General features: G+C 33.7%; 5 protein-coding genes across 5 annotated transcripts; 2 read left to right on the top strand and 3 right to left on the bottom strand.

Moving 5' to 3' along the window:
* Positions 1–11,258: 11,258 nt before the first annotated feature.
* On the bottom strand, positions 11,259–12,272 carry LOC110715789 (auxin-binding protein ABP19a-like). Its single transcript, XM_021894402.1, has one exon. The coding sequence runs from the start codon at positions 12,161–12,163 to the stop codon at positions 11,528–11,530; it is 636 nt and encodes a 211-aa protein (XP_021750094.1). The 5' UTR covers positions 12,164–12,272; the 3' UTR covers positions 11,259–11,527.
* A 10,385-nt stretch (positions 12,273–22,657) lies between these two features.
* On the bottom strand, positions 22,658–23,736 carry LOC110715825 (auxin-binding protein ABP19a-like). Its single transcript, XM_021894439.1, has one exon. The coding sequence runs from the start codon at positions 23,492–23,494 to the stop codon at positions 22,859–22,861; it is 636 nt and encodes a 211-aa protein (XP_021750131.1). The 5' UTR covers positions 23,495–23,736; the 3' UTR covers positions 22,658–22,858.
* A 6,721-nt stretch (positions 23,737–30,457) lies between these two features.
* On the bottom strand, positions 30,458–31,361 carry LOC110715814 (auxin-binding protein ABP19a-like). The gene has a single exon (XM_021894428.1). It carries the CDS (start codon positions 31,312–31,314, stop codon positions 30,691–30,693), a length of 624 nt encoding a protein of 207 aa, XP_021750120.1. The 5' UTR covers positions 31,315–31,361; the 3' UTR covers positions 30,458–30,690.
* An 8,010-nt stretch (positions 31,362–39,371) lies between these two features.
* On the top strand, positions 39,372–43,797 carry LOC110715984 (metacaspase-5-like). Its single transcript, XM_021894606.1, has 2 exons — positions 39,372–40,047; positions 42,571–43,797. The coding sequence occupies exons 1-2, from the start codon at positions 39,702–39,704 to the stop codon at positions 43,476–43,478; spliced, it is 1,254 nt and encodes a 417-aa protein (XP_021750298.1). The 5' UTR covers positions 39,372–39,701; the 3' UTR covers positions 43,479–43,797.
* A 10,165-nt stretch (positions 43,798–53,962) lies between these two features.
* LOC110715778 (galactan beta-1,4-galactosyltransferase GALS1-like) lies at positions 53,963–58,656 on the top strand. The gene is made up of 2 exons (XM_021894390.1): positions 53,963–55,446; positions 57,693–58,656. Exons 1-2 carry the CDS (start codon positions 54,263–54,265, stop codon positions 58,042–58,044), a joined length of 1,536 nt encoding a protein of 511 aa, XP_021750082.1. The 5' UTR covers positions 53,963–54,262; the 3' UTR covers positions 58,045–58,656.
* Positions 58,657–62,277: the final 3,621 nt, after the last annotated feature.

The raw sequence follows: 62,277 nt of genomic DNA, 5'->3' as shown, positions 1-62,277 counted from the left end.
AAATATTTTCATAAAATTAAAAAGTGGATGAAGATAACAAAATTACTTAATTTGTCCTCTTTTTTTTTTTTTTTTATGGTTCACTTCAACCGTTGCAATAGCTGGTGATGGACATGGTCTTCAAAGTTATCAAAAGTAATATAAAAGGTTGTTGATAAAATTGCTAATTTTATACGAGTTTACCTATTCCTAGTGTATACTCTCTAGTGAATGATTTGAATGGTTAAATGAAAGTGATATTTGTTCTTTTCATAAAAAAAGGTGATATTTATTCTACATAATCTAAGCTTTTTCAACTGGATTAGGTGTAGAACCACAAGAATTTACTGTGTTCAAACTTTGAATTTTCATACGGCTTAGCTTTGCTATTCAAACGTCTCAAATTTCAAATATATTAATATTTAACATTATGTTGAGTACGGAGTATAATTGAATTGTCACACCAACGAATAATATCTAATTTGTAGAATATCATTATAATTATTATTATATACTTCGTATTTCATTTTCAGAAGAATAGTATTATAAATATTGTTATATACTTCGTATATGCTTTTAAAAATATTATGAAAAATTACTTTTAAAAAATGGCTAATAACTAGAATGTTAATTTACTGATCTGATGACTATGATCTATGAAGATATTACTCTTGACATACAATACTACTTACATATTTCAATTAGACTCGTGTCCGTTTTATCAAACAAAATCTCTGAAATCCCAACTATTGATGAACCTAAAACAATCTTAACTATTGGGTAGTCTTTTAAAAACTAAAAATTCTACAATGTCATTCTTTAAAAATGACATCACAATTTGCCGATGTGACGAAATCTGATTGGCCTGTATTTAGTATATTATTATCATTTTGAATTATTTTTAATGTCTATAATGTATTAAAATTTTATTTTTGTATATATTCTTTTTAATACATGTATTTTTTTAAAAAATACATAATTATAAATTATGAAAGTCGATTTTTATAATATTAATTAATTTTCGAATTTATAATTATAATAAAAAATAAAAAAATTTAAAATTGTTCATCATTGTTCATATTGTTCATCAATCAGCTGGTCATAGATTAGCTCCCCATTCCCAAAATCAATGTTAGCTGTAGATAAATTTGTAAATCTGAACTAAAATCGAGATAAAAATTCGAAAACAAAATGTATATTTGCCTTTTGCTTTTTGCAAAGTTTTATTTTAGGTTTTTATTCATAGAAAAATCTCAGCAACAACCTCATTTATAAGAATTGAAAAAGACGAATTCCGCTTTGAATGGTTTGAAAATATGGTTTATGTGAACTCAAATTGTGCATTTTTGTCAAAGAACAAGGAGTATCAAGTGTCTAGAAAATGAAGTGGTCACATTTTTTTTTTGTTCGCAACCTCTATTTGATCTGATAAATATAATTAAGTTTTCACGAACTTGTTTGTGGGTTAGGGACGTAATGACCTAAATAAATACAGGTAAATCACCTAATAGTACATGTAATTACCTAACCACAAACAAATTAAAAAAAAACGCAAATCTCGATTCTGGATCAAACAAATTTGTGAAAACATATTTTTTACTCTAAATTGCAGAGTACACCCTTGTTATCCATTGATAAGATCTTCATAAAAATTGAAATCTCCGTGCTTTAAATCATCATAATTCACGCTCCTAATGCTATTTTCATCCTCAAACTTTCAAACAACTTGATTTTTACATAAATCAAAATTATCAATCGAACCCTAAAACGAAATTTGTATATGTTTCATGGAAGCAGATTCGAAACCCAATATATTCTATGTTTGGACGGAATTTTTTTGTCTAAGTTGCGAATAGATTATACAAGATTTTGGGGTGGTTAATTTAGATCATGAATGAAGAACAATCATGAAAAATGATGCTTTTTTATTTTCTAAGTTCTAATTATAATTTAATTATCGAAAATGATTTTAGAAAGTTAAAAATAGATTTTGAAAAAATTTAATTACGTATTCTTTTAAAAAATACATATATTTACAATTATACATACATGTATAGTACATTTAGGCTTCTAAAAATAAATCAAAAATTGACCCATCATAATAAGATACATCATCATATTATGGTGTCATTTTTTGTCATTTTTTGAAAAATGACAAGTAGAAACATCGTTTTCAAACAGGGAACCTTACTAAGTATTTCCTCCGTTTTTTTTAAATGCATCACATAATTTGATTTCTGCACTATTCACATATCATGGTTGACTTAATTTTTTTACCTCTATAAAATAAATAAATGTTATTATATACTCCGTAATGTATCATTAGGCTCGTCATAATGTCTAGTTTCAAAATATAATTTTGTTAACTTTTACTAAATAAAATTAATAATATTAATAGTCAAAGTTGCATCTCGACAAATGTGTTGATCCACTGATGCAAATAAAAAAATAGAGTAATTTATAAATCTTAGAGCATGTAATTTTCTTATTAACTTTCAGCTCTGAATAATCAATGGGCCAATCTTGTTATTTAAATGTACTTGTAATTGTCAAAAACAAATTGATATATATATATATATATATATATATATACACTTGTACATTGAACTTTGTGTCAAGAGATGTAGAGTTTAAGGAGCATATATTTCCTTTTAAGCAAAGTTCAGAAGAGTTTAACAAGCTTCCTCACTGTATACAAATGTTGCCACAACTGCACTGTGAAGAAGATGTAGATCACAATGCAGGGACTCCGATTCCAACTATTCTTGAAGAAGCATTTGGATGAGGCATTCACAATCAAGGATCTGGGAAAGATGGGAGATTTTCTTGGTATGGAATTTGCAAGAGGAAACAAAGGGAGTGAAACTTTCAACTGATCAAGGTGAAGTTTTGGTACCAGTAGTCCCATTCCTTGAGAGCAGGTAACTTGAGATTTTAGGCCACAAAGTGGTGGCCTAGCTTCTTCCCCTGCTTTGTAGCTTTCCATTAGCTACCCCTATGCTTTATTGTGAACTAGCTTTCTAGCTTAGAAAAGAGGATATACTGCTTTGGACCCTCATATGGCCAGTCACCCACGAGGGTGGTTTCTCGTTCGAAATTGACTAGTTCAAATGGTTCATCCAGGTAAACTCGTCAATTGGTCTTTGACCTCTCCCATGTTGTTGATTGGTATACCCTTCGTTTAGGAAATAACGTATATAAGTCAAGCACTATCTTCATTCTATCTTTTAGTCTAGTTGGTAGCAATCTAAGGATTCGAAGCTCTCCAAAGGTAATCAGTATATCCTGATTCCCGCTACGCACCTTGCTTTCGATTAGGGGTCCCTGCCCTCCATTCTCTCAAGTACTTCCCCGCTTCCTCTGCTTGCTTTCATGTAGTTTATTGTGGCTAGACTGGATTTCTTCTTGTCTTTACTTTTTTTTTCTATTCGTTGAGGTACTTTTCACTCTTTTGAGGATGTAACAAGTCCTTCTTTCCACTCCGCTAGCAGTCCATGTCTAACAGTCTTCGAAGCCGTATCAGGGCCAATTCCCTTTCTTTGAGATTAAGACTCGGGTGAGAGGGAAGGAATTAGGTTGCAGGGGAGCCCCATTCGCGATCGTCTTTGTAGGAGAAGCCCTTGATCAATTCTCCGATTACCTTACCTGCTGCCCTGGGACACATTCCTTCGACCGTGGTAGAAAGGTAAAGAGATATGAGAGTGAGGCTAGATTTTGGCATCCCCTAAGCCCTAAGAGAATGGATGTGCTTAGACGACTCTTGGAACTCGTCTTTACGCCCTTCGTTCAAAATTCCGATTAAAAAAAAGACTTAAGAGCAAAGTTCGAAAGAAAGAAGGAGAGAGAATCTTACCCTCCCACAGACTAGCTCCATGCTCAGCTAAGCTCGCAACAAATGAAATAAAAAGAGTGAAATCATATATTATATGATTGCCGGCGGTCCATCGTGCTTGCGGGTTCGGTTGTGCTTCTAGAAAGTTAATCACTTCGTTGACACACGTAAAGCTTTGCAGCCCTCCCTGCGGTTTCCAGTTTAGTTTGTCTACTTCCCTTCCAAACGACGATGAGGCTAAGCGAACAAAGTCTAACCTTAAGAGGGGGATATATATATATATATATATATATATATATATATATATATATATATATATATATATATATATATATATATGTATGTATGTATATATATATGTATGTATATATATATATACATACACATATATATATATATACATATACATACATATATATATACATATATACTTGTACATTGAACTATTGCAAGTTTGTGACTAGATTCTTCGGATTCTATCTTTTTTTTTTTGTTAGAAAACCGAACTAAATTAGATAAGAATCATAAAAGTTAATGGCCACCGCCAACTTACAAAAGCAACCCCCATAGCTAGGGCGGTTGATACAGAAGTGGGAGCATCTCCCCTACAGTTAGTTGTCCCGAGTTTAACAAGTTTGGACCAAAATGAAACTTAGAACAGTTACAAGTGTGCAAGCTAGCCTGTACAGGCTCCTGAATAATTACAAAATGTTCTAAGATAGAATCCTGATTACATAAATTAGTAGAAGTGCACTGTAGATCCAACATGGCTTGTCTGGCCCCCGCATCTGCTTCCCCTACTGCTTCCTTGGAAGTCTTGAACAACTTTGCCCCTCCTGCTGTTTCCATCAGGCCCCTGCACAAAGAATAATAATTCCTCATTTCATCAGACCCCAACCTTGAGTTGTTGATGCCCTGAACAGCTCTCAGACAGTCAGAGTATAGGTAAACCCTATCCCATCCTTCCCTTATGGCCCAAGCAGCAGCAGCTATGATAGCCATAGTTTCAGCCATCACAGCAGAAATTGCATTACAGTGAGCTGCAATACCCTTGATCCATAATCCCTGTCTATCTTTACATACACAAGCAATACCAGCTCCAAGAGAGTTAGTCTGAAAGGAAGCATCCACATAGATATTGAAATCCTGCAAAGGATTCTGACTCACTTGGGAGCCCCCAGTTGAGGTGGTAAGGCCAGGCCCACCCAGACATGAAAAATCTGTTACCGGGTTTTGAACAGAGGTAACCCACCTGGCCGGGTTTGTGGATTTTTTATTAAAAAGCCAGTCATTTCTTCTTAACCACATTCTCCAAGTGATAAAGGCAAAGCAAACATTCCAAGGAAGATTGAACATAGGATGGATTATGGTTGACTTTAAATTTTCACTCCACCAATTTGTAGAGGTGAGGTTATGAAAGAAAGTGGGAGGTATGACAATGTTCCAAATCTCAGAGGCTCTACTACAATCCCTAAGGACATGAAAAGTAGTTTCCCTAATGGAAGGGCAAAAACAGCAGGAGCCTAAGGGTATTATGTGTCTATAGTTGAGATGATCAGCAGTAGGAAGTAGGGGTGAGCAAAAAATCAGGGTACCCTGAATCGGAACCGGAACCTGTTATGAACCGCAGGTTCCGGAACCAGAACCTGTACAAGAGATTCTGGTTCCGGGCAGCGAACTGGAGAACCTGTTGTAATAGGTTCCGGTTCAGGTTCTCAATTTTTTGGAACCGGAACCTTTAGGGTACCCTGTACCTAATAAAAGTATCACTTAATTTCAAATTATACACTAATTCTTACTCAATTTTTAAATAATAAATATCAAAATTACAATTATAAAAATATATATATTGAATTTGTTAGACAACTACTATTAGTTTGTCTTATTTGCAAGTTGCAAACATTATAAATTAGTGATCAACCAGTTTTTTATTTAAAATTCCGCGAAAAAGTTAGTGAGTATATTATAATACGGAACCTATAGGTTCCGGTTCCGATTCCCAATTTCCAGGAACCTGTTCAACAGGTTCCGGTTTCGGTTCTCATTTTGAGGAACCTGTTGCAACAGGTTCCGGTTCCGGTTCCTGAAATTTTTACAGGGTACCCTGTTATGCTCACCCCTAGTAGGAAGCCTATCCCAAAGACATAACCACAGGAAGAATTTGGCAGGGGGAGGATGTTAAGATCCCAGATACTGGTGTCGAAGGGCACAGACCTATAGTCAGTGTGAGACAAATCCCAGATATAAGAGTAAGCAGACTGGCTATCAAAATGGCCTCCTTGGCCAAGAGAGGAAAAGAGGAAGTCCTCTCCATGACAGGGGAGAGAGATGGAGGATAAATAGGTGGAGATATGAGTAGGAAGATTGAAGAGATCGCCTAGAATATTCCTGTCAATCCTACCATTTGACACTAAAGAATGAACATTCCTATTTTCCTCCTGTCTAGGGAGTGGGCCCTGGACCATAGATCTAATAGCTCCCATTCCAGACCAATTTTCAAGCCAAAAGTTGCATTGATCTCCCTTCCGAAGGCCCCATTGGGAAAAGTGGGTGAGGATATCCCAACCTTTACCAGCATCTTGCCAAATATGGGAACCCCTAGCAAAAGGGGTTACAACAGGTTTGTGACAATACTTTTCCTTAACTAGATTAGCAGACAAAGTGTCTGAAGTGTGGATTTTCCAGCATAACTTGGCCATGGAAACTCTATTTTGCAACTGTGCTAGTCTGAAATTGAGGCCTCCCCTATCTCTAGGGGAACAGATTTTGTCCCAAGCAATCAGGGGAACTTTCTTAGCCTCAGGAGTAGTTCCCCAGAAAAAATGGGGGCACAGCTGGTCAATCTGGCTGGTCAGGGATTTAGGAAGGCAAATGGTTTGCATAGAATAAGCAGGTATAGCAAAAAGGGTTGCCTTAATGAGAACAACTCTACTAGCTTTAGAAAAATGCTTAGCTTTCCAACTACTCAACTTGTTCCTGATCTTAAGGATAATGTGATTGAGTTGAGTTTTTGTAGGCCTTTTATCAGTAAGGGGGAAGCCAAGGTAAATGCCTAGATCAGAGCTGACAGGAACTCCTAGACTAGCACTAAACAGATCCACAGAGAAAGGGGAAGCATTCTTGGAGAAATAAAGTTTGCTCTTGGTAGGGTTCATGCACTGACCATACATGGCCCAGAAGATATCTAGGGTGTCTTGAAGGACATTCAGAGTGCCAGGGGATGCTTCTCCAAACAGGAGCAAATCATCAGCAAAAAGAAGATGGGAGATTGGAGTGGTATTATTCCGAAATCTAAAAGGAATCCAAAGGCCTTGGGAACAGGAAGACTCAATTAGATAAGAGAGATAATTCATGCAGATAATGAAGATATAGGGGGATAGGGGGTCACCCTGCCTGATCCCCCTAGAAGCAGAGAAAGGAGCAGAGGGGGAGCCATTGACTAACACTTGGAAGGAGGGATTAGAGATGCAATTCATGATAAGAGTGATAGAGTTCTAATCAAACCCAGTCCTGAGGAGACAAAACTCAATAAAAGTCCATTCCAATCCATCATAGGCTTTCTCTAGGTCAATTTTGAGGCAGAACCAAGTTTTCCTCCCAGATTTCTTCCTCATAGAGTGAAGAATCTCAGTGGCAGCAATATAATTATTATCACATCCTCTACCAGGGAGGAAACTACTTTGGTTAGGGGATATGATGTCATTTAGGAGAGGTCTGATCCTCTGAACAATGATCTTAGAGACAACCTTATAGGAAGTATTGCAGAGACTTATAGGTCTGAATTGTTTGATGGACTGAGGGTCTTTAACCTTAGGAATGATAGAGATAATAGTCTTGTTTGCCTCAGTAGGGATGGTTTTAGAAGAAAAACACTCTTGACAGAATCTGAGTAAATCAGGCCAGACAGTAGCCCAGTGGTTTTGAAAAAAGAAGGGATGAAAACCATCAGGACCAGGGGCTTTGAATTTCCCCATGGAGAAGATTGCAGAGTGCACTTCATGAAGAGCAAGGGGCTGGGAAATAAAAATGGAAGCAGGGGGAAAGGTCTCCTCAGGAATAAAAGTGCCTTGGGAAGTGAACAGGGAGGAGAAGTAACTAGAGATATGAGATTTGAGGAGATGGTCAGGGATCTCCTCACCCACAGGAGATTTGAGGTTCTGAATTCTATTCCTCCTTCTCCTAATGAGCACAGATTTATGGAAAAAAGCAGTATTCCTATCTCCCTCAGTAAGCCAAGTGATTCTAGATCTAATAGCCCAGAAAGATTCCTTTTGCTTGTAGAAAGAGAAAAGACTAGCACACAGGTCTTGCTCTAGATTGTGGAGAAAGAGGTTATTTGGTTCAGATTCTAAGGCCTTTTGGTACCTTCTAATCTCTTAAGGAATCTATTGATAGTCCTTCTAGGGTTTGGAACATTGTCTTTAACCCAAGCTAGGATGAGGGGAGTGAGGTCATTTAGCTTGGTGGACAGGTTGGCATCAATGGAATTCCAGGTAAGGTCAACAAAGGGGGCAAAACCTGGTTGGTTATACCAATAAGGTTCCATTTTGAAGGCTTTAGAGGTCAAAGGAATAGAGGTGGAGGGTCGGTATTTAAAAAGATGGGACTATGGTCAGACCTTTCTCTAGGGAGGTGGAGGAGAGCGGTGTTGGGGAAGGATTGGATCCAGGGAGTGTTAATCCAAGCCCTATCAAGTCTTTGGAGAATGAGTCTTCTTTTTCTTTTATTAGTCCAAGTAAATTTGTTACCAGAGTACCCAACATCAATTAATCCACAGTAATTCATGCAATCAAGAAATTTGTTAACTCTATTCACTTTAATGGGATTACCACCTAACTTTTCAGCCTGACTAGTAACCTCATTAAAATCACCAATGACAACCCAAGGTAGGGACATATTATCACTCAAACGAATTAAATCAGACCATGTATCACATCTAGATTTAAATCTAGTACTAGCATATATAGCAGAAATAAAAAAAAGAAAGATCTTGTACCTTCACAACTCCATGCACCCCATGACTATCCCTACTCACTGGTTGGAAATCCATGTGAGCAGAGTTCCACAACAGAAGAATGCCACCTGCCACGCCTTCCGGTTCAGCCAAGAAGTAGCTATCAAAAGGTAAATCCTTAATAATGTGTTGGGTATGGGCACGGCTGCATTTGGTTTCAGAAATGAACATTAGATCAAGCTTGTGCTCTTGGATTAGGTGATTAGCATGGGGGATGAAAGTTCCCCTCGCTATGCCTCTCGCATTCCAAGCGACTATAATCATGGGTTCAGGGATGAGGTCGTCCTGAAGGAACTCCTTCCTGATCCTGTGGCTTGTTTCCGGGCCCAGATGAAGAACTCTGCCGTGATTGCGGCTGTACAGATGGGTGTTGCTGGGTTTGAAGTGAGCCACCATCAACAGATCTTTGCATGGTGTCCACGTCCTTGGTACAGTGAGCTCTTATATGGAGTTGACGGAATTCCATCTGCGTCTGGAGGATGAGCACAGCGTTGGTTGCACTTCCAAGAGTGACTTTGCTCCACTTTGAGGTCAATGTGAAGGTTTTCCGAGATTGAGGGAGGATTGGCGTAGGATCGGCTAAGAAGGCCAGCTGAGGGTGTAATACCCAAGGGAGGTTCTGGATCTGAGCGAGTTTGATCCACCAGCGCATAAAGGCCTCCAAAACGGGACATATTTGTCTCAAGACTTCGAGATCTGGTAGGTGAGCTGGATACATAGTACCTTCTGGCCTCCTGGCCATCATGAGCTCCTGATATGGAGCGTCCACGAACTGGGGTTCGAGAATGTACTGTCTGATTGCTTTGCGGAGAACCTCCATCCACTTGGATGGTGTTTTGAGAAAGAAATTCATCTGGTTGACTTCCCTTTCTGGATAATGGGGAATTGGGGGGTCGATGTTGATGTAGTCGTCCGGTGCTTGGATTGGTGGTTCCATCAGTACCGGCAAAGGGAGATCCAGTGGAAGTGGCTGAAAAGGTAAAATGTATCGAGGGTTTAGTTGAGTTGAGCGCCTTAGCTGACGATTGAATTGGAGTCGAAGAGCGTATGGCATTGAGCCCACCTCCTCCTCCGATGACTCGCTCCCGAACTGGAAGGGGCAGTAGTCGTCGCTGAACTGGTCGGATCCGTTCGACGACACCATTTTTGATAGTAGGAAGGTTTTTTGATGGAAGAGAGGAGTTTTGGAAATTCGGGGGGACCAAAGAAGAAGATGGGGGGACCAATTGTTTAGAAGGTGAATCTATGTTAGATTCTAGAGAAGGAATATCAACGGTTTGGATTTTGGAAGCTACATCGGACGGTTGAGATGTCTTCGGATTCTATCTAATTTCCTATTAATATACATATTTTTCGAATGAGACTTCAAACTAGTTAGCTTCTTAACGACTTTCATGATTAAACGAATCTCATACTCGGATGTACAGTTGTCCATGTTGTCTTCTTATGTAATAGCTTATGTTATTTTTTGTAATTTTACATTATTATAAACAGTTCGTATTTCTTTGAGTGCAAGTTATTTATAATTCATCGGTCTTACTACAATTTGGAGATATTTTATTTTTTAAACTGTGTGTCCATTTGTCATTGACTTTTAAAAAGTTGTCTAAAATATAAATAAAATTATTTTCATTTGACCAATATCCTGTAGTTTGAGTTCAAAGTTTTAAAGCCAATTACACTAACATTTGGTTACAAATCTACAATCATGAACGTCATAATAATTGTATCTATGTTATGCAATACGAGTATATTGATAGTGCAAAAGTAACATCTAGTGAAAAAAAAGTAGTGCAATCTTTTTACAATAAAATGACGCAACAAATGGAGTGATTATTGTTGAATTTAATAAAGACAATAATATCAAGGCAAATGTTAACAAACACCCCCATGACGTTGGATAAGCTAGCTAAAAATAGAAAGATTAAAGTGATGTATATTTTAAATGTTAATTTTTTGGGTAAGTAAAAAAGCCTCTAGCATAAAATAATAATGTTACCCTTTCATGAGAGTTGATCGTCACTTTTGAAGGTATCACGACTTTGTGTGTTTAAGTAGTAATTTAGTACTCATATTATTTCACAGCCACAAATATATCTTAAGAGTAAACGAGTAGTTTTATGCTTATATCATTTTATGATAAAATAAAAGTGATGAATATAATTCACATAATTACATTCACAATTATTCAATAATATAATGGTATTGGACTTTTATAGCTTAGTCTACATGGTGTGGACTTCAACTTGTAGAATATGTCACGTAAAGGAAACAAATTATATGAAGTATATGATTATGTTCTCTATAGTGAAAATGTACATCATATTCAGTAGAAGCATTGGATTTTGTAACATTAATTCTCTTCAAAGAATTAGGGTTTTATACCTATATAACTAATTAACGACAAAACCTGAATTGACAGAATGAGAAAGAACTACGCATTCTAGCATTCTTAACTTGTAGGACATCCAAGTATCAATTTATATTCATAATAATACAACATCAAACGATACATGCATAATGTATTAAATTGATAGTGTTGAAAAGAACTAGTACAAGTAATATGACACTCCATATTATTGTACATGTTATTCTATTTTACAATACATATTTTATAAATTACACGTGAAAATGTTAACAATCAAGATCATGTGGCATATTAATGTATATACGTATGTTACGTATTATTTTATTTACTTATTTTAATTTGTTCCACCAAATATTCTCTTCAGTTTTTGTACTTGTGCAGCATCAAGCAAAGTGATCTTCCGAATTATTTCAGTTGGTAAGTCATTTGCTGCCAAAGAAGCAGTAGTAAACTGGAAACCAGGATTTGCGCTGTTCAAGCTAACGAATGCAAGAGCAGGAACATCACCCACGTTAACTTGGAAGTGAAGTAATGTATGTGGGAAGATCATAATATCCCCCTTGTTCAATGTTTTAAAGTACGCCGTGTTATCTGAGCCTATAAAGCCAGCAATTATTGTTCCTTCGATAACTAAGATAACTTCAGATACTCTATGTGAGTGAATCGGAACAACTCCACCCACTCCTATGTCTAACCTCGCCATGGATAATCCTAGACCATTCAAAGCCGGGAAAGTGTTGTCAAATGCTTCTGTAAGGCCAACATTGAAAATGTTTGTTGTGTTGCCTGCAACACCTAAACCAGAGAAAGCAAAATCATCTACGGTTAGGTTAGCAGGATTCCTACAAGGATATCCTGCTGGTGTAACAGGGAAGTTAAAGTCCGCCACACAAAAGTCAATGACACTAGTAGTGGCGGACGAGAAAGAAACAAAAAGAGAGAAGATGATGAAAACTTTAGAAAGATCCATGCTTGCAAAATGTTTTGAAAGTTGGAATTGTAAATGATTAGGGTATAGCAAGTAGTATTAAGTAATAGTAGTAGTTATGTTAATATGTTGGTTTGTTGTCTCTCATTGTGAAACTTGGGTTCCTTTATATAGAAGCATTAGGCGGTGGAAGTACCTTTTTTTATTGTGTATTCTTGGGAAACAAGAAAAGTTTATAGTTATATCATCGTCATTGCTTATTTGATGGGATTATATATGTAAAACACCAAGTAATTTCTATCACTCTTTTTCTTGCATTTTTAAAATGATAGATTGAATAAGAGTCTGTTTTCTTCAGATTATTTTCAGTTCAATTCAGTTCAATTCAGTTCAACTCTAATATGTCCAGTTAAGTTCAGTTCTTAATTTCCTTCTCTCATAAAATATTCAATTCATTTCATTTCAGCTTTAATAAGTTCATTTCGGTTCAATTAAGTTCATTTTAGCTCAATTCAGTCAATAAGAGCAGACACTAAGCTCCACACCAAATCAAAATCTTTCTTTATACAAACAACAGAAAACAATTACAAATTATCTCTTTAGTTCCTTTTTAGGTTCTAATTTGGATTTTACACGTTTATCAATACATATATATTTCAGTACAAATATTTTTAATATAGCATTACCAGTTTTTAAGCACTCAATGAGATTATAAATAAGTTTTTTTTCCTTGATTAAGAATAAAGTAAGAATATTTCCTCAAATTGTGAATAACTACAATATTAACAAGGAACGTAAATATTTGCTTGGTGGAGTAATTAAGCTCAATTTTCATCTCGAGTCTGATTTGAAATTGTACATGAATGTTTCCTCCAAATCTCTAATAATCACTTTGTTGGAACAACAAGTGTGTAGTGTGTGAATTTTGTGAAAAAAACTCAAAGTCCCACATTGGTGGGAAATGAAAAGTACGATATAAGAGAAAGGCTGTTTATATCCTGGGGAACATCCGGTTTAGTACGAACTGCTTGCACCTTTTCAGGGCAGTGCCGTGAATGTTCTAAAGAAAGCGACATAGTCCGCGACTCAGTCTATTTTCGGTAACTTTGTTCTTACTGTTTTTGTTCCCGCGGTTCCGTTTATAACACACTTTCATTTTAGGTGATTACTGCTGATTAACACTTATTACGAGCTCGAAGACATAAGCAATGCGTCTGTGTGCATATAAAAAAAATATGTCATGCTCGATTCTCTTTTTTATTTTTTTCCTGAAATAACTTTTGAAAAAAAAAAAATTGTAGGTTAGAATATTCACCTCATCCCGGTGAAATAAGTTACCGGAAATATGGCATGTGTTGCACCTAACACCATAGTTGGTGGTGTTTTGGCTACTACGCAAAGTTCAGGATGCTCAAATGCTCAATGCACTTAAGTCATATACTTCAGGATGTCGCTGCGAATTTTGCCACTTTATATATTACTATAGCTATTATATTATATTATTATGTATTGCTTATATGCCAAGAAATTGCTTAATCTTTTACCAGGTTAGAGTTGCCTATCATATGAAGTTGCTCCTCTAAAACGATAGCTAAAAATAACGATGCTTATTAGTTCTTGTGTCATTTGAATTCTAGCAACAAAGGGAAGTTATTATCTAAATCAATCATTTCACTTTGCTTACAATTTGTGAATCCAGATTCCCGATAACTTAGGGCCTTAAGGCCTGTTCACATTTACTTAATTTTAGTTCAGTTCAGTTCAGCTCTAATCAGTTCAGTTCAGCTCCAATCAGTTCAATTTTTAATTTCCATCTCTCATAAAATATTCATTTCAACTCAGTTCAGCTCTAATCAGTTCAGTCCAGTTCAGTTCAGCTCCAATTAGTTCAGTTCAGTTCAGCCTAAATGTGAACAGACCCTTAATCATATGGAGTAAGAACTCTACTAAACTACGAGTTTAATCTAATCACCTCTACAATTATATTATAATGATACTAGTTCTAATAGTCCTTGTGATTTTGACCGTTGCTTGCCCCTTTACTTTGTCAACGAATCAATATATAATAATTAATAAGCCAAGTCGGATTATTGATGATTACTTTGACTTAGGCATAACGACGTAATCTTTAGAGTAACACAACATATGCATGTTACTGAAAAATTCCTTTAATTTACTTTTTATATATAATAAGTTCATTACTCAAAGCTTAGAAAGTGTTGATTGTTTATTTAGATAATGTAGACTGTTCAATGTTTACACTGAATGTAGAATATTTGCGCGTAATAAGAAAAATCTAGAGGACCAAAAAAAAAAAAAAGCTTTAAAGACAAGTGAAATGCGTAGTTTATCATATCACACTATTAAGAATTTATTAATTAGTTTCGAAGCAACCTTTTCCTAATACTCTGACTAACTAAAGACCTAAAGTTATTATAATCTCTACATCCTTTTCCTTTGTAATGTACTGTTGAATCATCTACATTTTCTTTAAAAAAAATCGTTTTCTATTCGATCTTCAGTCAACCAATGTTTGCGTGGGATTGATATAGATACTAGATAATAAAAATTAGATTATATCGTTGATCATATATAAATTTATTAAAAGTTAAACAATTTTTCTTGTCTTTCCCCCAATATGATAGATTTGTGTAATAGAGACAAGTTTGTATGAATCATTGAATTGATTTGTGTTCCTGTATGTCCTTTAATTTCAAAAAACAATTCACTATTGGTGATCACTTGTATTTAACAAAAGAAATAGTTGCACATAATCTTGGTAAATATAAAAGTTAAAATCATTGAGTTTAAATTATACTTGTAGCTAATTATTAAAAAGGAAAAAATCAAAATTAATAATCTCACCTACTTAGTCCACAATAAAAAAAAATCCCGCCTTTCAATTATTCTAAAACAATCCACTTTTGATAGAGATCTTCTATTAACCATCCATCCCCGACCCTTGCCGGTTGGACTGATTTGGTAACCAGTTTTCTTAAGCTATAAGAGACATGTCGTGTTTAATAGCTTTACTAGGGCTCGTGCGATGTACGGTTTTAACATTATTTTACGATTTTAACAATATTTTTTTAGCTTATTTGTGTGTAATATGTAGGTAATACAAATAATTTAAGCAAAATCTAATCAAATGAGGAATTAATAAAGAGTTGAAATCCCAATTCATATAATTTGTATAATATGTACAGAGTAGGAGAAAAAAAATAATATTTATAAGAAAATTAAATAGTCCGGCCTTCATTTAATTTCTCCAATGAAAATTGCATAATTAGCCAATTTAAATATTAAATCTGTTAGGAAAAAGTATAATTAATTTACCATTTTCAAAGTATTATTTATGTTGATAAAAAAAATAATGATGTCATTATTAGTTTTGACGGGAAATTATTTTATAAGAGGTTAACATATGAAAAGTAATGTCACCAAATGCCCTTGACCTTTTGAAAAAAATCACCAAATACTCTCAAGTTTTTCAAAATTCACCTAATACCACCGACGTTTGTTATTATTCACACCGTGACCTCAAAATACCCCTGGCGTTAAAGGTCCGTTAGCAATAAATTTAATTCACCAAATGCCCTAACTTTGTTAAATAATTCACCAAATGCCCTAAATTTGTTGAATAATTACACAAAATACCTCTATTTTTTAAGGTACAACGACTAGTTTGAAATTTACAAACTAGCTGTTAATTTTGATTCTCACCCTTTTTTGCATAAATACTCAACACATAGCACTCCTCTTATTTGCTTATCCACAATTCTAACATCATGAGTTATATGTCCAAATCATCTTCCTCAAGGTATGAGTACTCTTAGAAGCTCTAAGCTAAGTTCGTTAGCTTGCAGAGGCCCAAACCGTTTACTAGGGCGGGTATGAATAAATTGTCAAGCCCGCATAAAAGTGGCTTGAGTTTTCTATATTAAGCCCGTTGGAAAATATATGAACAATAAGCCCGGTCCATTTCCCGCCCAAGCCTGTAAAATTATCATCTCTACTTTATTTAACCCCTTTTTATCTCTATTTGCATGGTCTCCAACACTTCTTTTTATGAATAGAGGTTGTTTGCAACTCTGACGCACTCATACATTGAGGAAGAGGATTTAGACATATAACTCATGCATGGTGTTAAAATTTGTGGTTAAGAAAATAAGAGGGTTGCTATGTGTTGAGTATTTAACAAAGTTAGGATTTTGTGAATTATTTAACAAAGTTAGGGCATTTGGTGAATTAAAGTTTATTGCTAACGGACCTTTAACGTTAGGGGCATTTTGAGGTCACGGTGTGAATAATAACAAACGTCAGTGGTATTTGGTGAATTTTGAAAATTTTGAGGATATTTGGTGAATTTTTCGAAAGGTCAAGGGCATTTGGTGAAAAAACCGTACTTTAATTATATTTATAGATTCTATTTTTTACAAATTAAAAAAAAAATCAAAAATAATATTTTTTTTTAAAAAGGCACATTGTTGCTTTTTAGGTGACAATCTCATTTCATGGTCTTCTAAGCGTCAGGCTACCCTTTCTAAATCAAGTGCAGAGGCAGAATACAGGGGTGCCGCAAATGTTGTTGTCGAGGCTTGTTACCTTCGTAATCTTCTTTTGGAGTTACATTGTCCTCTTTGGCAGGCTACTATTGTTTATTGTAATAATGTCAGTGCTATTTATTTATCTCACAATCTCGTACAACACCAACGCACAAAACATGTCAAATGGATATTCATTTCTCCCTAAGAAAAGGTGGCGTTGGGGCATGTACAACCTTCTCGATATTAGTTTGCATACATCTTCACAAAAGGCCTACCTCGACAAGTATTATTGTATTTTAGATCTAGTCTTACGATTCGTCATCCTGCTATGACTATGAGGGTGTGATAAAATATACGATAGATATTATGTCATAGAAGGATATATTTTGTAAATATTATTGTGTAAATATCTTTGGAGATTTTCTAACATAATTATGGCTCATCTTTGTAATGAACCAATGTAATACACTTCAATATGAGGAGATCTCTAAGAGTATAGATAGATGAAGTTACATTGATGTTACTCAGAGAAATTATCTATTAAAATTTTGTAATGCTGCTAAGAGTTGTGAGAGAATTGACCTACCACTAGATCAGTAAATTAAATTTTTCAATGGAGATGGGGGACGATGATTTAATGTTGAAAATTGAATTGGATTTCTCTTTGTAAATTTTTGGTACGTAAAAAATAAATTTAAGTCTTTACCCTTTCATGAGAGTTGATTGTCACTTTTGGGGTTTCACTTTGTGGATTGAGTAGTAATTTAATATGATTTGAAAGCCGCTATATGACTTAAGAGTAGTTGTAAAAAAATTGATAATTATAAGATTACATGATTAAAAATTACATGCACAACTAACTATTCAGGAATGATAGTGGACTTTTACAGCGCAATTGTATTCTTTGTTAGAAAATTTGTATTAGAGTTTGGTTTGTTATATTTATGTTAATATTGTACATTTGGCAAGTCTATCTTGTTAGGAGTTTTAGGCAAGTTAGGTATTCTATTGTATTGAGTATGTATTTGTGATTAATAGAATACAGAAGGCTAAGCCGTTTTCTCCCGTCGTTCTTGAGTTTATCATGGTATCAGGCCTCTCTAATTTCTAGAGTTTTTTTTTATCCTTGGTTTGTTTTAATTACTTCCGCATATTAATTGTTTGTTTGAGAAAATTAGGCTTCGAATTATTTTTCCAGATTTTTTATTATTGCAAATTCGATCAATTTGCTCATAATTAGGGCTCACAAACCCTAATTAGTTGTTCTTGCGTGGTGCTATCTATTGTAGTACTGCTTGCGGTGCGTGCTGGAAGTGTGTGTTGTGTGTGTGCTTGGTTGGTGTGTTGTGCGCTGCAACATTGTGTGTGTTGCGTCGGTGTGTTGCTGCTGTGTGTGGTGCGTGGCAGTAGGTGTGTGTGTGCTGCGATCTTTGTGTTGGTGCGTTGCGTATTGTTGTTTTGCTGCTGTGGTGTTGCGGCAGCGTGCTTGGTTTAGTTGCGTGTGTGGGTTGTCCAGTAGAGTGGCAGCTTTGGTTTGGTGTTATTGCTCGTGTGGGCAGTAGGTTCTTGTTCAGTGTTCAGCTTATTCTTTGTTTCGTGGTTGTGAGTAAGCATCGTTCTTTATTTCTTTCAAGGCCGCCATTTTTTCTTTGTTGTCTTGCATTGCTTAGTAAGCACTGTGGTTGTGTTCCTTGCTATTCAAGGCTATTATTATTAATTTATTAGTAGCTATTCTTTGGACTTTATACTTGCAGCTATTTTGTTGTTTGGTGGGAGCAAGTTGGATACTTTATTTTGTGAATTGTGGTGGTGCGGTTTGGTTATATTTTTTGTGGTATTGGTTGTTTGAGCTAGTTTGGTCATTTGTTTTTTTTGGTGCGTGTGGTTGGTGCTATCTTTTGGTTTGTGTGTTATTGAGCTGCTTGGTGTTCTCTTTCAATGGGGGCTCAATCTAACCGTATATTTGAGCGTCTTACTGACGCAGATCGTAGGAGTGTTCCTACTATTACTGATGAGCAATGGAAAAGACTTTTATCTGTCGTTCAGTGCTCGAGTTCTTCGTCTATTCGCACCTATAATTCTGTCGATTGGCTCATTGATACTGGAGCTTCAAATCATATGTCTGGTAATATCGATTTATTTACACATTTATCTGATATTTCGTCTCCTGTTGGTTTGCCTAATGGGAAGAGCACTACTGCTACAAAAGAAGGGAGAGTTATTCTATCTGATAATTTAACTCTTGATAATGTTCTTTTTGTTCCTGCTCTTAAATGCAACTTGTTGTCTGTGTCCCAGTTGTTAGAAAAACAATCCTATTCTGTTATGTTCACTAACAAGCTATGCATTATTCAGGATCGCAATATGAGGAACCTGATTGGAGCGGGGGAGCAGTGTGATGGGGTCTATATTTTCCATCCGGTTCGTGCTCGGAATTCTCAGGCAAACAAAGTGATAATTTCTGATGCAAGTTTGTTATGGCACAAACGTCTTGGTCATCCATCAATGCAAGTGGTTAGTTCCCTTCCGGGAGTTTCTCGTAGTACTCATGCTCATAGTAGTTCTTCTGGTTGTTCGTTTGATTGTGATATTTGTTTTATGGGGAAACAACCCCGTAACTCTTTTCCTTTGAGTACGAATCGAGCAACTGGTATTTTTGACTTGATTCATTGTGATATTTGGGGCCCAAATAAGATTTTGTCTAGTTGTGATGCTCGATATTTTCTTACCATTGTTGATGATTTTTCACGTTCTACTTGGGTGTTCTTAATGGTTGGTAAATATGAAGTTGCTCAGTTAGTTCGTGAGTTTTGTGCTATGGCTAAGACTCAATTTGGTCGTAAGGTCAAGGTGGTTCGTAGTGATAATGGTCAGGAGTTTCTCAGTTTGGGTTCTTTCTTTGCTAAGAAAGGCATCTTGCATCAAACGTCGTGTATTGACACGGCTCAGCAGAATGGTCCAGTTGAACGTAAACATCGTCAGATTTTAAATGTGGCTCGTGCTCTTCGGTTTCAGGCAAAGTTGCCTAAGTATTTTTGGGGAAAGTGTGTTATGACAGCTGTTCATTTGATTAACAGGACTCCAACTCCTGTACTCAAGGGTAAGACCCCCCATGAATTATTGTTTGGTCAAGTTCCATCTTTTGATACTCTGCGTGTATTTGGTTGCCTTGCTTATGCCGCAAATCGTCCTCGGATAAAAGACAAGTTTGATTCGCGTTCCCGAAAATGTATTTTTGTGGGGTATCCTCATGGAAAGAAGGGTTGGCGTCTTTATGATTTAGAGACGAATGAATTTTTTGTGAGTCGGGATGTTCAATTTTTCGAAGATAAGTTTCCGTATCTTGAGTCCCTTCCCGATGAGCGAAGATTATTGTGGGAAAAATATTTTGCAAATCCCCCGGTGTGGGATGATGATGACGATGTGCTCGGGACGCAAATTGGTGTACAAGGAGGGGGAAATGCGCCTAAAACAGTCCACCCTGTATCCGGGTTGCGGGAGCAGCTGCCCAGCCACAACCAGGCTGCGGAGCAGCCTGCTCACCTCGGTTCTACCCCCCTGGTAGACCTGCCCATAGGCAGGCTGCGGAAGCCAGCCCCCAGCCGCGACCAGGCTGCGGAACAGGCTGGAAAAACAGCAGCCCCGCAGCAGCAGGCCGCGGGTAGGCTGCGACAGCAGTTCTCCAGCCACGGGCAGGTCGTGGAGGCTGCTTCCCACTCTTCTTCTTCGACGGCTTCTTCTTCTTCACCGGCTTCTTCTTCTTCTTCTTCTTCGCCTCATGACGCAGATTGTCTTCAAGCTTCGGGTTGTGTGCCTCATACAGAAAGTACTCTAGTTTTTTCTAGTAGTGTTCCGGAGCGTGAAATAGTTGATGAAAATATTGTCATTAATACGGAATATTTGAGGGGGAGTTCGTCGGATAATTTGGGTCGTGGTCATCGTGAAAAACGGACTCCTTTGTGGCATCGAAACTATGTCACTCATACTATCATTACTGAAAATATAGACCCCTCTACATCAACTGTCGTCCCTCCTCAATCACATTCCTCAGGCAAACCTTTCCCTATAGCTTGTCATGTTGAATATAATCGTTTTTCTAACAGACACATGTGTTTTCTAGCGACGATCACCAAGGGAAAGGAACCGTCTTCATTCAAAGAGGCGGTTAAAGACGTCGGTTGGCGTAAGGCTATGCAAGATGAGATTGATGCTCTAGAACGCAATGGCACATGGACCGTTGTGGATATTCCTCCAGGCAAGAGGGCTATTGGTAGTGGTTGGGTGTACAAAATCAAGTACACAGACAAGTCAAAGGTGGAACGTCTCAAGGCTCGTTTGGTTGTTCGTGGCAACCGACAGGTTGAAGGTGTTGATTATAATGAGACGTTAGCTCCAGTTACAAAGATGACTATTGTACATATCTTGTTGTCTATTGCAGTATCTTTGAATTGGGAGTTACATCAGATGGATGTTCATAATGCTTTTCTTCATGGTGATTTGGATGAAGAAGTATATATGCAATTACCTCCAGGGTACGGTACTCCGACACCTGGCAAAGTATGCAGGTTGGAGAAATCTTTATACGGCTTGAAACAAGCCCCGAGACAGTGGTTTGCAAAACTGTCAAGTGCTCTGCGAGGTTTTGGGTTTAAAAACTCATATGCTGATTACTCTCTATTTAGCTATGTACAGGGTAGTGTCTCTTTGCATGTTCATGTATATGTCGATGACTTGATAATTGCAGGCTCCTCTCATGATGCCATTGTTCGTTTAAAAGCCTATTTGAGAAAATGCTTCTATATGAAGGATTTGGGTTTGCTTAAGTATTTCTTAGGCATTGAGGTTGCTCGGAGTCCCGCGGGTATCTTTCTTTCACAACGAAAGTATGCTCTAGATATTTTGACTGAGGCAGGAATGTTGGGTTGTAAACCCATTGATACTCCGATGGAGCAGAATTATCGTCTTGCACATGCTTCCGGTGAGCCGTTCGCTCATCCGGAACAGTATCGTCGTTTGGTTGGTCGTTTGGTTTACTTGTCGGTCACTCGACTGGAGTTGAGTTATCCAGTGCATGTTTTGGCACAGTTTTTGAGTGTTCCACAGGTTTCTCATTGGGATGCGTCCATTCGTGTCTTGCGCTATCTTAAGGGTAGTCCGGGACAAGGTATTTTGTTGCGACCTACGACAGATTTACGCTTGACGGCGTTTTGTGATAGTGATTGGGCAGCGTGCCCATTGAGTCGGCGTTCCTTGTCAGGTTATTTTGTTTTCTTAGGTCATTCCCCTGTTTCTTGGAAGACTAAGAAACAGCCAACTGTAGCCACATCCTCATCTGAAGCCGAATACAGGTCTATGTCCCTCACTTCTCGTGAGTTGAAATGGTTGAAAATGTTGTTGTTTGTTCTTGGTGTTAAGCATTCAAAGCCTATGCAGTTGTTTTGTGATAATCAGTCGGCTTTGCATATAGCTAAGAATCCGGTGTTTCATGAACGTACGAAGCATATTGAGGTAGACTGTCATTTTGTTCGTGATGAATTGTTAAACGGTAATATTTCTACCTCATATGTTCCGACAGGTCATCAGTTAGCAGATATTCTCACCAAGGCTCTTGGACGTCAGTAGTTTGGTTTTCTCTTACGCAAGTTGGGCATTCGTGATTTACATGCTCCAACTTGAGGGGGAGTATTAGAGTTTGGTTTGTTATATTTATGTTAATATTGTATATTTGGCAAGTCTATCTTGTTAGGAGTTTTAGGCAAGTTAGGTATTCTGTTGTATTGAGTATATATTTGTGATTAATAGAATACAGATGGCTAAGCCGTTTTCTCCCGTCGTTCTTGAGTTTATCAATTTGTATATGTTTTAGTTTATAGAAATATTAGTGTAAATTTTAATTATGTAAGAACTAAGACATTGTATAAACTATAAATCATCAATCAATGAGAAAACTGGAATGAGGTAGTAACAATAAACATAATATAAAGTTCAACATTACGTAATATATCTTATTAAATTGATAAAGCTGGAATTAAATGAACTAGTACGAGTAATATAATACTTCGTTTTATTGTACATCATGTTATTCTATTTTACAACACATGATTTTATCTATAAGTTGCATACAACATTGGTAACACACAATATCATGTCTTCATGAGGCATATTGATGTAAATGAGGTATATATTCTTACTAATTTGTTCCACCAAAGAGTTTCTTCACCTTTTGTACTTGTGCAGCATCAAACAAAGTGATCTTTTGAATAATTTCAGTTGGTAAGTTATTTGCTCCTATTGAAGTAGTAATAAATTGAAAACCAGGATTCGCGCTGTTCAAGCTTACGAATGCAACTGCGGGAGAATCACCCACGTTAACTTGGAAGTGAAGCAATGTATGTGGGAAGATCATAACATCCCCCTTATTTAATGTTTTAAAGTACGCAGTGTTATCTGAGCCTATAAATCCTGCAATGATTGTCCCTTCAGTGACTAAGATAACTTCTGATACTCTATGTGAGTGGATCGGAACAACTCCGCCCACTCCTATGTCTAACCTCGCTAGGGTAATACCTAGGCCGTTCACAGCTGGGAAAGTGAGATCGAAAGCTGAGGTTACAGCAACATTGAAGATGTTTGATGTGTTACCTGCGACACCTAAACCGGAAAAAACAAAGTCATCCACAGTCAAGTTAGCAGGATTCCTACAAGGATATCCTGCTGGTGTAACAGGAAAGTTAAAGTCCGCAACACAAAAGTCAACAACACTAGTAGTGGCGGACGAGAAAGAAACAAGAAGGGAGAAGATGATGCAAATTTTTGAAAGCTCCATGTGCTTGCAAAATGTTTTGAAGGTTAGGAGTGTAAAATGATGTGGGTTAGTACAAGTATAGTAATGTAGTAGTTCTTGTGTTGGTTTTTTTGTCTCTCGTTGTGTTAATTTAGGCTCGTTTATATAGTAGTATAAGGCTGTATGAGGAAGTATTATTATATTTTATATATGTTTTCTTGGTAAACAAGGAAATCTTTCATTATTCTACGTACTATATTTTAATATTGTTTGTTTGAATGGGATTTTCTTGGGAACTAAGGAAACCATAATAATAATAATTATAATGATTAAATAAATTATAAGTCAATAAATAAGATCATAGTACTAGAACAAATTACTAGAAGAATTATTTAGACCAACATACCTTATCATATTTCAAGTAAAAAAAAACAAAAAAAGTGAAGAGAACATGAACATATTCTTTTTTTCTTTTTTTTTTTTTCTTTTTTTTCATGTTTACCTCTCCTTCACTTTACATCAATTAAAAACCACACATACTATTTCATTATCCTTCAATGTATTTAAAACATAAGCAACTCATAATTTGGCTCAATTTCACAACCTTTCAATTTCTACATAGCACATAATACATGTATGCCATTTCACTGGTTTTACAAAAAGCATATATATTTCAACGTAGTTGCACCCCTGCCTTTCTTTGATTCTTCATTTTCTCATAAAAAAAATACGAACTACCTCCGGTTCTAATTACTCGCAACAAGGGGTATTATTTGTGATGTATAAAATATTCCTTTGTTGCGAGTAATAAGAACCGAAGGTAGTATATAAAATAATTTTATTCATGTTTCTTACTTTTAATATGAATTTACGATCGAGAATTAGTTATTAGTAAAAGAAAGCATGTTTAATTGTCTCAGAGGTATAAAATCAAATCATATGTGATAGAGTTCATAACATACATATTTTTTTAGTTTCAACCAATAGCTTAAGTTTTTAATTGGTCCTTTAATGTGGCATTGGAGCCAACAATGTGACACAAGGGTCATGACGAATTCAAATCTCAAAGTGAGTTAATTTTTGTGTTGAGTATGAGGAGATAATAGACCCAGTTCAAGCTACTGCATTCCATTCTTCAAGCTTACTTAGGGCTATCAGGCGTGTAAGGTGGCGTGATAGAATATATAAAACATGTTAATGGACCTGAACAACTAATTTAAGCTTTAAGTTGAGTTAATGCTTTAACAATAAGTGCAAAGAATTGATCGAACATATTAATACCCCCCCCTGTTTCATAATGTTAGTCTCATATGGAATCAATCTCATAAAATTAGAAAACAAATGTATTTGGAATCTAACATTAAAGTACAACAGATTTCATAATTAGTTTACCTTATTTAACTTTTTTTTATTTTTCATTAGGAAAGCACAAATCATAATTGCATAATTTAAGGTAAAAATTTTCTTAATTAGAGTCATGTCATCAATCCATAATAAATTAATTCCAAAAAAATTCAAGTCATAAATGAAATATATTCAATATGGGTAGAACTTTTTAAAACGGCCAAAATAGCTTATAGGACTAACATTATGAAACGGAGGGAGTATAACTTTATAAAGTGTGAAATATTTATTTTCTACTCATGTGAGTCTTTATCACATGAAAAAATAAATTGTTTGTTTACCATCATAAGGTTCTTTGGAATAACACATATTATTCATGTATATCATTATTGCAAGAAATTTGACCAGGATAAAGCTATAAATTACCATGATTTTTTTCTGAATTAGTTTTTTTCTTTGTAAATACTCCATACTTGGTATAAAATAAATTCATTACTCAAAGCTCAAGAATACGTTGAATGTCGATTAGTTTAAAGAAGAATGTTTAATGTTAAATATTTAGTTAAAGAATAATGTTGAATATTGAATGTTCTTACTGATGACCCTTAATTAAAAAATACACGACATAATAAAAAAGTAGATTAGCTTCTGGGATCAATTAAACAGTACACATATAGTCTATTATATAACTATTATTAGTTACCCATCTTATATAATTAAATACTCACTTTCGGCTAACTAATTAACCAAAGTGTTTTTTTTTTATAATCGACCCAATTTTGCTTCTTTTCCTTAATCACTAATTCTTTAATTTCTTTTTAGTAACATACTGGTTTACTTTTCTTCGGTCAATCAACTTTACGTGGAATTAAAATAGACGGTATAGATCACGTCGTGATCATATATGGATTCAAAATCCTAATGTATTATAACACAGTATTAGCTTTCCTGCGTGTTAGTTTAAATGAACTACTACAAGAGGGGGGTGAATGGTAGTAGGTTCCAATCGCAGAACTTATGCGGAATATTAAAAACAAAACGTAAAGGAACTTAAAGCACACAGCAAGTTTTACGAGGAAACCATCCAGTGTCTAGCTGGAATTAAAACCTCGGCCCTATTGGGACTTATAAACAAATTCCACTATAATAGGCAACTCTCCTACTACAACCTATTACACAGACCTTTGCTTCGCAAGTTCCTCCTCGGACACTTGCTAATTGATAAGAACCTATCCTATCAGACCCAAGACACACTCAGGCACCTTTTTCGACCCAAGACACACTCGGGTTCCTTTATCGACCTAAGACACACTCAGGTTCCTTTTTCTCACTGTGCAACCCAAGACACACTCGGGGTGACTAATTACCACTCGAATTTTAGAGAATTCAAACTCATACACTCAAACGTGAATTTAAGAGAATTCACAATCTCACCCCAAAACCAATTACAACACAAAGACACGCTCTAACACATAAATGGAAAGCTACACATGAAACCCGAAATAAAAATGATAAAGCTTAAACCTTTGGAAAACTTATTGTTAAGCACTAAGTGGTTTTCACGCTTAAAACTCTCATTTTTCTTTGCTGAATTGCTTCTATATTTATAGAGCTTCCTCAGCTCACAAAATAAGATCTTTGTAAATAAGATAAGTTAAACAAAAATCTAATCTTATCTTTTTAAAACTGAAACCAAAACAGATTTAATTTCGTTTTATTGAAAACCAAATTTTATCAAATTCGTTTTAGTTAAAAGATAGAATTTTATGAAAAAGATAAAAACCGAGTTAAATCAGATTTTTAGGATAAAATCAAATAAATACTTTTTCATAATTATCTTTTACGAATTGATTAGTTTGTCAAGCCTTATCTGATTTCTAATAAGTTCCATGCATAACAGCCATTAATGAGTTTACATCAACCTACAAAACAAACTTATCTTTTATACAACTATAAGTTATGAAGTCCATCTTTTTCAGTTGATATCTCGATCTTTGCACTAATCCTTGGTTGTTGAGGCTTGCCCCAGCATTACACCGGCACCAGGTCGTTACAACCTGTTTTGAAGTTCCTGTTAAGGAACTTGAGGAAGTTCCATTGCTGGAACTCTTCTTCTGTCTTTACTTGCCCTCATGGATCTTCTAAAGCTCCTTTGTCTCAGTTCCTACTTCAGCTCCCAACGCTTACTGAACCTGCAAACATCACAACACTAGAAAATCCTTATTAAAAGGAAGTTTGCTCAATTCTTAACATCATCATCAAAACCTCATAAGGGTCAACAGTGCGATGCACGGATATAATAAAAAGAATTTAAAATTATTGTATACATTTTCAAGTTATACTATCACTCAAAGCGTGTAAAAAATTTAGACTAACATAAATCAAACTAAAAAAATATTATAATAATACAAACAAAATAAAATTTATGTCTACAACAAAATTTAGTAGACTTTGTAATTAGACAGAGTAATCATATAAACAGATTATATTTCTAGACTATTGCAAAAGTGAGCTAGTTTAGGGCGTTTATTTATCAAATAGCTATTATTAACTAATTATGCGCGAGTGAGCTAGTTGATAATGGGTGTTTGACTATCTAGTGTGCGCGGGAGTGATCTATTAGTTAATTTACCCCCTTGATTCCATTGTCTTAATAGAATGGTTGTTGGTTATTGATTGCATCATCAGCTTTTTGATCCCCCTTCCCTAGTGTCTGTCTCTTATTGTCGATCCCGACCTTGGCTTAGTTTATTTGAACCTTCTTTCTATGCTTCCAACCTAGCTTATCGCCTTAATCGACTCATTTCAATACCCTTAGTCCTTGTGGTTCGACCCTCTACTTGTCTTATACTTGTATATATTAGGTAGTTGAGTGATATAAATGTATTTGATAATAGGAGGTTACTCAGGTTAGTCCAATGACCTATATTCCTACCTACTTATCAAAATGGCGTCCTTTAATATTTGCTTTCCATAAGATTAGTTTTATGTACCCTAAAATAATGTACTTATTTTGCAATCAATATTTAGCTTTCCCAATATAATATTGGGAAAAAAAAAAAGTTTAGACGAAAAAAAAAATTAAAGGAGAAAATGGCACCTGTATAATTTGAAAAAAAAGATGATGTCAGCAGTTGTTATTTTGTACTAGTTATAGACTTATAGATAAGTGTTAACGGGTACGGTCAACTCAACCAAAAGCTTAAACTGATGGTTAAAGGCCAGAAATATGTTTTATACTCTATGACGCCCCTTCATACGAGAGCTCATTGGGCTTGAAGTATGGATGAGATTCGAACCTTTGACCTTTATGACATATAGCTCCGATATCATATTAGTTGACCAACTCAACCAAAACTTTAAGCTGATGGTTGAAACACAAAAATATGTTATCCTGTACCAATGAGAATATGAAGATCATATAAATCCCAACCACACACTTTTGGGTTATGAACAGATTAGACAGTTCACTAACGATGAATCAAATAAAAATATGTCTACATGGAGGCAAGATTAAGTTTTATTGAGCTTTTAGAAAAAAAAAAAATAGACTACATAATAGTTTTGCATGATTTTATTATTATTATTATTATTATTATTATTATTATTATTATTATTATTTTGACATTGGAAAAAGCATACAAATAGTTTTACATGATTAATACAAATAGTTAACTTCAATATCGAATTGGATACAATTTCGACTAAGGACAGTCCATATTTATAAATACACGATTTAATATTTTGCTTTCTTTGTTTCAAACAAGGTCGATTCGATCCACTCTAAAAATCTTTGTTAAAAAAATAATAAAAATTCAATCCAATCAGAATTAATAATTTGGATTAGATTGAATTAAATTTGGTTTTAATACGAATAATGGACATCCCTATTTATTTACAAACTCCTATATTAGACATAATCACATTAATTTATTTTGAATCACTAATATTAGAGACACTAGCCTGGTCGTTTTTTTTAAAAGCATTATATTAAAATAAAAGGTCTTTATGTTAAAATAAAAGTCATTGTGTTATTATAAAGGTCAGAAAATGTTTTTTTTTTTAATGAAAGTTTTAAAATACTTGTCAATGTTAACAATAAAGATTACTATGTCAAAACTATGGTTAATATGTTCAACATAAAATCAATTAACATGTGTATTTCAAGTTAACAATAATATTAAAGGTCACATAAGTTTGAATAAAAGTCACTATGTTATAATTAGATTCACTGCATTCCACACAAGTTTATATGCTTTTTTTTTTCCCCGTAATTTTAAGACCAAGTCTATGTTGTACGTAATAGGGTTGCAAACTTGCAATTAGAAATGTATAGAACTTAAAGTCGAAATTATCTTATGCATAAGATACTTTAGGATAATCATAAGTGATAGAAATAAAATGCTATTCAAATTTCAAAGTAATTTGAGCATTTTAACTATGGATTTTGACCATAAACTAACTTGGACGGTTGGACCACACAAATTATTTATGAATGAGATAACGATCGATATCCTATCTCGTTCAGCTCCTTAAATTTTCAATGGATATGCCTCATTGACAAGAAAATTATATATATTACAAAGATGCTATATATAGATTATTTACTATACTTAGATGGTCTTGGAATCAAACGTTAAGCTTCATTATGTGATTTTAATATCATTTTTTTTTTATTATTATTGGCATCATTTGGACTTTTTCACTTCACATATTTCTCTATGACTATCATTTACATTTTACATATAACATAAAGATTCATCTAATTTTATGTTTTTCAAACATCAATATTGATGAATTTACTAATAGTAAATTAAAGATATTAATAGTCAAAGGTTTACTTTGACAAGCGTGAAATATCACGGAGTATGATTGCTATATATACCTGGGAGCATGATTCAACAAAGATATTTTTTTGCTTATTTTGTTGATTTTATTAAATGATGAAAAATAACCTTGGTATAACTTGCACCCAAATGTATATTAAAAATTTTAGTAAAATATGATCATGCAATTAAAGGAGATATGTTAATGCATTGTTAAATCACCATTTATGTTATCACTTCATGGTAGGGATGGTAATTGAGCTCGAGTCCTCTAAAAAAATCCGAATTCGAGTCTAAATAAAAAGCAAGTCCAGCTTTGAATTGGATACGGACTCTGATTCAGGTCGAACTCGAGTCCGATACAGCCTGAATATGACATATTCACAATATTGAATATTGAATGTTCCTACTGATGACCCTTAATTAAATATTTATACGTTAATTACCGATAAAAGTCAATTTGTGTCAATTATTATTTAAAAGATGATATTATTATTCCAAGAAGTAGAGAGTGAGGGATAGCTCAAATGGTTAGAGCTTTCCTTCTAATTTTAGGAGATCCTAAGATCGATTTTCACCATGCCCCTTGTGAAAAATTTATTCCAAGAACTATAATTTAGTTGTTGATTCAAGTATAATTACTTCAGGTTTCAATTGGGGACATAGGAATACTCCCTATGTATTGTAAGAAATATATAGCTTATAAGGAACATAAGAAAATAATTTATTTATTTTTTTTGAACGGGACATAAGAAAATAATTTGAATAAGGAGTTAAGGATATTCGCCTAAAATATTGTTCAAAATGTGATAAAAATAAATAAATTAGCATAAAATCACATGAAAAAAACAATTATATTAACAACAAATCAAATTCCGAAAGGAAATACAAAGAAACAACAATGCAATACATTAATACAACCATACAAAAATTGAACTAATAGTTCAATTTTATTAGGGGACAATATTTTTTTTTTTGGGCATTTTCCCTTTTGTTCAATTGCTAGAAAAAAAAAATTTAAAAACAGAACAAATTCTGAGCATATTGGCTTACTAATTAGTTAAGCCATTAGTTTTTACCACCAAGAACACCCTTGAGCTTCTTAATGACATCCTTAGGAAGGAATGTAGTTGTTGCAATAAGATCAGTTGGCAGACCATTAGCAAAGAAAGCGTAATCTGTAATCTGAAGTCCTGGACTCGGGCTGCTGAAGCTAACGAAGGCGAGTGCTGGTGATTTCCCGGCGTTGATTTGGAAGTGAAGTAGGCCTTGTGGGAAGACCATCACATCACCCTTGTTAAGTGTCTTGAAGTAGATGTCGTTTGCTGAGTCAATGAATCCAGCACAAATCTGGCCTTGGATGACAACCAGGATTTCGGAACCCCCTGGGTGAGTGTGCATAGGGATGACACCGCCAGCAGCGATGTCTAAGCGAGCAATGGAGAGTCCTAGGCCGTTTACACCAGGAAACTGAGCAGAAAATGCTGGTGTAACAGCGGCTTTGATGAGATTGGATGTGTTGCCTGCAGCGGCTAAACCATGGTAAACAAAGTCATCGACTGTAACCTTGGATGGCTTCTTGCAGGAGTAGCCTGCAGGTCCATCAGGGAGGTTCAAGTCTGCAACGCAGTAGTCTCCTGCGATAGCAGAGGAAACAAAGAGGGTGAGGACGACGAAGAGTTGAGGATACATCTTCGAAGACTAGATAGATAATTTTTGGTGTGGTTAGATTGGTAACGTACTATACCTGTTTATATAGAAAGAAGCGGCACGGCTGTTTATGAATACAGCCAATCTGCTAGGCCAGCCGGGCCATTGTCGAAATGGCTCACATGTTCGAGGCGCATGTGATTGCTTGACCCCATACACAGTCGAGTAAAAACAAGCAACAACTTTTTGTTCTGATTTGTAGCTGTGCTATGTATCATTACTGCAGTCATTTATCACTAATTAACTTTCAGATGTTCTGATAACCTGATAATATAGATGTTGTCGATTGATTGACAATCAAAATCATGGTTGATTACTACATCTATCTTTCTCAAGAAATGATTAATGTAATACAGTAACTAACACCTATGACAGAACTCTGCATTTCAGTGATTATGATTGCCTGATAACTTCGCGTGTATATGTATATGTATGTGTGTTTCTTTCAATACGTGTATTCATAAATCAGAATAGTAAGGAATTCGAGTCAGTTTCATGTAGAATAAGTGAAAATTATGTATACTTATTTCTGGAAGTATTCTGCCATTAAGTCGTTTAAGGAAGGCTTTTTTCTGCAATGAATACATGAATTTGAGTCATACATACGCCATATTACATAGCAGTATATCAGTAAATAAGTGACATGAGTCATACATGTATTTCAGTTTCAGAACTTAATAATTCCTTACAAATTTTGAGAAGTTGAGCTAAATGTAAGGTATTCTTGGTGTAAAGGCCGGATGGAATACACCTTCGACACTTTAACCAACTTAGCTAATTAATTGTTATCCATGAAAAAAAAAAAAATCAGTAAAAAAACAGAACATCAAACTATGGTGAATTGAAGTTACCTTTCGCGTCATTTGAAGTTAATTTTTTTTTGCTAGATATACATATATTTCAATGTTTTATGTAGTAGAGAAAATATAAATAAGGTGGTCCATAATCACATGGTATTGTAAAGAAGCAGAAAATGCCATTTTTGACAACTATAAGAGATAGACTCTGCTAGTCTTCCTAAAATTCCAAGATTATTCCACAGAAAAATAAGTGGATCTTATGAATTACCCTTTTAAAGGGTTCAACCCCATGTTTAGGAATTAAAGCATATTGTGTTGTTTTCCTTCATTACTCTGCACAAATATAGCCAAATATACAAAAACTAAAATATAAAGTTCATTCCAGCCTGCTAATTTAATTACCAAATTAATCATATACTACACTAAATCAAATTATATGACTTATGTCCAACTTAATAATCCTCTGCAATCTTTCTGAAAGTAACTACATTGTTCCTTTCAGACAATGTCGCGCTATATGATAATCTTAGCAGTAACATAGGCATGTAACGAAAAATGTATTAAGACTTTCAGATTGATTTTTTTTCAAGTCTTAAAAGTTAACATTGCAACATTAGCAATTTATGTAATGTGGTATGCCAAGTAGGCGTAACCGAGGATAAGGTTTATAGAAGAAGAGCCAATAGTTGTATACATTATCTGTCTAATAGCCATACATCTTCAAAAGGTAAGATGAAGATTCATGTATTTTGTTCTATATGTTTGTATTATATTGTTCAGTAAACAAAAAAAGTTAAGATATTTGACAGTTGTACAGGAAGGCCACAACTTTTTCTAACAATTCCAAACTTTTTGTAGAATAGATAGATATTTATTCCATGTTGAGCAATTTGAGCATGATAATAGTTGTACTACTACTCAAGGTCCCCCCATCAAGTAGCTGGTTTCGGATCAAATAACCGACCCAAATCGAACAAGATAAACAGTTTAAGGTGGGAAATACATTTCCTGCTTGACACAAGAAGAGTTGCCTGAGTCAATTATCAGGCCATAATATCTTCCTTCCCAATGTATGTGAATATGTGATGCATGGAAATACAAATTTTGCATAATTTAAGCTCAGCGAAATTAATTCAGTTCAACAAAAATAAGGTGAAGTGAACAGAGCCTTAGTCTTAGAGCATTTTTTGAACTAAGGAATACTAAAAGTGCCTAAATCTTCAACAAACTTAAATGGAATAAAATAGAGCGTTGGTTTGGTCAGTCACAACTCAAAGGCTCCTGTAGCTAGACATTATTAGGACAAAACTACCTTGACTTCAGAGAATTAAAGGCATGTTCACATTTATTGAACTAAACTGATTAGAGCTGAATTGAACTGAATTGAACTGAACTGAGCTGAAATGAATATTTTATGAGAGAGGGAAATTAAGAGCTGAACTGATTGGAATTGAACTGAACTGAACTAAATTGATTAGAGCTGAACTGAAGCGAAAATTATAAAAACGAAACCATTCAGTTTGAACAACAAAAAGCGAACTGAAATTAAGTAAATGTGAACAGACCCTAAGTCTAGTTTAAGGGAAACTCTAAAATGCCAAATTAATTGCAATTCAAACACATGCAATTAGTCTAAGCTAAGTAATATTATAAGCTTATAGCATCCAATATTATAGGTTTATGTTCAAATTGAAAGAGTTGCATCATGGAAACTAATAAAGATGAAAATTGGGTTATATAAGTTGGTGAAAAGGTGAATTGTTAATAAATGCAAACTCAAATTCATGAAAAGGTAAATTGCTAATACATGCAAACTCAAATTCAAAGACTAGATGGTTTATCACTAAGTTATGTGTATTATACACTAGTATTCTTTTTGCTACAAAATATCAACATTGGGGTGAATGATATAATTGAATTGTTTATGAGAGAAGAAAATTAGGAACTGAACTGAATTGAACTGGTTGGAGCTGAACTGAACTGGAATGGACTGAACTGAACTGGAATGGAGTTGAACAGAATAGGCCCTAATTAAGAAAATATTGAGTTTTGATTCAAAAATATATTTCCTCCGTTTTAAATTAGATGACACGATTTAATTTTAGACCATATTCATAAACTTTGCTTTGACTAACATTTGTGTTTTTTTATAAAATCAATTGTAATTAAAAAAAAGTTGTCATCTAATTTACAACAAAAGTAATCATTAATTACATATAATACTTATTTAAAATATATATATATTTTAAATATATATATATATATTTAAAATTATATATATATATATATATATATATATATATATATATATATATATATATATATATATATATATATATATATATATATATATATATTTATTTACATGTAATACTCTGTAGTTCATGACATAGTCCGGGCCCAACCCAAATACCAGCTATTGACGAAAAAGTAATAGAATAAGCGAGCCACATGTCCATATAAAAAATTGAAGCATTCATTTAGATTATAGATACGCCCAAAAACGATAAAATTTGAGGATGCATATTAGAAATTTAGAATGATCGGCCAACTTTGAGAAAACAAATGGCCCAACATCGTACAGAAAAGGCCATCAAGGTGACAATTAGCTTGGCCCAATTAAACTTAAGGTTGGTAACAATTGGCTTAGCCCATTTTAACTGGAGTTGGTAACTCACTCTCCTAGTCTCCTCTCAAGTCTCAACCGTCCGAGGAATAACTCCTTGTGCTCTGGTTACTGTAGACTGTAGAGCATAGTGAGCCGTCGTTGTACAGGTGGAAGCTAAAGGTGAGGAGTTGAGGACGATTGTGCGGTGTTAGCGCGCTTTGTGATGTGGCGGATCTTGACAAATTTTTTTGGGGGCCGATCGAATTATAGTTCAATTATTTCTTAACTATCTACGATTTTACACTATTCATGTATTACAATGAAATATTGAATTTACTAATATATAAATGTTATCCATGTTGGATAGGTGTTACGGAGTATAAAACAACCCGTCAACCAACAAAAAAAACATATTCAAATTTTGACTTGTATGAAACATTAAATTTAGCCTGACTTGATACAGTGTATGTGTTAAAGTGTAACTTAATAAATTAACAATATAAAAGTTGCACTAACAAGTATGAAATATTGAAATCTATAACAACATTGCGAATAAGTAAAGTAAGAAGAAAGATACCACTAACTATATAGATATGCATGTATTTTTAATTGCTTGTGATGTAGTTGTCTCATTAAAGACACTAATTATAAGTAAAATAGTCTAAGTAGATAATAGATTTTGGATCAAAATCTAAGGGGGGGCTAAACCCAGCCTTGCCCCTTAAAAGATCCGCCACAAGTGCTAGGTCATGTGAAGAATAAGTTACATCGTGTCATAGTGGGCTTATGCCAATCTTTCAAAACCTGGTCATGCCATATATTGCTTAATACTAGTAATTATTATATCTTCAATCAATTTGTTAAGAAATAAGCAGGTCTATCTGTCATGCTAGCGCAAAGTTTGAGTCAAAATTTTGAAAATGATGTTCATTTATGTTATTTATGTTATGACATATCAACGTGCCTCTGCCCTTTAGTGGTATCAAATCAGGCTCATTTATGTTATATCTAAACGACCCTTATATCAGCTCAACCCATGTCCATCTCTGACAACAACAACAACAACAACAACAACAACAATAATAATAATAATAATAATAATAATAATAATAATAATAATAATATTGTTTCTTGGTATGTACTTTGTGTTAATCTTTTTTTTTACTTGTTATAATAGAGAGAATTTAGTAAAAAATTATGGTCAAGAAAACTTATGTAAATATCGTAGAAACTAACAGCATGCGCTAAGGGCGGACCTATTAAGGGTCCTGGGTGGCATTGCCCCCCCCCCCCCCAAAAAAAAAATAATAATTTTTTTTTATTTGGTATAAATTTATATATTAAATACAATTTTAATGTAATAAATAACATTAATTTAGCTTTGTCACAGTACAGTGATAATGCATTTATATTATGCAAAAAGTCTTAGGTTCAAGCCTTCGGATAAGCATTTTTTTTGTTTTTATATTTAGTGTCCCTCCACACTAATTATTCTACATCCACCGCATGACATGCGCCAGGCGACTGTAGTGCTGTTGACTTTTGTACCACCAACTCAACTCACAGATAAAGATAAGCAGCCTTTAGCAGTTACTCCTATTAACGTTGCCACAAATAATTGAGTGTTGAATATGAATTGGTCCCTTGTCCAATACCGACCATACCAATAGACAATGATCTACATGTTATTGTTTGCTCCAAAAAAAAAAAAAAAAAAAAAAAAAAAAAAAAAAAAAAAAAAAAAAATCTACTAGTTATTATAAAGAATTCAACTAATCATTTCATCATTTGATTGGTTGTTGGGTCCTTAAATTTTCAATCAGGAATAATCCTACATCCACTTGGTTTAAGAATTAAGAAAATAATGTACTGTAGTTATTACCGTTTTTATTTACTTCGACTCACTTACTGTTTTACTATTTATGTAGTCAAAATAAATTAAATTTAACTATATTTCATAATTCACATAAAAATTAAAATAAAAATTAAAACTAAGTTGCATACTTGCATGTGGAATCTTGTTTTACTCAACTTAATATAAAATTGGAAAATTTGTCTAAAAAATAATACAAACTTTAAACGGTCTGCCAAAAACAAGTCGATATTTTGATTATTTCTAAATTATACAAACTTTGGGGAGTATCCGCTTTAAACAAGTTATGACATGTTAGTAACCTGAATGACCGGTTAAATTATTTTTTTTCCTTTTAATAAATTCATTTAACAATGTAATTAACTCTTAATAATTATGGTTAATTAACAATTAAAATTTTTTTAAAAAAATTTCTTCAAAAATAAAATATTTTTTAAAAAATTTATCTCTTTCACCAGCCACCCCAGCACCGGTGCTAGCCTCCTCCCAATACCACAGTACCAAACGTGCTCAGATTCCCCTTCCTAGTGTTGGCGCTGCCCCTCCTTTGTGCGTCACCCCATTCCATCTTCCCCGGCAACCAGCTAACCTCCTTAACCAACCAACCCCCCTCGCAAAACCACCAAAAATCAATCCCCCACCCTTAAAAAACCCTAACAAACGGTGGATGGGGAGGTCCGATAATTGAAATAATTTCAATAACAATTATTAATGATGTCTTTTCTAATAATTGAAATAATTCCAATGTCAAATAAGATTAAGGCTTTGTTTGATTGGTAATTAGATAATAGATGATTGATATAGTTTGTTATATTACTCATAATTGGATTGACTAGGTAATTGCATTAGTTGGTTTGCTTTGATTAGCTGGTTGTGCAAAAGTGTTTGATAAATAACAATTCATTAATAAATTAATTATTTTAGTTTAAAAAATAATATGTGCAATAATTTTTTCTCTGTAGGCTAAATTAACACTACTTTTTTTCACAAATTTTAAAATAAAATAAACTTACAATTACTTAATCAATCCTTAAGAGGCCGTTTGGTTGGGGTTAATAATCAAAGGCAAAGGGAATGAACATGCCTCATTTTCTTTGTTGGTTTTATTTGTCACTTTTTTCATTCCCTTTACCCATTTTTATTTTTGAATTCACCCAAAATCATTCTACATTGATTCTCCATTCTCCTTAGTCTTTTCCATTCCCTTTCCTAAACCACCACCACCACACCACCATACCCACACCAACCACTACCTTACCCATTTAACCACATCGCCTAGCCACCTCACCGAAACTCGTCGCACCTCTCCCACTCCTTGTTGGAACTTGTCGCACCTCCCCCTCTCCTCACTGGAACCTATCACACCTCCCCTAAAAAATATCTCCCTACCCCGGAAAACCTTCCCCCACCCACAGAAAACCCTTTAAAACCATCCTCCCCCCCCCCTCTTACCCTCTAGGGTTTTGAAAGGGAAGGGATGATCGACGGTTTTCTAGGATTTTGCATGGGCGGGGGAAGGTTTTCCAAGGAGGGGAGGGGTTGGGGAAGATTCGATGACGGGCGTCGGGCGGTGAGTGTTGGTGAGATCGTGGCTGGGCGGTGGAGTGGTGGCAGGAGAAGTGGGAAAGAGTAGTGTGATGATGGTGATTCCCTTTGTTTTTATTTATTTATTTATTTTTTTAAAAAAAACAAACAACATACTATATGGAAAGAGTTTTTATTCCATTGGCTTTGTTCATTCCATTTCGTTTACTACTCTATGCAAACCAAACGGCTCCTTTTTTTTTTTTTTTTTTTTGTTCAATGGGACTTTTATTATTGTTAATACCAAAAAATTAAAGTTACAACACATTTATATCTATACTTTATTAGTATTTAAAAACACAAACCACAAATTTTTCATATGACATATGGCATCACAAGTCACTCAATACCCCATATGACACATGTCACCTCTCTTAATATTTATGTTTAAGTCTTTATACATTCTAAAACTTGCAAATTCAAGTAAGAAAATGAAGTGTGTTATTTCCACCATAATAAATTAAAATTCAATTAATTAGTACACAATACATAAAGATATAATTTACAATAAAAGTTGTCTTTTCATCCCCTAATTTAAATATAATTTAAACTAATATATCTTTTCATATCTTACAATCTTCAAGTATATATATGTAAATAAATTTCTTCATCTTCTTTCACAGTTTTACCTGAGTCTTTTTTTTTCTTTTAAGTTTTAGAAATAAAACAATTACTTCATATAAAAGCATACCTGTAAATGAAAGTAATTAACTCAAATAACCACCCGTGCATTGAACGGGCCAAAAAACTAGTTAATACTCCATCTGTTTCAATTTGTTAGTCCCATATACTATTTTGGGCGTTTCAAAAAGATATACCCATATTGAATTTATTCTACTTTTAACTTAGTTTTTATTTTTTATTTTATACATAATTAATTCTGATTGCTTAGATTAATTGATTATGAATTTAAAAAAATGACTCTAAGTAAAGAAATTACTCCCTTGATTTATGCAATTATGGCTAATGCTTTCCTAAAAAAAACAAAAAAGTTAAATAAGGCAAAACTATTTGTGAATTGTTTTTTTACTTTAATGCTAGATTCCAAATATTATCCTTTTCTTATTTTACGTGATTGATTCAATATGGGACTATCATATTGAAACGGAGGGAGTATGAAAAATTGAAAACTTTTATAGAAAATAAATCAATTTTGATGTTTAAGTCTTAATTACAGTAATTAACACATCGGTTTAATTTGACCAATAAGGGCAAAAAGAAACAACGTTTTCCCTCAACATTCACATTAATATAACAATTCCTTTACAGCCATCAATGACACAAAAACAATCAAATTAAAAATAAATAAATAAATAAATAAATAAAATGTGGTCAACAAAATAATTAAGCACACCTATTTAACCCCTCAAAAAATAAACATCAAAATCCCACAATAATCCATCAATCAATCATCCACTCCCACCAAACCAAACCCACCATTCTCAGAGCAACCCAGAAAAACCAAGAAATTGTCAAATAAAAATCAAATCTTTTTCCAAAAGAAATGGGGAAAAAAGCAGTGTTAATAGGAATCAATTACCCAGGAACAAAAGCAGAGCTAAAAGGATGCATTAACGATGTAAAAAGAATGCATGAATGTTTGATCAATCGTTATGGATTTGAAGAAGATGATATTACGATTTTGATTGATACTGACCGGTCTTATACCGAACCAACCGGTAAAAATATTCGACGTGCTCTTCAAAATCTGGTTCGATCTGCTGAACCTGGTGATTATCTTTTTGTTCATTATAGTGGTCATGGTACTCGTTTACCGGCTGAAACCGGTGAACGTGATGATACCGGTTTTGATGAGTGTATTGTTCCTTCTGATATGAATCTTATTACAGGTAATTTCATTTTTTTTATGATTTAATTTTTGGGTTGATTGATTTAATTTTTAGTCATTTTTTGATGTGGGATTTGTGTAATTTGATTGAAATTTGACTCAATGTGTTGCGTTGACTTTTTTGGATTGGTCAGCTTGATTATCGGATTTGTGTTTTTGGTTGATGATTTTTTTTTATTTTTAACTTTTTATTTTTTGAATTGGTGACTGAAAAACAGGGGGAAAATGAATGTTTTTAGATTAGAATAAATTTTAGAGTAATTTAATTGACATTAAAATTGAGGTATGTCAAAGTTATTGTTTGTACAAGTTTCTATTGTTTGTTTAGAATTCGGGTTCGAAACCATTTTCATTTTGAATTAAAGTTTCTGAATGGAAATCTAAAATGAAAATTTTAAAGCAAATATTATTTTAATTCAAAATGAAAATGGTTTGGAATCGTCACAAAAACAACCAATAGAAGGATGGAACCTCGTGGTATACAAGTGTGTTGATTCCAATTCCTTTACAGATATTCCCCTGATTCCAATTGGGATCATTAAATTATTCCTAGTATATGCAATATGCTTATTCCATTTGGTCAATATTAATTGATTCCTGAAATTTGGGGTGTGGTTGATTTTAGGATTTTAAAAGTTAGGACTTTAGAATTTGTACTAAAGCACCTTATTCACGGGTTCTAAACTTTTAAGTGGTCGTTTGATTAGAGGTAAGAAGTTACTTTTTCTAGGAAGTTCGACCTTTTGAAAGGATAGAAAGTAATTTAATTGACGACCCAAGTAGTCAATTAGTAGCATCTAATTTTTAGGTTGCCTAATTGTTTAGCAAACACTATTGCTAAAATGCTGCTACCTGTGACGTTATGTAAATTTGATCATGCACTAAAAAGCTACCCAAGAAGAAGAGCTGAATCTTGAGCTGCATTGTTGTTTTTTCAGTAAGCTACCCGAAACTGCTGCTCCCTACCTCACTATGACATTTGCAACTTTGAAGCTACACTCGAATTATATGAATACACTAAGGCTATGTTTGGATAACAAAAAATGGAAGGAAAGGAAGGGAAGGGAAAGGGAGGGAGACAAAGTTCCTTGTTTGGATAATATGTTGGGGGAGGGAAAGGGAGGGGGAGGGGGAGGGGGAGGGAGGGATCCATTTTCCATCCTCCTTTAATAAAGACCATCCCTTCAAAATTGGAGAGATTTGAAGGGAAAATGGAGCTCATCATTTCCTCCACTTTCCCTTCCTTCCCCTTCCTCCTATTCCCTCCCTTCCATTTCCCTTCTAATTTGTTATCCAAACATAGCATAAATCAAATTACACTGTCATAGTGACAATTAAAGGAGTGCTAAGTAGAATCCGAACTAGAATCAATGTTTTCACCTAGGCGCTTGTAGATGTAATTTAAAGGAATGCTAAGCTTAGTTTCATGAACATGTGCTCGGCAATCAATCAACCCTTATAAGAAAGGGAAAATGTGACCAAAAAAAATACTTCTATAACTTGTGAATAGGGTCATTGTGTATTTGTGTCCTGGCTTCTGAAGGCCGCGTTTCAGTAATAGAATCTGAAATCATATTAGGTATACTTACACATGGGATGATTCCATTTTGCTAACATGATTAGATTAGGCTTAAAAAAAACTAAGTCAGACTACAGCTAACTACTTTTTTATATGTTGTCTTAATTATAATTTTGTTGAACTGGCCATTTTATGAATTGCATTATCAACATGTGATATATAGTCTGAAAAAAAAGATTAAGTTGAAGGACTTGATATGGATTATAGACAATAAAAAGAGTAAGAATGAAGATGATTTCAGATATGATATACGCTATATACAATATATTGGGAAGGGGCAACAAGGACTTGTTCGATATGGTATACACTTGCCATGCCTCCTCATAAGTCGCATCATAAAATCTTGATCTGAATAAAACTTCAGATTCAGAGTGAGGATGCTGCAGGATATAGATTACGATTCAATGTTCTGTTCTACCAAAATTTGGTTGATAAAAGTCTGCTTAGCTTTCTAATCTTTTCTTTAAGAAAGTCTACAGTTACCTGTATTTTTTTTTTTTTTTCTATTTAACTCCTGTCTTGTAAGCTCTTGTGTAACTCACTGGAATTTGTTTGTCCTGCAGCATTGAACTTACATAAATCAGGATCTGAAATTCTGAATTATGCTCGCTAATCAACTTATTTCATAGATATTGTACCTTAAGAATTCAAGATGTGATGCTGCTAAAACTAGTTTGTGTATCAGTGTATGCTATGTGGTAAACTTTGGACATGATTTCCTTGAAATTTTGATACAGGTTTACTTGTTTACGTTTACAGGTGACTAGTTAAGAATGCATTTTGTCATTACCAAATCAAACATTGTTTTATGACTTCAATTCTGTGCTGCAACTTCTAATTTCCATGCTCATTACTCAATAATATGATGTGGTTGATGAGCTGAATCTGCATCGTATCACAAATCCTTAAATACTTGCTGCTTACTTTCCATTTCATTTCGAGCAGATGAAGATTTCAAGGAATTGGTGTGCCAAGTCCCAGATGGTTGCCGGATCACAATAGTCTCGGATTCATGCCACAGTGGAGGCTTAATTAGTGGTGCTAAAGAGCAGATAGGAGAAAGTACACAGTCTCATCAAGGCCATAGTAGCTCATCATCAGGATTCAGCCTATCTGGTTTCTTGAAGAGTAAAGTGAGGGAGACTGTTTCTGATGCCATTGAATCTCGTGGGATTCATCTCCCTCATCATCACAGTAGGGACTATGAACCCGAGTACAGGGTAGTTGAAGAAGATAGTTACGAAGGTCATAGTGGCTATGTGAAAAGTCGATCTCTTCCTCTTTCTACCCTCATTGAAATGCTCAAGGATAAGACTGGGAAAGATGACATTGATGTTGGGAAAATCCGACCTACCCTCTTTGACATGTTTGGGGAGGATTCTAGTCCTAAGGTCAAGAAGTTCATGAAAGTCATCCTCAACAAGATTCATGGAGGAGAAGGGAGCACCGGGGATATTATAGCTGCTGTTGGTGGACTCGCAATGGAGTTCTTTAAGCAGAAGCTTGATGAAAAAGACGACGACTATGCTAAACCTGCACAGGATGCTGAAGTTGAGAGGAAAGAGGAGGTGTATGCAGGTGAAAACAAGCGTATTTTACCTAGAAATGGGATACTTCTTAGTGGTTGTCAGACTGACCAGACTTCTGCTGATGCTAGCCCTTCTGGGAGAGACAGTGAAGCATATGGTGCTTTCAGCAACTCGATTCAAGCTATACTGAGGGAGTCTGATGGAGACATTAGGAACGATGAGATTGTGACAAAGGCTAGGAAGTTGCTCAAGCGTCAAGGATTCACTCAACGTCCTGGACTTTATTGTATTGATGACTATGTTGAAGCTTCCTTTGTCTGCTAATTATTGTTCTTGGCCTGGTCTGATGTCTGCTACATTGGTATGACATTATAGCATAAACTGAAATGGTGTTTTTGCTTTAGATTGCCCTGCTGTTTCTTTGAGTATGTACTGTTGCGATTGTGGAGAGTTGTAATGTTTATCGTTCAGTTATGAAATTGTCGGCCGGAACCAGTCTTCTTGCTTTGAATGTGGGAACATATATATTTAAGGGTTCTACCCAGAATGAGGGAATATTTCTTGTTCAGTGTATGAGTATGGTTTCTCATTTCGAATCAATGTATGGCTTCGATGTGGAGACTTATGGTTATTAGTCTTATTACTGTATTTGCTTGGGAAACTGACCTTTTTTTCAATGTGATGGACATCAAACTAAGACATATACTGAAGCAAGTTTCATTAGTAAGGTCGAGGAAGAACGATTTATGATGTGCATTGTTGGTAATGGACTAATGGTGTGTGGTTGAAGAACTAATGGGGAAGAAATTTCGTATGTAAAAATATTAAATGGAATTAGTAAAGTTTAATTTACAACGACAAATTTATTTTAATTTAAATTTTGATACTAGTAGATTATATAATCCAATTATGAGTTTTGGTAGAATTGGTCTATTAACATGGTATCAGAGTCAACGCGACACAATGATCATGAGTTTTGGTTGAATTGGTCTATTAACATAGTATCAGAGTCAACGCGACACAATGCTCACGAATTCAAATCTCATCTACCCCTCTTTGGAATACAGCTAAATTTCTTAAAGTTCAATAATCTTGGGCTAAGCTAAATTTCTTAATAACAACATTTCTGATGGCTTTCAAGTCTATTGTGAAACCTTATAATTTTTTACCTACACCCCAACTAGTATTATGTGCACCATGGTACACTTATAAATAGGTGCACCACGTCTATACTTTTGAACATTTAGTAAAAAAAAATTGAATATTTTACAAAAAATGAACATTTAGTAAAAAAAAATATAAACACGTCACAAAAACTGAAGAAACATGCAATTTTTATGTTCAAATTTATAAAGAAATGTTTATTTTGTATACAGTAAATATTCAATTTATATTACAAAACTATTGAATTATTACGAGTCAAACAAACTTCTTTCATAATTTGTTTGACTCGTAATAATTCAAAATTTGTGATTTTGACATATTTTTTTTACTAAATATTCATAATTTGTTATTGTTCATATTTTTTTACTAAATGTTAAAAAATATAGGCATGGTGCATTGCGATTGTTCAAATTTTTTATACTAAAAGTTCAAAATTTGCGATGTTCATATTTTTTTACTAAATGTTCAAAATTCGCGATTGTTCAGATTTTAAACTAAATGTTCAAAAGTATAGACGTGATGCATTGCGATTGTTCAGATTTTTTTAACTAAATATTCAAAATTTGCGATGTTCAAATGTTTTTACTACATGTTCAAAATTTGTAATTATTCAGATTTTCCTACTAAATGTTCAAAAGTATATATTAAAATTTGCGTCGACATGCCCTCATGGAGTCATGGACACACGAGCATAAATTAGAGGTGTTAAAACCAAACCGACCCGAAAAAAATTATCCGTTTGAACTGTAACCGATCCGATTTGATCCGAGAAATTCAAGACCCAACCCGATCTGTAACCGAACTGAACTCAACCCGAATCCGAACTTGACCCGATCTGAACTTAACCCGGCACCAATTTGATTCGACCTAAACTCAACCCGAATCCGATTTGACCCGACCTGAACTCAAACCGAACCGATTTGACCCGACCCGAGCTCAACCTGATCTGAAACTGACCCGAAAAATAACCTATCTAATCCGATCTGTTTTGACCCGAACTGATATTAACCTGATCCGATTTTAACTCAATTTGATTTTTACCCGATCCGAATTTAACCTGATCATAATTAATTATTTACTTTTTTATTCAAGTTCTTATACTATATATTTACTAATTATTAATAAGTTAACTTTTTGACTACAAAGAAATAATCCGGAGTCTTAAGTTTACTTCATGTATATATCAATTATATTAATTTACTTTATAAGCTTTAATAAATGCCACAAGATCTAATAAACGTAAACATTAAGCGGGAGTTAATTGATTTGCTTGTAAAGCTCTAGTTAAATGCTGCCTAAAGCCTATTGTCATTTTTAATGAATTTCCTCCCATTCTATTATATTTTATGAACTAATAATTCTTTTCTCTAACACCTACAATCAATTATATCAATATAAATCACATTACTACTAGTCTGATGCAACCTATAAGAAACAATTATGAAAGCAAAATAAATAAAGTTTTAAAGGATATATCAAGCGCTTACATTTTCATTATAATAATTAAATATATTACATATACATAATCCAATGATTCAAACTTAGGTATTTTTCAGTAATTTCATTTTCATATACAAAATACACTGCATATAATATCATTGCAATGTTTCGACTCCAATAATATGTTATGGGTACGGCTTCCTCAAAAATAACAAAAGCCTTGCACTTCCAAAAAAAATTCTTGACTTCACAAAAAATACAAGGCATGAGATTTTAAACAGCTCCATGCTCATTTAGATGGAAAATCATCACTTGAGTTCACTTCATATTTAATAAGTTCTAATAAGGTTACCCAAGTACAAATTAAGACTAAAATAATAAGTTTTAATAAAGTCTAGTAAGTTCATATAAGTTCAGGTAAGTTAAGATAAGTCAGGTTAGTGAAAATCAGATGAATAGAATACACCCTTATAAACTTAATTATTGTATATTATAGATCATTTAATGTTTAGTTTGATAAATCATATGATTCGTAATATACTAATTAATATTACTTTAAACTTGTTGGAAATATGTTATATTGATAAAACTGAAGTTATTGGTTAAAAGTGCGGAGTACAATTGTGCATGATTGTAGAATTATAGGCGTTATACATCGCACGGTTATATACTCACTACATACATATGTAATAATTTATGCTTTAATAAAAAGAATTTACATAGTAACAATTAACTATCAATATGTATAGCGTCAAGTTTTTAATATACAAATTGAATTAGTAATAAAGTAATTCTAACAACTCTAACAAATATCTTTAAAAAATTGAATCAGTAATAAACTAAACTTAGAAAAAAATGACATACTTTTTTGTATATATCACCATATGTAACTATTATTCGTCAATATATCACTAGCTCGGTCTCACTTCTCACTTATATAGGTATGATAAGTCATCGATAATTATTCAATCTCAATTTTCCTCAAAAATAAAAATTACTCATAACTTGATCAAATGAGAAAATAAAAACTTCGTGCTTCGTAATTAATAATCATATTGACTCAATAATAAGGTAAAAACTAAACAATATCTCTAGTTTAAAAATAACCTTATTTGGATATGAATTTGGTCAACTCGACCAAAATCCAGCCAAACACAAAAAGGAATTGAACCGAAATTGACCGAACCGAAATCATCCGAACCGAAATCAACCCGACCCAAATTCATCCGACCCGAAGTTACCCGGCTAAACCCGTTTTAAACCCGGTCCAAATATATCCGAACCGAAAGTAAATCGATCTGAAGTTGACCCGACCCGTATCCAACCCGGACTCGATAGACCATGACCCGAATTTGACCCGATCCGAGTTAAAAGGATAATTTTAATTCGAACAGACCCGACCCGAATAGACCCGACCCAAACTCCATCTGGTTATCTGAATTGACACCTCTAAGCATAATTAATGATCATTCTTTGAAGGGTGGAGAATTGGAGATGGGTCAAGGCCCAAAAGGAAATTAACGATTATATCAAATATGGACTACAACGTATTAACGGAATTATTTTGCATAGTCCAAGAGTTTTGGGTTGGTATCTAGGAAGTGTTTCCCAAGAATTCCAACTACCAAGAATGTTTAGCCTGTAATAGACTACTCATAATAGGTAGAACGTTGGACATATAGGCTTTGTAGCTAGGCTGCTTTTAGACACCTTGGACACTTTACAATCTAGATTGACATATGTGCTTTGTCGCTCCTAATTGCTTACTCAAATTATGATGATAGGATCATACTTAAGGAGATTTTTTTATAATTGATTGAGTGATACCTTCACCTTTTTAAAAAAAAATTTACTTTTCTTGTTTTTTACTTGATCCACTTTGATTTTTACACTATTCACCATCTCTTTTTTGACTGTGTTTTGTGAATAATATGTAAGGAAAAACATATTCATGTTGGATCATTTTGAATTCGTCTCAATAAGTACTATCATAATATATACGAGTAACTTTTATATTTTTTAATTATGGAGAATTAAAGTTATTGACCGTTAAAAGTTTTACATTGACAAGCGTGATAAAAGAAACATGTCAAGTAAAAAAGAACAAAGAAAGTATAACTTAATAGTGTGGCTTGATACCAGTAGAATACGTTTGTTTGGTTTGTTTATAGATCCCTACCTTATAAAAAGTATGAGATAACTCTTATAAATAACGGTTTAGATAATTATATCCTCTAAAATATTTATTTACTCAATTACCCCCATTAATGTTAATTATCTCTTTTTAAAACTATTAACAATATTGTGCGGACATATATACCCTTATAAATATTTGTGTGCATATTTTCTCTTATTAATGCTACTAGGAGTTTGTTCTGATTGACTGAAATGAACTGGATATTTTATGAGAGAAGAAAATTAAGAATTGATATGAACTGAAAATAAGCTGAAGAGAACAGGCTTTAAGTACTAACAACTAAATTTGTGATGTAAGGCTAAACCGAAAGACCTTCCCGAATATTTCTATTAACTAGTGTCATAAAGAAATTAAACAACGTAACAAGTACATTATTACAAAAATCATCAATAAATTTTGGTTTAATTATTAAAATTGAGATAGTCCTGATTTATAGCGTTGATAAATAACCTGAATAATGATAAGCTCTGACTAGGATTATCCATCATCGAATATACTATATATATGCTCATGTTATATAAGGTACAAACTTTGTAAATAAGAGGGGTGTCATATTAACTATTTAGAGATTCAAGGGAACTAAGAAAGTAAGGAGTAGGATATATGATCCAATGTACAAACTATATAGATAAAAGGGGTATCGGACTAACTAATCATCTAAGTGAAAGGACTAAAAGAAGTAAGTCATGTACTCATGTATCCAAGGTACAAACGCTATAAATAAGAGGTGTCTTAAGCATTCAGAATCCAAGTGAGGGCACTAAAAGGAGTAGGTTGTAATTAATTTTTGGATGCAAATCAATGACTTAATTTGACATGTTTACAATATGAAATCAGTCTCTTCCAAACTTGTTAATTAATTTTAAGTCATCTTATTCAAGGAGTATAATTTTAAAAGTAAATTGTTTAGTCGATTCTAAAATTATATACTACTAGAAATTTGTTTGTGGAAAAGAAAGACTATGCTTTAGCTCAAACATGCATTATGGTCTTAATAAGGGAAGAAACACCTCATCTTTCGTCGATCCTTATCAATCACAATTGTTTTGGTTTTTTCTAATGAACTTCAATTCAATCATAATAATTAGGTTCAACACTTCTACTTTATTGAAATTTGGCAAGGATATCTTATCGTTATTTCATTTCTCATGTCGACTACATTATTTTTATGATCAACTAGATATTTATGCACCCAAAAAAACATGTACAAGTATTCAATAATTGTGAACCCTAACATATGTTGTATTTCTTTGATTTTGGATTTTGGTTTATGATATCCTATTCCTAAATTATTGGGATTATTTTAAGAAAATTTGTTGCACAATAATCAACAGTCCTAGAAGAGCCCACCGTAAGGCTATGTTTCTTGACCTTATTTTAATGTATCATTACTTATTACTCCCTCCGTTTTTAAATACTTGTTTCATTTCTCTTGGACACGCATGCCGATGCTAATTTTTTATCACTAATATCTTTAATTATCAATAAGTATAAATTCTAACAATTGAAAATTAATAATCTATTCATTGAGATGATTCCAATAAGTACCCACAAGACTATATTTTTTTCTTATGTATAAATCACAAACATTAGTCAAAGTATATGACAAATGAATAGTGCAAGAAATAGAAATGAAGCAAGTATTTAAAAACAGAGGGAGTACTTACGAAGTATAAATCATATCAAGTCAAAAGTATAAAACGGGAATACTTGTAAATTAGATTGATTTTTATTATATTTGTTTACTTATTACATGTATTAGTCAAAATAATAAAAATTAGATATTTAAAATTAGGTAAAAAAACCACCTTTTAAATCTTTTTTTTTGCATATAACCCCCTTTTATAAAATATGTTGCAATAGGCCACCAATTTTAAAAATTTTGTTGCAAATTACCACTTTTTTAGCCAAATTTATCAATTGTTTTACATTGAATGAGTGGTAAGTTGCAACAAGTTTTTTAAAATTGGTGGTGTTTTGCAACATTTTTTTTAAAAGGTGGTTAAATGCAAAAAAAAAAATTAAAAGGTGGTTTATTGCAAAATTGAAGATGATCAGTAAATTCGTGGGCCCCAATATTCATCCAAAATTGATGAGCAAAAATGGCTTAAATGTCACTACATCAATGAGCAAAATAAAATATACTCATGAGCAATTCAATTATTTTTTTATCATTAGTGGGATAAAATTTCCTCACAAAAATGCTTATGAGCAAATTTGGTTGGGAAGAGAGAGAAAGTGGCTAGAAAGAAAATGAACAATTTTTTTTTTTTTTGCTCACTAATGTGAGTGCTCTAAGAGAGATTTTACACATTTAACGTGACAAATTATTCGAGACCTCAAAATAACAATTGTATTCACTTTTACCACCATACCACCACTTCTTCTTTATCATCATTCTACACACAAATTGCTTATAAATTTTTTCGCTATTGGCTCACTAGTGGTGATGAGAATAAGAGCCTGTTCACATTTATTTTATTTCACTTTAGTTCAGCTCATAAAATATTCATTTCAGCTTAGTTAAGTTCAATTCAGTTCACCAGCTTCAATCAGTTAAGTTAAGTTCAGTTCAGTTCAATAAATGTAAACATGCCCCGAGTATATATATAAGCAACAATGCAAAGGGAGCTGGGGACTTGGGGTGGGGGACTAATTTGTAGCAGGGGCAGATACACGTGGGGTTCAAACGGGTTCATTGAACCCATAGTTTTTTTGGGAAAAATGGTTATATCATTATTTGTGCAACATTTATCCTAGATATTGAAGTGCAGCACAATGGTAATTTTTATCTTGAACCAGTGTTGTAGATCAAGGGTTCCAATCCTACCCTTATCTTCTTTTTTAATATTTTTGAATCGATTATGGAAGAAACTTCCTATCTCCTTTTCCCCCCAAATTGAAACCCCAACCTCAACCTTCTCTCTCTTAACTCAACATCGCCACATCCTGCACGCACCCACCATCCATTTACCATTTTCTTGCGCACCATTCGTCCACTCCTCCGAGAAAATGAAACTCCGACCCCGTCAACACTGAGCGTTTGAGCACAGTACAATAACTAGGAGTTTTAATTAACTCTTTATTTTAAAATTTTAACTTAGGAAATTTTGACAATTACCACCTTCTGTTATGTCCATTTTAGCAATTATCACCTTTTTTTTTTTTTTTTTTTTGAAAATTACCACCTTCTATTTTCAAAAACATCAAAAGTTACCACCTTCTTGCCCCCAACTACCACGTGACGTCATTTTGGGCCCATTTTTTGCCTTCCCTCCCTATTTCCCTCACATTTCTCATTCCTATGTGGATTCTCATCTCCCCTTTCACTTTTTTTCCCCCAAACCACCAATAATTGTTCGTCAATTTTGATTTGGAGGAGTGAATTGAAGTGTTTTTTATTGTTTGGGGGAAAAAAAGTGAAAGGGGGATGAGAATCGAGTTAGGAATGAGAAATGTGAGGAAATAGGGAGGAAAGGGAAAGAATGAGCCCAAAATGACGTCATGTGGTAGTTGGGAGGCAAGAAGGTGGTAACTTTTGATGTTTTTGAAAATAGAAGGTGGTAATTTTCAAAAAAAAAAAAAATAGAAGGTGGTAATTGGTAAAATGGACATAACAGAAGGTGGTAATTGTCAAAATTTCCTTTAACTTATTATTAATATTTAATGATTGTTAATTGCCTAATTTGATAAATAATTGACAAATTAAATACTTATAGTTAATTGCGGAGTTAGATTCTTACTTGACATATTTTATTTGATATATAATTGGCAGTGTTTAATTCATTTGTATATATTAGCTGGGGTTTTTAATCTGCGTGTAATACTTTTGGAGTTAGAAGTTAGAATGTTAAATTATTTGGAGATAAAAGTTATTGAGTTACAATTTTACATTTACTGTATAAAAAAACTACTAGAATGTTACTCATACAACAATTTTTTTTTTTTTTTTTTTTTTTTTTTTTTTTTTTTTTTTTTTTTTTTTTTTTTTTTACAAAAATCATACAACAATAATTAGTAGTAAACATATCAATTGTGCTAGATTTAGTGATGATGTATTGACACAATTCCAATATATGAAAAATGCTTTTATATGTAGATTTTTTTTTTGTTTTTTTTTTATTTGTTTTTTATTTTATTTTATCTAAATGCAATCTGAAATTTGAACTTATATATTAAATCTTTAATTAAAATATCTTTTTTTTTTCACAATTTTGAACCCACACTTCAAAAATCCTGGATAAGCCACTGATTTGTAAGCAATAACAATAAAAATATTAACTGTTTTACAAGTATCAAACATATTTATTGAACTCTATATATCTAAGGCATTATAGTTGTTTTTTTTTGGACGTGTTATAGTTGTAATACTTGTAAGTATAAACTAGCACCAATACACCAAGCTACACTTAAGCGTTATTAATGACATGTAGAAAGTACATACTCTACATCCTCTGTCTCTGTCTCTCTCTCTCTATATATATTAGAAAATGTTATTCATAGCCCTTAGGGCTACATATAAGCATTAAATTTACACTTGAAAATCATAAACAGTTAAGAAATCATCTAAATATAAACACTAATGACACTAATTTACGCGTTTTTGTCATAAATTCCTAATTTTATACAATTTCCAAGAGTATATTTAATGCTTACCACATATATATATATATATATATATATATATATATATATATATATATATATAGTCTAGAAAACACAAGATAAAACAATTTTTTTTTGACACAAGAGAAAACATTAAACAAGGGTGAATCAGGAAAAAAAATAGTAACTTTATAACAAAATTAAATTAAATACACTCCATATTAATCAGGAAATTTAATAACGTTGTAACAATACTTGGATTTTATGTGTTATAAACTCAACAAAAATGAATTCTAATTTGCAGATATAATTTACAACTAGTAAAATACTCCATAAGAATCATGATTAATAATTTCCCAATTCATCATCAACTTTAGACCTATTAATCGCACAACACAAATCATAGCTTTCACAAGCAATGAACTAATAATGATAACAAAGAAAGTTGCTTAAAAGAATCCAAGAAATAGAATAATTTTAGTCCAACTCCAAAATTAAGCAAAATCTAAAAACATTAAACCAAAGAAAATGAGAGCAATTCTGTAGTGAAAGCAAAGTCAAAAAGAATATAAAAAAAGTGAAGAAGCCCAAAATATAATAATAACAAAATAGCAGTATTTTGGTTGTAAGAAGAATGTTAATTTTCTCTCTCTTCATCAAAAACAAAGTTACAAATGATTAATTGCCAGCAAATCACATGCAGTCTCCTTTAGACCAATTAGACCCCTGTCCGGTTGCACCTCCTCTTCCCAGCTCACCTCCTCTTTTTCTCTCTCTTCCTCTATTTTTTCTTTTCGTTATTTTGCCCAAATTTACAAACTATTTATCCTTTTAACTTATAACCAAAGTTTATAAGAAGAATAGAAGATGTAGGTTCAAGAGAGCATTTTTTCACAAGTAATGAGGGTTCAATGTAATCCCCATCAGGTGATAGGAGGAGGGGGCCTTTCCCATATGCCATATCTCACCATTAAAAAAAAGAGTAGAGTTTATAACATCTTACTCAACACAATATCTAATTGGACTCAATTAATGAATTTATATCAAGGATTTCTAATCGTTTAAATATTAATCAAGGCATCATTACAAGTAGACACGTTTAATTATACTTATCGACGTATGGTTACTCGTTTATATTTGAATACAAATACAAGCACGACACATTTGCCAGTTCTAAAACGCTATTCAGTATTCACCATGTAACAATATCATGTCACATCTTATTATTTTGAAAGTCTCAATATAATAACTTTTTTCTATATATATTTTGTAATTAACTAATTATGTGTAGTTTAAATCTGGAGTAATATAAGATGTCTATTTTGACCTTATTTTCATAGACTGAACTTATTAGAACTGAAATGAAATGAATATTTTATAAAAAAAGGAAATTAAGAACTGAATTGAAATAAACTGAAATGAGCTGAATTTAAAATAATCGTATGAAAACATACTCTATTATACATATATTAAGGTGAACACATACACAAATTCAGATGTGCATTTTACATGAGTTAAATTTTCAACGTTACAATTTTAATTAAAAAAAAAATAGAAAATCTTTTTAACAACCTCAGTTTCCACCATCTTTTTTAAAAGTTCCACCTCATCACTCATTCACTCCCATACTTCCCACCTTTAAAACCCCCTCCTACTGTCTCTCTCCTCACCCTTCACACTTCACACCCCCAAGGCCCCAACAATGAAGAAACAAGACTCGTCACCTTTCACCGGCAGAGTCACCGGAAAACCCGTCGGAAAACTCTTACTCTGCTTCGAAACCAAACCAGTTCTCGCCACCCTCTTAACTCTCACCCTCGTTTTACTCCTTTGGAACCTTCAACCTTACTACGACCACCTCCTTTCTCTCTCCTCTTCTTGCCACTGCACTTCCCCTCTTCCTCTCAACCACCTCCTCAACACCACCACAACAACAACAACCGCCGCAAAAACCACCCACTTACTCTCTCTCTCCTCCATCAACAAACCCAGAAACCTCCCTCTTCCGGGTCGGACCCAACCCAAAGACCCGAATAAGAGAGAGTTCAAACCGTATGGAAATGCCGCTGCACTCTTCGTTCAAATGGGTGCTTACCGTGGAGGACCGGCGACATTCTCCGTCGTCGGATTAGCGTCGAAACCGATCCATGTATACGGTCAACCATGGTACAAGTGTGAGTGGGTCCCAAACAATCGGACCCTTCAACCTACCCGCGCAAAAGCGTTCAAAATCCTCCCTGATTGGGGTTACGGAAGAGTCTACACTGTTGTCGTCGTAAACTGCACTTTTCCGACGAACCCAAACGTCGATAATTCCGGCGGAAAACTCATTCTCTACGCTTACTACTCTCTTTCCCCACGCTTTTTCGAGAAATTTACAGCGCTTGAAGAACTTCCCGGCGCTTTTAACAGCTCACTCTACAGTTCTCCCCCAGAGCTAGACTACCTCTATTGTGGGTCCTCACTTTATGGCACTTTAAGTGCGTCGAGAATTCGTGAGTGGGTAGCGTACCATGCTTGGCGCTTTGGGGAGAAGTCGCATTTCGTGTTTCATGACGCTGGTGGGGTTTCCGATGAGGTTCGGAAGGTTCTAGAACCGTGGGTGAAGAAGGGGAGAGTAACGATTCAAAATATTAGAGATCAAGAAAATTATGATGGGTATTATTATAATCAATTTTTGGTGGTGAATGATTGTTTACATAGGTATAGATTTGCTGCTAAATGGACGTTTTATTTTGATGTTGATGAGTATATTTACGTTCCAAAAGGAAATTCATTGAAGAATGTTATGAAGGAGTTTGATGAATTTACTCAGATTACTATTGAGCAGAATCCTATGTCTAGTGCTCTTTGCTTCAAGAATGATTCATCCCAAGATTATTCCAGGTATTTTTTAAATTTTTTCTGTTAATTTTGATTGATTGTGTGTTTTGTGATTCTGGGATTTTTTTTTTCATTGATTAATTCTGGGGTTTTCTGGGTTGATTGTGGTTACTTGTGTATTTTTCTGGGTTAGTTTTGATTAATTTTGGGTTTTTTGATTCTTGATTGGTTATGATTTGATTATTTTCTGATTTTGTGGTCATTTACAGTAATTATTAATTCTGGGTTAAATTCTTGTTGATAGTGTTATTATAATTTTGGGTTTGTTTGTTATAGTTGTTAAATTTGTTTCTTAATAGAGAGAATTATTGATTAATTATAATTATGGGTTTGATTGTGTTAATTTAATTAATGTTTTGTACTACTCCTTAGTATTGGGAAACATTCTCTGTTGGTTTTGATTGCTAATTAGAGGGTTAAATATACTAAATAGATCTGGTGCAATTGAGAGGCAGGTGTTTGGTTAATTATTAATTGCTTAGATTTGACAATAGGAGGACTAATGTTTGTTTGTTAGTTAAGGCTCTTAAGCTAGGGCGGTGTATTTTTTATTTGATTATTGATTATTAGGCGAAGTGCAATTTTCTATTAAGAGATTAATTATACAATAATCGAGCAAAACGTTCTTCTAAGTAATGCAATATTCGCGATGACTAATGTGGCAAAAGTGGTCTTATGGAAAGTGATTCGATGCCCTGATGTTGATGGTCCAAAGTCTTAATATTCTGGTGCATAATTGAAATCAATCACCGACGAATTTAGTGAGGAAACATTGACTGTTCGGATTAAGTTATAGATGAAGTTGAATTACTATGTTCTCTGGTTATTGCTGTTAAGTTGATGCTACTCTGTAACACTCTGTCCTCTATGGTTTATGAGTGTTTTACCTGTAAGTTTGTAACTTGATCTCCACCGGCCTTCCACTAGCATTTTGCTTCGATTTTGTCCTCTGATGGTGGTAGTGAGAAATTGAGAATCTTAGAAATGGAATATACAAAATTATTGACATTCTTTTTTGTGGAAAGTGTAAAAAAGGCATCAATATATGGAGATGTCAAGCTGCCAAGCACTTAGCAGTAAGCACTATTATATTATCGGTGTCTTGAATAGGAAGCATCATTATGCTGGATCTATTCGCTTTACTTGTGATGGAGGTCAAATTAGATCTGTTGTTACCATGGAGTTCGAGCTTAGGAATCATGTGTCTTGGGTGCTAGAGCTTGTGCGTATATGATGCCAATATCGGGGTGCATGAGAACTTTGCTCATACTCAATCCATAATTCTGAGTATTTAAGCATATGAATCGATGTTGAGAGATCATTATAAAGATATGTTAAACGCCATGTGGTGGTGCAATGAAAGTTGCACCATTACTTTTCCTTTGTTTCTAGGTAATAGGAATTTACTACAATATGGAAAAAGGGAAAAAGAAAGCAACCCTTTTTTTGTTTTAGAAGAAAAGAAATGCTTTCTAAAGTTGAAAGTGGATAACATAATGTTCATTAGAAAATGCATATAGACACAACAAAAGATAAAAAAATAAAGGATTCAGGACTCATAATGATATTCTGTTGTCTCTAGGAGTTCTTTTACATTTATTTGATGGGTAAAGAGGATTAATTAACATTTTACAAACAGAAATTTACATAGTTACTCTGTATAATGATAAAAGTTCCGTGAACTTTCAATTGTGTTGAGAGTTGAGATGATGATTACTGTTGAGTAGGCGACACTAAGGCTTTTGCTAAGCTGTGATGTGCTGTTTTCTTCAAACATCAGATGGTTTATTAGGAACTGAAAGGTGTTCTAATTTAGGTGACCCGATAGCTATTCTAGTTCAGATTCCGGACTTTCTGTGGCTGCTTTATTGCTTTGCTATTTTTTACCTCAATCTTACAATTTAGTTGATGGTACATGTTGCATAGAAATGTAAGGGGGCATTTTGGAGAGGCAAATTGTCAATCTTTAATTTGCTTAACCTTCCTCTGTTATCTATAATATGCTAATTTGCTCTAATGTGGTCAACTGAAATTAATTTTTTCATGAATGTTTTTATGCTTTAAATATTCTAGTGACCCCATATTGATGCTGATCATGTGGTGATCCAATTCTAGAACAATGTTTGTCTCTAGTTTCCTGATTTTTTTTTTTTTCAAAATCTATGCCCATACTTTGCTCCCATCTCTATCTTAGAAAGTCTTCAACTTTTGGCTGTTGATCATATTTTGTGGTTTTTATAAATTGCCAGGGAATGGGGTTTTGAGAAACTGCTGTTCAGGGACTGGAGGACTAAAATCCGAAGAGATAGAAAATACGCCATCCAAGCAAGGAATGTATTAGCCACCGGCGTTCACATGTCAGAGAACATTGTAGGGAAGTCTCTTCACCACACAGAGGCTAAAATCCGATACTACCACTACCACAACTCCATCCAAGTCGTAGGTGAGCCATGTCGTGTATTACTCCCACCTTCGGCCAAGAAAAAGATTACATTTCACTATAAACTGCCTTACGTTTATGATGACAACATGAAACAACTTGCCAATACCATAAAGCAATTTGAACATGAAACCCTCGGAACTTCCCAGCTCCCTTTATGACATACACCTTAAGTACAGCCATATACGGCTTGATAGTGGGGACCGCGTACATGAATGGTCCTGACTCCTGAGGCTAAGGATGGGCTAACACCGGTGTGAAAAGTTGAAATTTTAGACCCATGCTAATTGTGATGTATGGTGAGAAATTGAAGGGGGTTTGTTATAGGTGATCATTGATTCATAGTAATGGACAAAGATATGATGGTGCAAGGATGGTGGGGGGTTAAATGATATATGAAAAGGGGATCCAATTCTTAGGCTTTGATAATTGATATAATTAGGTTACTGTAAAGGTAATTTGTCTTTTTTTATTTTTTTATTACTTTGATTTGTTCATTCTTATATGTTTGATAATACTATAGGTTAAAATGTGTTATAAATATTGTTGTAATTCCTATAGTCAAAGAATGAGATTTTTTTGTAAGGATATAAATGTTGTTAGGATGATAATACTTACTAATACATTACATCATTATTTTCTTTACTTTTAATATACTTTCTCTATAAAATAAAGTTAAAGATGATGGGATTATATATTGAAAGATCAAAAGAACTTGTAACTTGTAAGGCATATATTGGCTTTTACTTCTTTATGATTTATTTGATGTTAACATGGGATGGAATAGAATTCTCTAGGTTTATGAGGAATTAATGATTGACAATCTTTGTTGTTGTCTTAACTCTATAAGGTAGATGTGTTGTTTTAATAATGGCTAGTTTTAGGATAATTTCTTAAATTTAAATTTACACCAAATATATGTATATGTAATGGATTAGCAAGCCAAATGGCCTAACTCTTACCATAATAAAAATTAGATTAGAACGTCTTATTCATTCCGAAGAGAAAAGTTCTTATTTGTATAACTAGTATCAATTTCATTTACTTTTGCTATACTTTCTTACCAAAGCCAAAGATAATAGGGATGGTGGTAACTCTATTAAGGCATATTATATTGCCTTTTATTTACGGTGAAATCCCTTTTTTTCACCAAATTTTCTTTGTTTTTTTAAAGGTGTAACTTTTGCAAACAAAAGAATTGACTTTTCTAGTTTTCTAGGTGTTTGAGACTATGAGGAATCAATGATTAAAAGCCTAGCCGACAATAGTTTTACTACCATTAGTTCTTACTAACAAGCCATCCCTTATTACTACCTCATCTGTGCCTAATATCATTATATCAATAAAGAAGAATAGAAAGAAAATTAGAAACTACTAACAAATGCACTTATCAATGCTATCATGTACTTGTATTACAATTGTAGTAAAACATTTGTGGCAGCATTGCCTGATTGCTTTTACCAATCAACCAATGCAAAATACTTTGCGTAATATCTATTACTGTCTCTATTAAATAATAAGAAACAAAAGTAGTACTTCAAACACAACCATAAAGTTTAATTTTTGACGAATACATACCTTCAATAAATTAATACTCGCTACTTTTACATTAGACAACGTATTTTTTTTATAGCCTTCGTATTAAACAACCAAACAAAAAAATCCTATCGATCACCTAATCATGTCCTTTAAACCAAACAATAACTCTCTTCCCTTTATTGAGTTCCTTTCCAGGTACTAATATAATTAAACGTTACAAATCAAAATCAAGCTGTTAATGCGCGTTATGTCACAATAATAATTTAGAGCATGGTTTAATTTGTCCAATTCCTAAGTTGGGTGTAATAATATTGGTACCCCAAAGAAGAAGAGTATAGCTGTTAACAACTAGAAAAACCGAGTGGCTACTAGCGAATATAAGGGCAGCCTTAAGGGTGAACAAAAAAATAGTTCACAATGAGTGAACAAGTGAATGGGTGGCTTAATGGTGATCTCTATAATTGTTCATAGTGAATGGTTGTGGGATCGATTGCTGCTGCAAGCATTTGGACGAATTTATAGATTGTGGGCCCCACCCATTTTTATTTTTTTTCAGAAAAAAATAGAAAGCAGCGGCTGGGAGCGCGCCACTTGGCCCAGCCGCTGCTTGACACGTGTCACTGTTTTAAATAAATCCGTTGTAATTTTACAACGGATATATTTTACAAAACACAAATAAAAAAAAAAAAAAAAATTACCAACGGCTCTATTTTTTTCCCCTCTATAAATAGACACCCATATTGCTATACTTTCTTCAACTTTGAAAATCCATTTCTTTCTACTATATTTTTTCTCTTCAAAAATCCCCTCTATAATTACCAATATTATTATTATTATTATTATTATTATTATTATTATTATTATTATTATTATTATTATTATTATTATTATTATTATTATTATCATCATCATCATCGTTATTATTATCATTTTTATTATTATTATCGTTATTATTATTATTTCCTTTATTATTATTATCGTTATTATTATTATTTTTATTATTATTGTCGTTATTATTATTATTATTAAATTTTTATTTTTTCCAAATATAAATTATAATTATGGATGCTAATACCAACCCCAAAACAAATAGAAAGAAGAAAAAAAATTTGGGTCAAAATATGATCCTTCAAGTTCGTTTTGTCATTATTAAAAAGCCGTCTTTGGCGTGGGATACCGACATACTCCACAATATAATACATAATATGATCGTTGAAGATGAACGAGAGACGTATCAAAATAACGTTAATACCAATGAGTTTATGAATGCTGGAGGCAACGCTAATGAGGACACTACCGAGTACCGTACTGATCGTATTGTGGATATCGACTTATACTTGTCTCGTAGAACAGAGATTGAGGATCAACAGACTCATTTGCAGCTAAAAAACGACTTGGTCGAACATATATGGAATAAATTTGGTAACAACGAAAACTTAGGCAACTAGGTTTACAACAAATGGTTATCCCTAAGGACATCTTACAAAACGATGTGTAGTTGTTTTTTTTTTTTAAATAAAATGTACTAGATTATAGTTGTAGAACTGTAATCACGATTTGTACCTCTTTTTTTTGTTAACTAAAATTAGCTGCGTTGTTGTTTAAAAAATATTAATCACAAGAATTAGTTTTTTAAAAAGCTGATAAAAAAATGCGATAATTTCTTAATTAGTAATCACGATTAAAATATTAAATACGTCAATTAATTACATTGACATCGGGTTAATAAATTATAATTATGAAACAAAAAAGATTATATTTACAAAAATAAAATAAGGTGGGGTAGTGAGTATTGATGATGAACCATTGTATGGTCATTGTTAAGAGTGAATATTGTAAATGGTTTGTTGGGTTGATGTGGATGAGAGAGAAATGGTGATAGTGACCCATGAACCATTTATTTGGGTTCACCAATAAAGATGATCTAAGGTAGCATGATACCATCATTGATACTACGATATTATTGTGGGCCATTATAAATGTGGGCCATATCATACCAATTATGGTATATGTTTGTTGGACATGTCGACTTCAAATCATGTGGGCTCAATACTGTTTTGTATATGAGGTCCAGATCCGCTTAATTCTAGGCGTATCTTTGATCGTACCAAAAAGCTTCCATCTTCCTTGTTCTTTACTAACGACTTTTTTTTCACTAACTCTGACCGTCCATTTGGAATTTTTGGTAATTATAAGACCCTTGCTGCTTTTGTTAGGAATGTTAGGGTTCTTGATTATTTGCAGGCTATTAGATTCTAAGGGTCCGTTCACATTTACTTAATTTCAGTTCAGTTCAATTCAGTTCAGTTCAATTCAGTTCAGTTCACTTCAGCTCCAATCAATTCAGTTCAGTTCAACTCCTAATTTTCCTATCTCATAAAATACTCAGTTCAGCTCAGCTCAATTCAGTTCAGTTGAGCTCCAATCAGTTCAGTTCACTTCACTTCAGCTCCAATCAGTTCAATTCAGCTCAGTTCAGTAAGTATGAGCATGCCCTAACTAACTCTTCAAAGTTTGGTTATACTATGAGAGGACTATGATTAAAAGGGCTTTGGTTGTGAAAAACCCATGTGTCTTCGGTTCTATTAGAGCTAAGCCGCCTAACTCCCAATCTATCCAATTAGCTTTGTGTGCTAGTGGCCGAAATATGGTGCAAGTCGTTTGGTTTTCCGTTCTATACCATGTCATACCATATTTATGCGCTGTTTTTAGGTAAGTTTTTGTTATGTTGCCTTGTATTGCCTTCTAGTTGTGCCTTTCCGAAAAAGAAGGGTAAATTCAAGTCGCATTACTCCCAAGCCACAACTCGACACATACTTTAACGTCTAACTTTCTTTTTTGGTGGTTGCATTGCA

This window comes from Chenopodium quinoa, unplaced genomic scaffold, assembly GCF_001683475.1.
Source record: "Chenopodium quinoa cultivar QQ74 unplaced genomic scaffold, ASM168347v1, whole genome shotgun sequence".
Taxonomy (NCBI): domain Eukaryota; kingdom Viridiplantae; phylum Streptophyta; class Magnoliopsida; order Caryophyllales; family Amaranthaceae; genus Chenopodium; species Chenopodium quinoa.
This window is presented reverse-complemented; position numbering and strand designations above follow the sequence as displayed.

What these genes read in the sequence shown, in the direction of transcription:
- LOC110715789 (XM_021894402.1), bottom strand. Translation starts at nt 12,163, where the DNA reads ATGGATCTTTCTAAAGTTTTCATCATCTTCTCTCTTTTTGTTTCTTTC.
- LOC110715825 (XM_021894439.1), bottom strand. Translation starts at nt 23,494, where the DNA reads ATGGAGCTTTCAAAAATTTGCATCATCTTCTCCCTTCTTGTTTCTTTC.
- LOC110715814 (XM_021894428.1), bottom strand. Translation starts at nt 31,314, where the DNA reads ATGTATCCTCAACTCTTCGTCGTCCTCACCCTCTTTGTTTCCTCTGCT.
- LOC110715984 (XM_021894606.1), top strand. Translation starts at nt 39,702, where the DNA reads ATGGGGAAAAAAGCAGTGTTAATAGGAATCAATTACCCAGGAACAAAA. An exon ending in TGATATGAATCTTATTACAG is followed by an intron (nt 40,048 to 42,570) that starts GTAATTTCATTT and finishes CATTTCGAGCAG; the next exon opens with ATGAAGATTTCAAGGAATTG.
- LOC110715778 (XM_021894390.1), top strand. Translation starts at nt 54,263, where the DNA reads ATGAAGAAACAAGACTCGTCACCTTTCACCGGCAGAGTCACCGGAAAA. An exon ending in TCATCCCAAGATTATTCCAG is followed by an intron (nt 55,447 to 57,692) that starts GTATTTTTTAAA and finishes ATAAATTGCCAG; the next exon opens with GGAATGGGGTTTTGAGAAAC.